A 60948-nucleotide genomic window follows, 5' to 3' on the forward strand; every position below is an offset into this window, starting at 1 on the left:
TTTGGACAATCTGGCCCTAAACCAACACCACTAAAGCAGACCTATTAATCTTGTGTTCATGCACTTCATGGGGCATTACAAATAACAGCACCTCACAAATGGTTCATCGGTGGCGAATAATTTGATTAGGCTCTGAAGAGCATTTTATTGATGCCCACTCTTTGTTATGCACGATTGTCCCTCACCAGCCACTGGGTTAATTAGTCCGGTCAACAAAAACAAAAATACAGAAGAGAAAACAGAAACCAAGTTTTAATTGGAAGCTAAACAAATAATAGGTTTTAGTACCGATTTTGCTGTAAACACTCGTTAATTTGGACGTGTGGCCGTCATGGATAGCAAATGAGAATATAAAGATATTGGCGTCTCTTAAATTATTTATTTTAAGTGGATTTTCAGACTACAAGTTTGAGATTACTGTGAAACTTCAAAAGTCAAAACTTTTATTTGCCAGCATTTCCTTTTCTTAACATTTCAAACGTCATTGTACAAAGCGGAGTTAAGAATTGCGTTTCGAGCAGTTTACCGTTGCAGGCATCACTAGACGCCTGATGATCAAGATGTGCATTGATACAAAATGTTCCCTGGTGACATGGAAAGGCGTGAGCTGACAATTCTCTCGTGGGACAAAAGAGTGGTTTACGCAGTAATAATTGTTAAACATTTGAATAGGCAAGAAGTTTCCAAATGAAAGAGGACAAATACAATCTCCAAAACGAGTTTTAAAGAGAAAGCTACGAGTGTAAGATAATAGTAAACACTTCTTTCAAAGAATCGATAAAGTCAGGATTGGCTGAATTGTCTCCAGTATCGATTGGAGGTATTATGGAATAATTCACTGCTCTTTAATAGTATTTCTGTGACAATAGGCAGCTTCTTACACGCCACTATTGGGCTAAAATCGCAATCCATAGAAAGTAAAACGCAGAGTTAAAACTATGTTGCATACAAGTACTCATCTCAACAGATCAAGATTTAAGGCGTTTGTCTAAATCAAGCACATCGAGAACTTCCAACGAGACAAACGCAGTAGAAATAGAAAATGCTGGAGATAGCATTTCTGGTTAAATCGGAAAGGCCGTCCGTCCACCCTTATTTCAGATTTCCAGCACCCGCAGCTTTCTGAACTCAATAGTAACCTCGATTGCAATGGCAATTTGACGCACGTTGCCAGTATCCAAGTTCTTCAATGACACGCCTCTCTGACAGCACGCGACTCCCACAGGTAACAATCAATACGGAATGTAATACAGATGTCGGTTTATACCAAGGATGGACAGAAAATGCTGGAGTAACTCAGCGAGCGGGTCAGGCAGCATCTCCGGAGAAATTCTCCTATCCATTTCCCTCAGAAATACTGCCTGACCCGCTGAGTTACTCCAGCATTTTGTATCTAACAATCATTGCGGGTCAGACATTCGCAACAACTTTAACACTTAGGATAAATACAACAACAACAAAAAAAGTGGCGAATGCATTAACTGAATGTAAAATTACATGTCATTAACTGCATTTACAAGATGTAAAATACTCCGAATGCAATCATTCCGCAGACAGTCGGTCTGACAGCTAAAACAAAGTAGCAAATCTTCAACCCAGCTTAATGGCAATAGCAAGATTCTTGAATTCGGCGACCAACCTTCGTGAACGCGACTAATATTTCAAGTCCACCGCGACAACATCCAGCTTTATGGATATATTTTGCAAGGCTGGGATGGGTGCATGCATGGATGGGGCAGCCTCTGCTGCTCTGCTCCAGCACCGCCTCGTCCCGGGCCCGGCCTCTCGCGAGCGCCGCCAATGGCGCTTTCGCGGCGCCTGTCGCCCGCCGTCAATCAGGCGGCGCCGCCCAGTCGGAGCGGGGAGAGGGCGGGCAGGAGGGAGGGAAAGAACGAGGCCGCAGCCAGCGCTGGGGAAGAAAAGGGGGGGTGGGTGGGAGGGAGCAGAGGCAGCAGCCCCATAACGGAGCCCAGGGCCGTAGGCCGAGCCCCAGCTCCAGCCGAGTTAGCGGCCCCGCGTCGCAGGCAGCTCCCTGGCCGAGTGAGTGAGTGAGTGAGTGAGGCAGGAGTGTGAAGCGAGAGGCCCGGCTCCCACCGGAGACCAGGACAGGTCCCTTCAGACAAGTCCTTGTACCTTCCCCCGCCCACCCCTTCCTCCTCCTCCCCGTCCCGGCTTCAGGGCCACACCGCGGAGCCTGCGGCCTGGCGCAGGATGGAAGAGGCAGAGGCGGCGGCGGCGGCGGCGGCGGGTGAAGGAGGCGGCGGCGGCGACGACAGTAACAGCGGCGGCAACGACTCAGCGGCAACGCTCCGGCCAGGGAAGAACGACAGCTCGGCCGAGGAGAACGAGCCGAGTGCCGCGGCGGCTGTAAGGCGAAGTAAGAGGCCGGGGCCTGCGGGGGAAGAGCGGAGCGGTGCAGGGGCAGCGGGCGGCTCGGCTCCGGCCTGCCAGGCCCCGCACAACGGCGGCGATGCCCCGGGCGACGGCGACCCGCAGCAGCAGCAACAACAACAAGCGGTCGGCGGGACGATAGCGGCAGCAGCGGCAGCAGCAGCGGGCGGTGCCGCCGCCGAGTTGACGGCCGAGACTCCGGAGCAGCAGCAACAGGAGAGGGCCGAGGCGACCGGGCCCAGGACTCGCTCGGCCAGTCACAGACTGTGCAAAGCCAACGCCGGCAACAGGCGGCGATCCCCGCCGGGGGAGGAACAAGCCTCACCTGCAGCCGACAGCAGGTGCAAGGCGGCCGAGTCCCCCGCCGATAGCGAGAGCGACAGCGAGGCAGAGTCCGAGGATCCGAGCTACGAAGTGCAACAGGGCCGCAGGATCCTCAGCGAGTTCCTGCTGGACAAGCACAAGACACTGACGGCGCCGTTCCTCCAGCCCGGCGAGCCGGAGGGCGGCTGCCAGCAACAGCAGCAACAACAGCAGCAGCAACAGCAACAACAGCAGCACTCTCCGCACCAACCCGTCTGGTTCCGCAAGATGGAAGAGAAGTTCGACAACAACCAGTACGTCGGCATCACGGACTTCGTGGCCGACTTTCGGCTGATGCTGGAGAACTGCTACAAGTTTCACGGCGTGGATCACTGGCTCTCCAGGCAGGCTCAGAAGTTGGAGATGATGCTGGAGCAGAAGTTGACGCTGCTGTCAAGGTGAGCTCTTCCACTTATGTTGTTGGTTTCGCACAGGGAACACGTGAAATTGCAGCGAAGGCAATTATGAAACGGCCAATCAAAGCAACAATTTGGATGTAAAAGTATTTTTAAAAAGTCACGACGGGCACCCGCCGAAAATATTTTCTATTTAAAAAAAATCCTCCTTCCAGGGATTGAAGTAATTCAGTTGATTGCGACGGTTACTCTTACCCGTACACATCACCGGCATATTTTCGTTTCTACTTGCCCTCCGCCCCACTTTGTCATCTCCACCCTTAACCGCACCTGCCCCATGGTTTTAGGTAGGTAGGCATGACTTAAGTCTAGTGGTATATCTTCGTGTTTTTAAATGAACCTAGCATGTCATGCAAATTTCATGGATACAATGGGTAGTCGAATAAATAGGCTATGCGCATGGTCTCTTTGGGGTGATAGCGGTCAAATATGCTAAGCACAGGTGCTCTTTCACAAAGATAAACACAAGAACGTTTTCCATATCTAAGACCTGTCATACTTTAGTGTTATGGTCGGACCATAACGATTTAGGATTTTTTAAATTCTTCATCTCTTTCCGAGGAACTTTCAAGATGTTCACCAAAGGTTCAAGAAAATACTATTTAATTCTGTTAGCTCTTCTCAACTTGTTTTCTAACTAAACAAGTCGGCTTGTTTGGTTTCAGCCTTTCCTTGCGTGTTTAGCGTAACTTGTTTAAACATACACCGATCAGCCAAAACATTATGACCAGTGACAGGCGAAGTGAATAACATTGATTATCTTGTTACAAGTTGTCAAGGGGTGGGATATATTAGGCAGCAAGTGAACAGTCAGTTCTTGAAGTTGATATATTAGATGCAGGAGAAATGGGCAGGAGTAAAGACCTGAGTGACTTTGACAAGGGCCAAATTGTTATGGCCAGACAACTGGGTCGGAGCATCTCTGAAACAGCAAGGCTTGTGGGGTGCTCCTGGTCAGCAGTGGTGAGTACCTACCGACAGTGGTCCAAGGAGGGACGAACCACAAACTGGTGACAGGGTGTTGGGCGCCCAAGACTCATCGATGCGCGAGGGCAAAGAAAGCTATCCCGTCTGGTCCGAACCGACAGAAGGTCTACTGCCCCACAAGTCACAGAAAATTTTAATGGTGGTCACGGGAGGAATGTGTCACAATACACAGTGCATCGCACCCTGCTGCATTAGGGGGCTGCACACGGAGGACCAACAGCATATTGGGCAGGTGGTCATAATATTTTGGCTCATCAGGTCATAATGTTTTGGCTCATCAGGTCATAATGTTTTGGCTGATCGGTGTAGATGTTTCTTATTACCATCACATAGGTAGTTTGTGATTTTTAGACTTAATGTTTCTGCACCATATGCTGTTTTTTTATCATCTATTATTGGTATGATTTCATTTGTCAAATAGTCTTAATCTTCCATCTACCAGATGCTTCTTTATAAATGTGCAAGTGTGAAAAAGCACTGACTAATACATTGTAGGAAGCATCAAACATTAAGTGATTAGCAAAAAAGGTCCAGGGATGTTATGAAGAAACCTTTTTTTAAATGTACAATACAATACAATACAATACAATACAATATATCTTTATTGTCATTGTACCCAGGGGTACAACGAGATTGGGAATGCGCCTCCCATACGATGCAATAATTTAAGTAATTTAGACAACAGCAACCCAACGAAACAAAACAATTGTAACAGTTTTAGACAGGGTAAAGTGCAAGTTGATCTATGCGTTGTAGTCATCCGGCTCAGCAGGACCGGTTCATAGCAGCTATGGCCCTGGGGATGAAGCTGTTCCTGAGTCTGGAGGTGCGGGCGTAGAAGGCCTTGTATCGTCTGCCCGATGGAAGGAGTTCGAACAGACTGTTGCAGGGGTGTGAAGAGTGAAAGTGAGCAATTATGGTCTGAAAGTGTGCTGCATGCACATTTTCATGGAATTTGGATGATTATTTGAAGGCAGAGAACTCGTGGGGGGAACAGTGGAGGGAGTGGAATTGGATGGGTTACTCAACAATGAGCAAGTGTAGAATCAATGTGCTAAATAGTCTATGTTGTAATGAAGGGGGAAATGATAGACTTTTGTAAGATATTGGTCCTAAAATTTAAAACTGATTTATTTCTCTTGCAGCATCATTACTGAACCTGCCAATAGAACTGTTTTGCACATCCATTGTTCTCTGTATATTAGCATTTTGATATAAACTATAGGCACCTTCTATTTTCCAAGACCGAGGCTGTGTACATTGGTTTGAAATTTATGGCTGCGTCAAATAAATCTTAGAACATAGAACAGTACAACACAGGAACAGACCCTTCAGTGTCAGTGCCAAATATGGTGGCAAGATCACATGATAATCAGCTCACATATAGTTAATAGTCAATAGTCGTTTATTTGTCACATACACATAAATGTGTAGTGAAATGAAACATTACCCGCAGTTGAACAATAAGACCAATAAGAATAATCAATAAAAATGCAATAACACAAACTAACACCAAACAAAAAGATACATCCATCACAGTGAGTCTCCTCCAGTCCCTCCTCACTGTGATGGAAGGCCACAATGTCTTTTCTCTTCCCCTGCCGTCTTGTCCCGCAGTCAGGCTGTTGGAGTTGCCACGTCGGGGCGGTCGGGGTTCCCGACATTGAAGCCCCCGCTGGGCGGTGAAAATCCCGCGGCCTATTTCAGGCCGCGCCGGACGGTGAAAGGTCCGCGGCGGGCCGACCCAAGCCCCGCGATTTGGGGCGGGCGAACACGCTGCGTCTGTCGCTGCCGGAGGTCCCGATGTCGGCCCCCACCCAGGGGCCTTGGGGCTTCCGACATCCACGCGGCCCGCGCCGGAGCCTCCGGAGACGAGTCGCAGCCGCTCCCGCAGCATCCGAAGGCGGCCAGGGCCACAGGTGGTGAGTCCGGGCCGCGGGCTCTGCGAACCAGAGCCCCAGGTGGTCCCAGGTACATGGCCGATGGTAGGCCGCAGCGGGAACGGAGACACGACACAGAAACAAAGGTCGCGTCTCCGTTCGGGAGAGAGAATTTTACAGTTCCCGTTCCCTCCCACCACCCCCCCCCAAACATAACATACAAACCCTACACCATATTAAAACTACAATTCAGGCAAAAACAACAAAAAACACGACGGCAGCGCTGGCTCCTGTGCACACCATGTTATCAGTATCCCTCCATTCCCTGCATATCCGTATGCCTATCCAAAAGCCTCTTCAATGCCACTGCGTATATGAATGAACCACCGCCCCCAGCTTAAAAAAAAGCTTGCCCAACATATCACCTTCAAACTTTGCCCCTCTCGCCTTAAAACTGCGCCCTCTAGTATTTGATTTTTCCATCCTGGGAAAAAAAGGTTCACATTGTGTAACCGTTCTATGTCTCTCATAATTTTATATAATTCTATTGTCTCCCGTCAGCTTTCGGTGTTCTAGAGAAAACAATCCAAGTCTGTCCAACCTCTCCATGTAGCTAATATCCTATAATTCAGGCATCATTCTGGTAAACCTCCTTTGCACCTTTTCCATAGCCTTATCCTTATCCTTCCTATAACAGGGTGACCAGAACTGCATGCGGTACTCCAAATGAATCCGAACCAAAGTCCTATAAAGCTGCTTCATTTCCTGACTCTTGTATTCAATGTCCCAACCAATTAAGGCAAGCATTCCATATGTCTTCTTTGACACTACTTCTTGTGTTGCCACTTTCATGGAGTTATGGATCCCACTGTGCATCAATGCTGTTAAGGGTCATGACATTAATTGTATATTTTCCCCATATATTCGACATCCCAAGCTGCAATACCATCCACTTGTTCGGATTAAACTCCATCTGCCATTTATCTCTGCCCATTTCTGTAGCTAATCTGTGTCCCACTGTATACTTTGACAACCTTCCTCACAGTCTGCAACCCCAGCAATCTTTGTGTCATTTGCTTCTGAATAATATCACCACAATGTTTTTTCAGAGTAAAAGTGAGACTCCAATTTAGTTTCTTTGTCCCTGCATGCTCCCTAATTGTGTGACATCCTTGCAATCGCATTGCAATAGGAATTATTAAATGCAGTAAACACTTGCAATAAAGGACCACAATAAAGGACTTGCAATAAAGGGGCAGCACGGTGGCGCAGCGGTAGAGTTGCTGCCTTACAGTGAATGCAGCGCCGGAGACTCGGGTTCGATCCTGACTACGGGCGCCGTCTGCACGGAGTTTGTATGTTCTCCCCGTGACCTGCGTGGGTTTTCTCCGAGATCTTCGGTTTCCTCCCACACTCCAAAGACGTACAGGTATGTAGGTTAATTGACTGGGTAAATGTAAAAATTGTCCCTAGTGTGTGTAGGATAGTGTTAATGTGCGGGGATCGCTGGGCGGTGCGGACTCGGTGGGCCGAAGGGCCTGTTTCCGCGCTGTATCTCTAAAAAAAACCACGGTGGGGGGAGGAGGCGGAGAGCAATGGTGTCTGTTATTGCCAATTGTCTGCTATAACTGAGTGAGTGGGGTAAAGTGGCATTGGGACAGGGGTTTAAACAAGTGGAAATGCACAGGCCCAGGAGTCACAAAGCCACCAGCCCCACACTCAGTGCTCCAGGAACGGCTCTACATTTCATGATGTTTGCTCTCTTTGTTCCCGCAACCGGAAGTTGTTGTTGTTGTTCGTCCTTCGGGTTCGAAGATGACCATGATTTCACTTTCAGTTGGAGGATTGGTGACTGTGGGTCCGGAAGTGACTGGTGAGGCCAATCCGGGCCTGGAAGGCACACCCACACGTAGGACACAAGTGGATGGGTGCTGCAGTGGAAGTGGAGGTAGCCCGGGCCTTGCGCGTGGTGCATTTCCTCTGGGACTCTGCAGTGCGTCTGTTCTCTGCTGCACGGACTCCTGTGGAGAGCTTGCTACGCCAGGTTGGACAGTCCAGAGTAAGAGACTCCCAAGTGCTGAGGTTGATGTCCAAGTCTTTGAGGGACACTTTGAGGCAGTTCTTAAACCGTTTCTTCTGTCCTCCTACTGAGCGCTTGCCCTGATACAGTTTTTCATGCAGAAGCTGTTTGGCAGTCGACTCTCGGGCATTCTGACGACATGGCCTGCCCATCTGGCTTGGGCTTTCCGTAGGAGGGTGTGGACGCTGGGGATTCAGGTCGCAACCGGAAGTATGTCACATGGCGCCATATCATTGGGTAGCTGGCGGGAGGGGGAGGGGGCACGGTGCAACAGAGCCGATGACCCAAATCCGCTATATAAGAGGTCCGTTTTTGCGAGAGCATACTGTATAAGCATTTCCCTGTGTTCTGGAGGTTTATTCAGTCTTTCATTTACAATTTCTGGACCGCCACACCCTGCACAAATTTTCAATGACATATTCATTTCATTCACATTCTGATATCGTCTGTCCCGGCTGCCTATACTTTGATCATTTAATTTATATTCCCATGATACATTTTGCACCCATCACTTGCCAATCCATTTGCATTGCTACTTCCCATTGTTTGGATCCATTCTCAAATTGGATGTCATCTTAAGACTTTGAAAGCATTGTTACTGTTTCCAGCCTAATGCCTATTTTTTCCCAACCTTTTGGCTACCGTTTTGTCTTGGATCAAATACAATACATTCTGAGTCTGTGCTGACTTTCTCAACTGAATTGGAGAAATAATTAGTTCCACATAACATAAAAAGTATTCGGTCACGGGAAAAATTCTGGCAAAATAATTTGATTTGATCTCGGTAATTTGGAAAAGGAATAGATAAATGAGCTTCGCTTCTCGCATCCGGTTTTTATTCAGAAATGCCCATTGAAGAGCATTTGTATGGATGAAATAACTTGCTGTCTAGGCTTACTAATAATAAATCACCCACTTAAGAGAAGTATCCATGAAACAGTATCCATCCTCACAGTTATTGTCATCAGTCTACGAAGCATGAACTAGGGAAAGAAGGAATAGTTATCCAAATATGTGTTTAAATACAATTTCTGCAAAATCTCTACTAATTCGTTTGAATTTGCTTGTCCTTCAATCTCAAACGACAGCATTACTTAGCATAATACCATTGTACATTGAAGCTGTGGCAAAAAAGTGCATAAACTCCTCTACTTTCTCAGAAGGCTCAAGGAATTTGTCATGTCCCCAACAACTTATCAATATCCAGAGATGCCCTGTGGGAAGCATCCTATCAGAATACATCCCATCTTAGTTTGGCAATAGGAACACAAGAAACTGCAGAAATTGTGAATGTAGCCCAGTCCATCACACAGACCAGCCTCTGCACTATCAACTCCATTTACACAATGCTGCCTCTGGGGAAGCAGCTAACATAATGACTATTTCCATCCTAGTCATTCTCTCTTCTTCCCTCTCCCATTGGGCAGCAGCTACAAAAGCTTGAAAGCACATACCACCAGATTCAGCAACAACCTCTTCCTTGCTGTTATCGCAATACTGAACGGTCACTCCATAAATTGGGGTGTGGTCCCAGTCTTCCAACCCACCTCATTGTTGACTATGCACTTCATTTTATCTGCACTCTCTCTGTAACTGAAACGTTATAATGTACTGTGATACTATTCTGAACACTGGTATTTTGCTATTTTTGCACTACCTTTTGTACCTATATATGACTTAATTGTCATGTATGGTATGATTTGACTGAATAACATGTAAACAAATGCTCTTCGCTATATCTCTGTACATGTGACACTAATATTCCAAATCCATAATCCCATGGATGAACTTCCAGTGTCTCCATTTGGTCCTTTTTTGTGTCTACACATCATGACTAAATGCTCAAAGAAAGGAATAAATGTACCGTTATCATCTATCCTAATTTTAAATTTGTGCACATGCTCTCCACTAAACATGGAAGGCTCAAGAACTGTAAACCTGCCTGCTCTATCTCTACCTTAAATACCCTACAGACATAAGATCCAGATGCTACTTGTAGCCCGATTTAATTTACTGACTATAATCAGGAGAGACAGAATGAGGGAGGCATCTTAATTACACAATACATAAACAGAGTTTTACATGAAGGTTAACATTTTGAGTTATTAGGAAGCTGACACAGTTATTGAAAGCCATGCATTGTCATGTGATGAAGGTACTTTCTGGACCACAATACTGATGAGTGCTATGGTATAGTCATGTTGTCAGTGAAGATTGAAAGATAAAATGAGGGCATCTATATTTGTACATGTTCAAAATTGAAATCGGAGAGAGTGAATTTCACTGACATTGAATAACAAACTTTTTGAGGTCATGATTTAATTTGCAAAATGGGAGAAATTATTTTGAATATACAAAGTTAATATTCAAAGTTAAGTTTGTAGTTTTAATCCTTAAATGTGTACTTTCTTTATTGATACCCTTTTTCCTCATAGTGACATCGATAAGGTTTACACAGGCTTAGTAATGCTGGAATTAAGTTATTCCATGGTGGTAAGGGGAGCAAGGGATTCTGCTAAGGCCTTTACGGATATTTTTTCACTCAATAGCCTTGCCAAAGATGGAAAGAAAGTGAAACAACTTCAGTACCCTATCCATCCATGTCACTATTTTCATGGCTATGTACTTGCACCTCGACTCCTCTGTACATGCTTCTAAGATTCTTGCTCTTTACTATCTTTGTCCAGCCAAAATGCACTTGCCTCGATTAAATTCCATCTGCCATCACTCCAACCAACTTTAGAGCTGATCTATGTCACTCTGTATTCTTACCAGCCCTCCTGAACATGGGAACGACATTAGCAACCCTCCAATCTTCCAATACCTCACCTGTTACTCACTTTCTTTCTGCTTTTGACAAGGCTTTTGAGTATGAGAGTTGGCACATCATGTTGTAATTGTACAAGATATAGGTTAAGCCTCACTTGGAATGTTGTGTGCAAATCTGATCATCCCATTATTAGAATGGATATGGGTGGTGCTAAAAAGAGTGTAGAAGAGACTCACTAGAAGGTTACTTGGGATGGATGGTTGTAGTTACAGGGAGAGATTTGATAACTAGGATTGTTCTCACTGCAATGTAGGAAGCTGAGGGATGATCTTATAGAGAGGTTTACAAAAATTATGAGGAACTCTGATTCTTGTTCCAAGGGTAGGAGACAATAAAACCAGAGGAATAGTTTAAGGTGAGTGGTGAAAATTTAAAGAGGATCTGAGGGGCAGGATTTCCACTCAAAAGATGGTGGGTATATGGAACAAGCTATCAAAAACTGGTACACCGTGAAGAAGCATTTAGACAAGCACCTCCTAGGCAAGCAAAGGAGAGATATGGGCCAAATACAGGAACATTAGATTAGTATAAATAGCATCTTGATTGGCATCGTGTTGGGCATGGATGAGTGGGGCCAAAGGGCCTGTTTCTGTGCTGTATGACTGTTATTTTAGTTTTATTCACTTTAGGGTTTAGGGTCCCACCTGTAATTAATATTAAAAAAAATTCTGCTGATGATAATATCATCTGAATATGTTTCCTTCAAAAATTACAGCCAGAATAATCATTTAAACAATTGATAATTTTGTTGTTTTATTTCATGGAGAAAGTCATCCCAGAATGTGCAACTTTTAATACACGGGCTAAATTTAACACTGATTTTTTAACTTTGCAAACCATGAACAAAGAATCATTTTAATTTGTTCAGAAACTGGACAGCTTTTACAGCAGGATTTTATTTGGCTGTGATGTTTTTTAAATTGGATTCTGCTGTAGTTTGTGTCTCCATTTTTGGAATTGCAGCTGGTTTATTTATTATATAGAATGTTTTGTAGGTTCATTTTAATTGTTTGCAATTCAGTGATATAGCTGAGTGTGTTTATAGTTTTGACAGAGTCTGCATTGGGGACATAAGAATAGATAGTTTGGGGAAGTAATTTTGCTCTTTGCATTCTTCTCTGCTTCTTCTCCAGTGCAATCAGCTACTTTCTGTAATTGGTACCAGTACTCCAGTTTTGACCTAATCAATGTTTTATAAATCAGCTTCATAACGACCCCATTCTTATTCTGTGCTCTGGCTATTGGCGAGAATCCCATACGCCTTCTTCACTATATCCCATCCCTGCTGGATTTACCTGTATTGCGAGTAATCCTTGCTTTTGTACATTAAAGTCCATTTGTTCCTTAACCTATTCACTGCCATGTTTTTTTTACTATTGACCATGACCCAAATGTACTCGGGGGGGGGGGGGGTGGCATTGAACAGGTTAATGCTCCCGAACATTCTTTCATTTGTTGTGCATGCCCAATCCTTATTTGTACTCCCAAAGTATGTCACCTGACACTTATCAGAATTAAGTTCCATCTACCACAGCTCTATTCATTTTGCCAACTGATCAATATCTTCCTGTAACTGGACTAATCATTTCACTCAATAACATAATGAATTTTTGTATTATAGTAATGTAGCAATAGAAAAGGGTTTGAGCTGCAAGCTTGACCGGATTGCTGTCTTTTGCAATTCCACCTTTGGCTGTCTATCCCAACTATCTATCTGCATTGTCTGAATTGCTACTTAAGAACCTGCTGACGAATGGGTATACTTTAGCTCAGCCACTGAGTGAAAGTTGCAAGTACACTACCAATTCTTGATCTGGTGAGCTCTATGCCTGTAGCTTTCCCATACCCAATGAATTTACCTCCTTCAGCTTCATTGTTACCTTGTTCAATTAGTTTAACTGGTGTACATTGCTAAAAAGGACATTAGGAACCTGCTTAATCCTTTCATAAACTTCGGGTGGTTTAGAGTGACTGTCCTTTGCCAAAGGTCAACTTCCTTATGTATCTCAGCTAATGCACCAGGATCCATCGCTCATCATGATTCTTTAAAATAAGGTGAAGACTGTTTAGAACAAAAACAAAAATAAATTTCTTCAGTGAAAAGGAGGCGGTCCTCTACCCCAGTGGACAATGGTGACATGGATAATTGATTGCATTCAAAACAACTGTTAAATTTCTGGATATTGAATGAATTCAGAATGTATGCATGGGGAAAGAAAGTAATGTTTGAGGTAGAGGATCGATCATGATAGTGTTGAAAGATGCAGGAGCTTGATGGTCAAATAGCCCATTACTGCTTCCATTTCTGTTCTGAAGCTTAAACTGAGATTCTCAACATTGATTTTGTTATCTACAGGTTGAAATTAATATGTACAAACATGTTTATATCTCTTTCTTCTATTGTCTATATCTTAAGAAAGACCTTGCATGAATAAAATACAATAAAACCTGCTTTGGAGTATCTTAGCTCTCCAACAAAATTTGATGGCAAATCATGCAAATCAAGACAGGTTATTGACTTTAAGGTATATCTGAAAGGAAAAGCGAAATGGAGGTTTGGTATGAAAATTACATCACTTATTAAAATAAATTCCAGATCTTGGCAACTGACAGCACAGCTGTTGAAGAAAGAGCAGTTGAATGTGTTGAATTTTAAATCTATTGGAGGAGAGCGCACATTTTATTGGGTTACAGGACTGCAAAAGACAAGAGATATAGAAGATTACATCAAAGAATGGTTTATAACAAGGTCAAGAATTTTATTGTGTAAGCATAGGTCAACAATTACAAGAGTGATGAATGAAAGATATGAATCGTAGGATGAAGGCTATAAACGTTTTAAATTGCTTTAAGAGTAAACCAGGTTTTGAGGCAACAAATGCATGAAAGGGTTTTGGCAGCAGTTGAGGAGATGGAATTAGACAACCTTGGCAATGGCATTGAAGTGCTCTGGAACTGAACTCTTGGCAAGAAATAACACAAAGTATACAAACAATCTTTCTCACTTTCAGAGGTTGTTGGCAGGGAAATGGTGTTTGTGGTTTGGGAATTTTATGATGAGAACCAAAGAGGATAGTTTTGTTTTTCCCAATGGTGAGATGGTGAAAAATTCTGTTTATCCAGTATTTGTCCAGTATCAAATGTCTCACATAAACTGTCCATTTAGATTTAATGGGCTAGTCAAGAGAAGTGATGAGGTGAAGCTAAATGTCATCATCTTGCAAGTGAAACATCTTTTTTGTTGTTTTTGGTGGAGCTGATCACAGCACTCAATCTTTGCCATCCTCTGGTGATAATTTTCATGCTCTTTTTGGAAATAGAGCCATGTGATCACTTTCTAAGGAATACATTGAGCCCCATTTTAACCTCTTATGTGAATGATGTTCCATTCAAGAATGCAGAACTCCCGTAGTGTTGAATTCAAGGGTCAGCTTCACTTTTTGTGCTGAAGTTCTTGTAGTGCAACACAAACTCAGAATTCTCTGACCCAAAGGGAAAAGTGTTGCTAACTGAACATTGAACACTGAGGGCCTGAATCCCCCGTGCTCTATCTCTGTCATGTTCCCCTATCCAGAATGCAAGCTTGCTAACTTCATTAAACCTCTCCTTGTTCTACTTGCAGCCATATTTCTCCCAATTTTCCTATAAAATGTCTTAAAGAGGAATATTATCCTTGTGGTGTTAACATCATGACATTTAAGCAACTTGGTCGGCATAGATGAGTTGGGCCGGAGAGCCTGTTTCCGTGTTATATGGCTATATGGTGGGATCCTAGGAAGTACTGAGGAATAGATGGTTACTTACAGTGCCCTCCATAATGTTTGGGACAAAGACCCATCATTTATTTATTTGCCTCTACTCCACAATTTGAGATTTGTAATAGAAAAAAATCACATGTGGTTAAAGTGCACATTGTCAGATTTTATTAAAGGCCATTTTTATACATTTTAGTTTGACCATGCAGAAATTACACCTGTGTTTATACATAGCTTTCCCCATTTCAGGGCACCATAATGTTTGGGACACATGGCTTCACAGGCATTTGTAATTGCTCAGGTGTGTTTCATTGCCTCCTTAATGCAGGAGCTCTCAGCATCTAGTCTTTCCTCCAGTCTTTCCATCACCTTTGGAAACTTTTATTGCTCAAAATGAGGACCAAAGTTGTGCCAATGAAAGTCAAAGAAGCGACTGAGAAACAAGAATAAAACTGTTAGAGACATCAGCCAAACCTTAGGCTTACCAAAATCAACTGTTGCTTGAGTTGATTAAGTTCTTAACATCTTTAAGAAAGAGAGCACTGGTCAGCTTACTAATCGCAAAGGAACTGACAGGCCAAGGAAGACCTCCACAGCTGATAACAGAAGAATTCTCTCTATAATAAAGAAAAATCCCCAAACACCTGTCCGACAGATCAGAAACACTTCAGGAGTCAGGTGTGCATCTGTCAATGACCACTGTCCGCAGAAGCCTTCATGAACAGAAATACAGAACCTACACTGCAAGATGCAAACCACTGGTTAGCCGCAAAAATAGGATGCCTAGGTTACAGTGCCAAAAAGTACTTAAAAGAGCAACCAGAGTTCTGGAAAAAAGGTCATGTGGACAGATGAGATGAAGTTTAACTTGTATGAGAGTGATGGCAAGAGCAAAGTATGGAGAAGAGAAGGATCTGCCCAAGATCCAAAGCATACCACCTCATCTGTGAAAAACGGTAGTGGGGGGTGTTATGGCCTGAGCGTGTATGGCTGCTGATGGTACAGGCTCACTTATCCTATCTGCTCAAGTTCAGACAAATGCCTCAAAACTCATTGGCCGGTGGTTCATTGGCCGGTGGATCAAGACCATGATCCCAAACATACTACTAAAGCAACAAAGGAATTTTTCAAAGCTAAAAATTGGGTCAAGTCAATGCCCGATCTGAACCCAATTGAGCATGCCTTTTATATGCCGAAGAGAAAACTGGAGGGGACTAGCCCCCAAAACAAGCATAAGCTAAAGATGGCTGCAATACAGGCCTGGCAGAGCATCACCAGAGAAGACACCCAGCAACTGGTGATGTCCATGAATCGCAGACTTCAAGCAGTCATTGCATGCAAAGGGTATGCAACAAAATAATAAACATGACTACTTTCATTTACATGACATTGCTGTGTCCCAAACGTTATGGTGCCCTAAAATGGGGGAACTATGTATAAACACTGCTGTAATTTCTACATGGTGAAACCAAAATGTATAAAAATGGCCTTTATTAAAATCTGACTGTGTACTTTAACCACATGTGATTTTTTTCTATTACAAATCTCAAATTGTGGAGAACAGAGGCAAATAAATAAATGATGGGTCTTTGTATACAGTGCCCTCCATACATTATGGAGGGCACTGTATGTTCAAGTCCAATGTCTTGGAAGGCATCAGCTCAGGTAGATAAGATGGTGGAGAATACACACTGGGTACTTGTTTTCTTTAGGTAGGGTATTGGATACAAGGGCAGAGAAGTTATGATATAAAGTTTGAATGTTCAGTAACTCCACACCTCCATCCCCCCTCCCCCACCACCCCTACCAGGAAGACCTTAAAAACCTTTGTTTCTTCCGAGTCTGCAGAACCAGCCAATTTCCCTCTACCAACACACTCCTCCGTCAAGTGGAGCTGGTCCTTACTCTCAGCAGCTTCTCCTTCTACTCCTCCCACTACCTCCAAATCCAAGGCATAGCCATGGGCACTCGTATGGGCCCTAGCTATGCCTGCCTCTTTCTAGGGTATGTCGAACAATCCCTGTTCCAGGCGTACACCAGCCTTATCCCCGAACTCTATCTCTGCTGCACTGACGACTGCATCAGTGCTACCTCCTGCACCCATGCAGAACTCACGGACTTCATTAACTTCACTACCAATTTCCATCCTGCACTCAAATTTACTTGGACCATTTCCGGCATCTCCCTTCTGTTTCTTAATCTCACCATCCCTGACTGACATCTATTGTTGTTGTTGTTGTTCGTCCTTCGGGTTCGAAGATGACCATGACTTCACTTTCAGTTGGAGGATTGGTGACTGTGAGTCCGGAAGTGACTGGTGAGGCCAATTCGGGCCCGGAAGGCACGCCCTCATGTAGGACACAAGTGGATGGGTGCTGAAGTGGAGGTAGCCCGGACCTTGCGTGCGGTGCGTTTCCTCTGGGCCTCTGCAGTACATCTATCTGCCTTGATGTTATCCAGCAGGGTTCGCACGTTGAGCACCTTCAACTTGTTTTTCTTATTATTTCGACTGCTGATTGAGATCCTCGCCAGCCGCGGTATGCTGGCCAAGGTGAAGCAGGCTATGTTTGAGGCACCTTTTCTAGCCCCTTCCTCCATGGAGGTGAGCAGAGCGAATCCTAAAGAGGGCTGCTCAGACACCCGGGGGGCTGCCGAACTCCACTGCTGCTTCACATGCTAGGTAGACAAGCCCTAAAGCCCTGGGCCGCCTGTGTGCAGGTTCGTGACTATAGCTTCCAGTGTATCCACATCTGCTGCTTCGCCACTCTCCCATCGCCACAGGACGAGGCTGCACGGTATGGGGTTTAAGTCATGACTTGGATTTAAGTGAGGGGGAGTTGCGCAGAACGTCGGCCGCACTCTCTCGGCCTGGCCTATCGGGTTCTAGCAGCAAGACATAGTCGGGACGGCTGGGGACAGGTCAGGATGCAGTGGATGGTCAGAAGTGGCCTACGTATCTCACTCTGCCCTGTTTGCGCTCCACGACGCTTTGCTGGGATCGTCTTTCTGCCCGTTGAACCTTCTGTTGGTTTTCTCCGCGCAATCCGCCGAACCCAGGCTTCACATGCTAGGTAGACAAGCCCTAAAGCCACTGGAACCAACGACTTGCCAACTGTACTTGTGGCATGCACACAAGACAGTGGAGACATCGTGAGGGCGGGGTTGTCCAACTCCCATTTAGGACTTGCCCACTGCCCACGTGACATCTATTATAAACCTGCTGACTCCCACAGCTTTCCAGACATTTCTTCCCACCCTGCCTCCTGCAAAGACTCTATTCCCTCCTCCCAATTCTTCTATCTACGTCTCATCTACACCCAAGATGAGGTGTTTCATACTAGGACATCTGAGGGGTCCTATTTTTTTAGGGAACGGGGGTTCCCCTCTTCCATCATGGATGAGGCCCTCACACGGGTCTCCTCGATATCCCGCAGCTCCCACCCCCCAGTCGTAACGGACAGAGTGGCCCTCGTCCTCGCCTTTTACCCATCAGCTGTCGCATATAGCACATAATCCTCTGACGTTTTCGCCACCTCCAACGGGATCCCACCAGAAGCCACATTGTCCCATCTCCACCCCTATCCGCAGAGACCATTCCCTCCGCAACTCCCAGATTAACTCATCCCTTACCACCCAAACTACCCCATCCCCAGGTACTTTCCAATACAACCACAGGAGATGCGACACCTGTCCCAATACCTTCTCCCTCGACACCGTCGGACCCCAACAGTCCTTGCAGGTGAAGCACCTTCTCCAACCTCATCTACTGTTCCAGGTGTGGATTCCTTTATATCAGCGAGACTAAGCGCAGATTCGGCCATCGTTTCGCTGAACACCTTCGCTCAGTCCACCTAGGCATAAGCAATCTCCCGGTTGCTAACCACTTTAACTTTTGCATTGGTTGAGGAAAGTAGATACAGATTCAATAGTCACATTCGAGAAAATTGGATAAATATGCTTATAAAATTTCTGATAGACACTGAAAGCAATGAATGCTATTATCCATATTTGCCCATGAAAGTGTTCACTGAGATCTCATGGCAAAGTGGCTTGCTTTACTGGGATTCAGCAAGTCAGGTAGCACCTGTGTAGGGAAATGGAAACGCTGCCTGACCTGCTCAATTCCTCTAGCAGTTTATTTTTTGTTCAAGTTTCCAACATATGCAATTTCTCTCTCTGGCATCCTCTTCTCAAGTGGTATTGAATGGAAATCCCCCAGTTGTACCAGGCACTTGATACTTGGTCTGAAGAAGGGTCTTGACCCGAACCGTCATCCATTCCTTCTCTCCAGAGATGCTGTCTGTCCCAACTTTTTTGTGTCTATATTCAGTTTAAACCAGTATCTGCAGTTCCTTCCTGCACTTAATACTTTCTGTCTGAGTTACTTCAAACTTTTTGATTCTTTGACTTGAGAATTAATGAAGACAGAAAATCTTCAATGTTTTAAAATGGGCAACTTTTTGGACATGTAAAAATCAAACACACGCACATGCACACATATAAAGTTGGCTAACATCTCCTCACTTTTGATCCACTTTCTCTTTGCAACCATTGGGTTTGCATCTGTTTGTTGTGTGACAGATGGCTTAGCCTTTGTTGTTAGCTTGTCAGTCTGTTATGTGTTAATAAAGGAAATTACTGCAATTTTGGTCTATCGAGTAATCTGTGAGTCAGAGCAAAATAATGATTTGGTTTTCTTGGCTGATTGTTGAATTTGTTGAATTGTGATTAGTTCTGTTAGTAGGAAATGGTGTCCTACCTGTTTTGTAAATTTTTGGATACATTTGATGTGACTGAATATTTTAAAAATCTTTATATTTTAACTATTGATCTTGCAGTGTTTCCTCTTCAAAAATGTATGAAACATTGTAATTTTACTTTAACTTCATAATATTTCAGAAAATAATATTCTAAGTGGGGGAAGTGGCTCTGCATTACTTTTTCCTCGAATCATTTTGTAAGTGGCTTGTAAAGTTACCTTCTATTTAGTTTGCTGTTGATTATGAAATTGGTTCATGTTGAGCAATTTCTTTCATGGAGCCAGTATCAGATTTATGATTGGTATGCAAATGCCAAAATGATTCACAGCACCAGACTCCATAATCCCAGAGCTTTAAAATATATTGTCTACATTTTCTGCACATGTTAGCAGCTGGATTAATTAACTAGTCGGAATGAGAATGTGAGGCGAAGCTCATGTCATTGTAACAAATTCTAGTGTGGTGCAAAGGGATTTATTTTCCTTCTTATCAATTTTACTTTTTCTTCAAGATGTTGAATTTGTATATTTGTACAAGTCTTCATTATCATGTGGCATAGGAATTTTCAGGTTGAAAGCTTGAAAGCACATTTCACCAGATTCAAGAATAGCTAAATCAACTGTCTCTTGAAAACATCCAGTGAATTGGCCTCCACCCTTCTGTGGCAGAGAATTCCACAGATTCACAACTCTCTGGGTGAAGAAGTTTTTCCTCATCTCAGTCCTAAATGGCCTACCCCTTATTCTTAAACTGTGACCCCTAGTTCTGGACTCCCCCAACATCGGGAACATTTTTCCTGCATCTAGCCTGTCCAATCCTTTAAGAATCAAAGCTTGATTTGCAGATGAGTCAAGTGGGGTAGAGAAGTTTCGAGATATAAAACAAGGCTGGGAATGATGTGGTGAAGCTGAAAGGGTGCAATCCGATCAGGATGGAAGTTGGGAAATGAAAAGTAGAACCAGAAGGAGGGTTGTTGGGTAAAAGAGCACAGGGGGAGGGTAAGACAAATAAGAGAAATGTCGTACATTTGTAGGAGGGGTAGGAGAAAGGAATAGGGTGATTGGTGCTGGGAAGCAGGGTCCTGACCTGAAATGTTGTCAGTTCATTATCCTCCACAGATGCTACCTGTCCTGCTGAGTTCTTCCACCTGCTCAAGATTTCATCTCATCTGTCTCCCAAATAGGTTGGACATGCGTTTTGGGTAGGATTGGCGTGCCTCAAGTTGGTGAGATTTGGTGGAGGTTGTTTGTGGTTGAACAGATTGATGGGAAGTAGGGTTGGACCTTGGGGTGAGATATTGCATTTGGAAAATTGTTTAATTTAGAGGCTCTGTCGCAGCAGCACAGGGAGAACGTAGTGAAGAAAGCATATGGGATACTTATTATTGTCCACGACATGCAATATAAGAGGTGAGGTGTGTTACAACTTTACAAACATTGTGCGCAAGTCTGGTTGTTACATTATAGGAAGGATGTGAGTGTGCTGGAGAGAGTGCAGAGGTGATTCACCAGCATATTGCCTGTGTTGGAGTAATTCATTTATGACTGGATAGACTGGCACCCCTCCCAACCCTTCCGAATTTGGGGGAAAGTTTCCGCTTTCCTATTTCATTTCCGCCATTCCGATTTCGCCTCACATTTTTCCGCAAAACAGTCGGTAAATGCAATTTGTCAATTCGGCCGCTATAGGTCGCTACTGGTTCCGTGAGAATTCCCCCCGCCCTAGAAGTATCCCTGAAAATGTGGCACCTAGGCTGGGCAAGGGAGCCAATCTCGACCTCATCGGGACTTCCATGGTCAATTGGTGAGTTGAATTTGCAACCTGCGGTCGGGGCTCTGGAACTCCAGCCCAGCTGGAGCCAGCACATCTATCCCTATAGCCGACTTCCTTGGCCAGCTGGATAAACCAGCAAAGCTCTGGAACCAAGAGTGCCAGAAAATCAGTGGTGGAACTGTAATGAGTTAATATTAAATTTAAGTGCAAGATTATATAACTATATGAATGAATGGATGAATGAATGTTTATTGGCCAAGTATGCATATACAAGGAATATGCCTTGGTGCTCCGCTCACAAATGACAACACAAACATACAGTTAACAATTAAGAATAAAGCATAAACGCATCAAAACAATAATGATACACCATTACGGTCTAAACATGTGGGTGAAAATAAACCAGAGCAAAAAAGAGACTACAGACTTTGGTTATTGAGTAGAACTATCACTCGTGGAAAAAAAAGCTGTTTTTATGTCTGGCTGTGGCTGCTTTGACAGCCACTGCCATATTTTATATTAATTAATTAAGACGGGGTTAAAATATAAAACACAGCAGAAAAGCCAATTACCAACTTTTTGGGCTGATTATCAATTAATGTGCAAATTTACTTCAACATTCTTCCGTATGCTTAGTCGAGTCGCATATAATAACTCTTTCTTCATAACTTAGTCATGCATTTTATGACCATTGTTCTTTTATTCAATACCAAGAGAATTCGGATGTGTAAAGAAAAAGTAAAATAGAAAAAACAAAACAAAACAATTTTTTCTTTGTGTTGCAAAACGTATCTCTGTTCAATAACCTTTCTATAAATAGCAGAATATACTCATGATAGGCCTGACATGGTACGTAGTCCAAGAACTACAGATTGTTGGAAATAATAGTCGTTTCTCACACATGAATGAAGCCCAATGCGTATGCGCATTTGGCGTACATACTTTTTGTTTGCTGAAAAGTTGCATTACGCGCCACATTATGAATTTTGGACATCAAAATTATGAATTTGTAAAATCAAATGTTGAGAGGTCTGGACTGGATGGTTTTCCCTGGAGGGTAGAATTCTGAAGGGTCATCTGATAGAGGTATTTACAATCGTGCAAGAAATAGGATAGATAGTAAAAACATTTTTCCCATGGTGGGGGAAAGGTATGTCTAAGAGAAGGGAACATAGGATTAACGTGAGAGATTTCGAGGAGATGTGATGAGGAATTTTCAAATAGTGGGTGAATGGAGTCTGGAATGCATTTCCCAAACAGATGGTGGAGGCAAATGGTCTTGTAACATTTAAGAAGCATCTAGACAAGCACTTAACATTGTCAAGACAGAAGTCTGCAACCTACTGTATCTAATAATGTTTAAGAGACATTTGGACAGGTACATAGATATGATGGGTTTAGTGGGTTATGAGCCAAGCGCGGGCAGGTGGGACTAGTGTGGATGGGGGCATGTTGGTCAACATGAGCAAGTTGGGCCGAAGGACGTTTCCACACTGACTCTAATGCAGGAAAATGGAATTAGTGCAGATGAGTACAATGATCAGTGTGGGCAAGGGTGACCAAAGGGCCTGTATCTGTGCTGTTTCACCTTATGACCTATGGCAAGCCTCTCGAATTACTATGAATACCCATGCGAATGTGAGACCCTGACATGTTGCACACCATTGGATACCATGGTACATGTCTAAGTTTCTCAGGTGGAATTGTGGAAAGCAATGTAATTTCACAGCTTTCCTTTGCAATTGATTGCTCAATTAAATTAAATTATATGTAGCTACAGATCTAATCTCCACCATGTTTGGTTAATACTTCTAATTTTCCTTCCCAAACCTGTATTTTGCCTTTGAGGTTATGCACTTTGGAAGCAGGAATATTGATTTGCTGAATTTGCAAAGGCACTGTGCAACATTTTCTTATTATCAGATGTGATGTAAAGAATTCAGCCACTGCATTATCTATGGGGATTGATCCTATGTTGTATTTGTTCTGGGATATTTTTGTTATCCTGATAATAATAAAATATTCCATTCTTTTGTCATCATAATAACATCCCTAATCCTCATCAGTGCACAGAAAAGGGATTTAAAAAATGCATATTTCATTTTTTTTTAAAGTGGAAATAGTTGGATTTTTCATCCGCATATTTCAATTGTATAATATTTGGGTTTATATGAAATAAGAAGAATTAGTCGTACACAATCATACACATACACAATGCTTTCATACGAACTTGTCAAATTTTTGGTATTTCTTTATAGGTAGATTTCAAAATTTAGCATGAAGTTCTGGTTCGATGATTGTAATAACTGGAATAGATTATTGTAAACTGCCAAATGAACAAGTAGCTTCTGTTCATTTCTTTAAAGATTAGCAATATTTACCAGCCAGGTTCAGGTCATTATAGCTCGTTTTGAAGTAAGCGTATCTTGTGGAAATGGTGTTTCTCTTAGCGCACCACGAGAAGTGAAGCTTGAAAATGTCTGTTATTTTTTGAGGCGGTAGAAGTCAGGGGTTTGGAAATGCTGTCAAAGGAATCTTTACTGAGTTGCCGTAGTAAATTTTGTAGATTAAAACACAAAATGCTAGAGTAATTCAGTGCGTCAGGTAGCATGTCTGGAGGACATAAATTGGCAATTTGTTGATGGTACACATTACAGGCAAGATTTACTTTAGTCTGAGGAATTAATGCTAAGGGTGCATTACTTGATGCAATTAGGTTGGCTACTTTTAAAATACGGTGCCTTAGTTTGATAAATAATGTTGTTATACACATCCAGGTAAGTGGAAATTATTTAATTATATATTTGATTTGTGTAAGGTTTTGATGTAGTAGGTGGTGAGTCACTTGATCCCACCCAACCTTACACGCATTTTGGTGTAAATAATTCTTGTTGGAAGACTTTTTCCCATATTCAGCATTTTAAGTCAAATTTTCATAACTAATTTTACATCATTGACTATTATTTCTTTTGCACATTCAAGACCACTGAGAGAAAAAACAACCATCGCTGTTACCTCAAAAGGACGTTATGGTTTAGAAGAGGAGCGAGGAGCCACTCGTCGACGTTCCATGCCACGCAACTTAGGAGGCATGTCTACAGGCGTTACTGAATCCATAATGATTCAAGCTTTGAGACAAGAAGAACAGCAGCGAGCAAGGGAAGAAAAAAGGTGAGATAGTATTCTGGACTATACCAGTATTTCAAATTGAACAAGTGTAAAATGTTTGTTCTGAAAAATCCTAGAAATAACAATATAGAGAAAATTCAATTGATCCATCACCCTTCCACAGATGCTAGCAAAGTAAACAGAGCTTAGGGTTTCAGTTTTCCTGTGCTTTTATATTCCTCTTCAAATATTTATCATAACTTTTTGTAAAATAGATTTATCTTCCTCAGATGCAGCAAGCAGCAAATCCTAACATCACTTCTTCAAACCCTGACTCCCATAGCAAAAAACCCACTGACTCCCATAGCAAACGGACATCTATTACAAACCCACTGACTCCCATAGCTATCTAGAGTACACTTCTTCCACCTGGCTTCCTGTAAAAACTCTATCCCCTACTCCCAATTCCTCCATCTACGCCGCATCTGCGGCCAGGATGAGGTTTTCCATACCAGGTCATCGGAGATGTCTTCATTCTTTAGGGAACAGGGGTTCCCCTCTTCCATTATAGATGAGGCTCTCACTAGGATCTCCTCGATATTCCGCAGCTCCGCTCTTGCTCTGCCTCTCCCCATTCGTAAAAGGACAGAGTCCCCCTTGTCCTTACCTTCCACCCCATCAATCATTGCATACAGCATATAACCCTCTGACATTTTCACCATCTCCAACGGGATCCCACTACTGGCCACATCTTCCCATCTCCACCCCTTTCTGCTTTGTGCGAACCGTTCCTTCCGCAACTCCCTGGTTAACTCGTCCCTTCCCACCCAAACCATCCCCTCCCCATGTACTTTCCCTGCAACCATAGGAGATGCAACACATGTCCCTTTACCTCCCCCCTCGACTCCATCCAAGGCCCCGACAGTCTTTTTAAGTGAGGCAGAGGTTCACTTTCACCTCCTCCAACCTCATCTACAGTATCCGCTGTTCCAAGTGTCAACTCCTGTATATTGGCGAGATGAAGCGCGGGCTCGGTGATCATTTTGCTGAACATCTCCGCTCAGTCCGCCTAAACCCACCTGATCTCCCGGTTGCTCAGCACTTTAACTCCCCCATTCCCAATCTGACCTTTCTGTCCTGGGCCTCCTCCATTGTCAGAGTGAAGCTCAGCGCAAATTGGAGGAACAGCACCTCATATTTTGCTTGGGTAACTTACACCTCAGCGGTATGAACATTGACTTCTCTAACTTCAAATAGCCCTTGCTTTCCCTCTCTCTCCATCCCCTCCCCCTTCCCATTTCTCCCACCATTCTCTCCAACTACATTTTATCCCTGTACCGCCCACTCCCTTGACAACAGTCTGAAGAAGGGCCTCAACCCGAAACATCACCCATTCCTTCTCTCCATAAATACTGTCTGTCCCACTGAGTTACTGCAGCATTCTGTATCACTTCTTCAATGATTGAATTATCTTTTATTTTGTCTGGCCATCCTATATTTATGTTTTTCAAGTAGTCTACGTTAATTTTAATCTTCTGCTCAATTCACACTTGACATTCTTTGTGGATTAGAAAAGTGCATCAAATTGACCGCCTTTTGTGTAAGGAATAAACGGGTGCTTTTCGGAATGGCAGGCAGTGACTAGTGGGGTACCGCAAGGCTCAGTGCTGGGACCCCAGTTATTTACAGTGTATATTAATGATTTGGACGAGGGAATTGAATGCAACATCTCTAAGTTTGCGGATGACACGAAGCTGGGTGGCAGTGTTAGCTGCGAGGAGGATGCTAGGAGGCTGCAGAGTGACTTGGATAGATAGGCGAGTGGGCAAATGCATGGCAGATGCAATATAATGTGGATAAATGTGAGGTTATCCACTTTGGCGGCAAGAACAGGAAAGCAGAGTATTACCTGAATGGTGACCGATTGGGAGAAGGGGAGATGCAACGTGACCTGGGTGTCATGGTGCACCAGTCATTGAAAGCAAGCATGCAGGTGCAGCAGGCAGTGAAGAAAGCGAATGGTATGTTGGCATTCATAGCAAGAGGATTTGAGTTTAGGAGTTCAGGGAGGTTCTGCTGCAGTTGTACAGGGCCTTGGTGAGACCGCACCTGGAGTATTGTGTGCAGTTTTGGTCTCCTACCCTGAGGAAAGACGTTCTTGCCTTAGAGGGAGTACAGAGAAGGTTCACCAGATTAATCCCTGGGATGGCGGAACTTGCATATGAGGAAAGACTGGATAGACTGGGCTTGTACTCGCTGGAATTTAGAAGACTGAGGGAGGATCTTATAGAAACATATAAAATTCTTAAGGGGTTGGAGAGGCTAGATGCGGGAAGATTGTTCCCGATGTTGGGGGAGTCCAGAACCAGGGGTCACAGCTTAAGGATAAGGGGGAAGTCTTTTAGGACCGAGATGAGAAAACATTTCTTCACACAGAGAGTGGTGAGTCTGTGGAATTCTCTGCCACAGAAGGTAGTTGAGGCCAGTTCATTGGCTATATTTAAGAGGGAGTTAGATGTGGCCCTTTTTGCTAAAGGGATCAGGGGGTATGGAGAGAAGGCAGGTACAGGCTACTGAGCTGGATGATCAGCCATGATCATATTGAATGGCGGTGCAGGCTCGAAGGGCCGAATGGCCTACTCCTGCACCTATTTTCTATGTTTCTATGATACATTATATTAGAAAATAGGGTTCACTAGATCAAATACTGTGTTGATTACAGAGCCATAGAATAATTTCGCATGGAAAGAAACATGCCATTCGACCCAATTTATCCACACCGACTAGTGGCATCCTTTTGTATAAATCTCATCTCATCTAACCTATAAATCTCTTAGCCCATAGCCCTCTATGCCAATGCAATTCAAGTATTGAATGTATTTCGTGTATTTCAACTACTGCAGCTGGTAGTGCTTTTGAGAACTACAATCTGTCGATTGTAGTTCCTTTTTCCTCTGCCAGTAGAAACTATTCCTGTTTATTTCTTTTAATCTTTGAAGGGTATAGATAAATATTTCCATTGGATTTCCCTGCAATCTTTTACTCTGGGAGACCGACTCCAGCTTTTCCACGCCAGACTCCACCCTTTCCAAAACCTTTGTCTTTCCTAAAGTTCCAATACCCAATGGAATAATGTGTTGCAGCTCCAAGTCATTCTATGAAACTCTATTCACACTTGATTTGATTCAGCACCAAACTACTGTGGATTTTGCACTATGTACTTTGGCTTGCCCTATCATGGTCTGGCTTACCTAGAATAACTGATCATTTATGGTATTTTTTGCTTGTTGCATTTAATTGTGCCTGTTAAGCTGCAGCAAGTAAGAATTTGATTGTTCCCATCCCAGTGCCTGCACCTTGCTGCATAAGCTGCAGATATGTCATGGTCTTTTCTATAGGCAGTTCCTTGGGATCAAAGATGATCTGCATCCTCTACATTTTTGTGGGTTCAGAGATGTGAATGTGACCATTGTAAGGACTGCAGACTCTTCCTGAGACAGGGTATGAAGTTACTGATAGGATGGATAGGGTGGAGGTGGTCTTGGGATGGTGCTTAAACAGGGCTTCTATCTGCTCCAAATGGATGAACTCTAGGTTCATGATACCATCCTGAATGCTTCTTCTCCATACAGTGATCACGAGCTAGAGGTTCCCAGAAGGTGGTGAGGATGTTGCACTTAAAAGATGCTTTGAGCATGACTTGACTCTTTTAAAGTACACAAAGTGCTAGTGTAGCTCAGCAGGTCAGATAACATTTCTGAAGAACATGGACAGGTGACCTTTCATGTCGAGAACCTTCTTCAGACTTCTTGAATGTTTTTCTCTGTCCACTTGGCCACCTGATAATCCACTACCTTGACAGACCTATGAATTGCATGGCCCTGTTAACCTACTAATATTTAATTTAACATTGAAACTCAAGAGACTGCAGATGTTGGAATCTTGAGCAAAATACAAAAGTGCTGGAGGAACTCAGTGGTCAGGCAGCATCTCTGGAGGAAAGTGGACAGACAAAACTTCGGGTCTGAACCCTTCAGCCTGATTTTATTTATAAAGATATATATATATATATATGTGTAATGTTGTATAATGTATTTTGAATCCAGGTACAAGATTAATTGTTGTTTGAAATATTATTGCTAAATTTCTAAACTTCTGGAAATGCATAGCACAGTTCAATCATAATATGAAAATAAAAGATATTTTTAAATATAAGAATCACTGATGTGCTTCCACGTGAAGCATTAAAATGTTTTCAGTTGCTGACATGTGCATTTCCAGGATTTTATACAAAATGATCATCTTCTTAGATAATTGAAAGTATCTTTATTGTTACATTAATGTTGAGCTCTTGCATCTCCAGATTACGCGAACAGGAGAGGAAGGAGGCAGAAGAAGCTGTCCAAAAAGAGATTGAAGAATGGGAAAAGAATCTACGAGCCCAGGCTGAACCTACTCGCATGGAGACACTTTGGGAGATTCCTGCCATTGGTCATTTTCTGTGTTTGGCTCAGCAGATTCTTAATTTGCCTGAAATTGTCTACTTTGACCTTGAACGTTGCCTTCTAATGCCGAAGTGTAGTACGTTTCTGGCTAAGATTATAACTTCTTTACTGAGCCCACCTCATAGTCGTGCAACTTTACACCGTAAGCCACCTTTGCCATACAGAATGTGGGAGGCTGCTTTGAAAAGAAAAGTGCAGCATTGGTATGTGGTAGTTGGCCAGGCAGAAAATCCCAATCTTCAGGCTGAAAAACTGGGGCTTTGTCCACAGTTTTTCCATGTTCTGGGAGAGAAGAGCCCTTTAGAGGTCAATGCTTTCCATCAGATTGCATTCTATAAGCGAGTTTGGTTGCTGAAAGGCCTAAGTGATTATGTATATGAAACTCAAAAAGAGGTCCAAGATGCAGTTTTGGGGCAGCCTATCCATGAATGCAGGGAAGTAGTATTAGGATATGATTCTCATGAGAATGCCTACGTCCATTTCCCACAGTTCTGTGGTGCGGACTTGCGGGTTTATAAACAATGTCCTCTTCCACCACCCGAGTTTCCGATTCCACCAATCAAAATCCACAGGATGTTGCAGCAGAGGTTGGAGGAGGCAAAAAAAAGGCTTTCATCGGAAAGCCAGGAAAAAGCAAAAAGTGACAAAAAGGAAACCACTAACAAAATAACTCACAATTCTAAAAAGTCCATTGAAGGAATTGACAACAATGACCTGGAAGGTTTTTATGTGAAAGTGGAATCAAGTTCCCAGTTTCTTTCTCAAGGTGAAGAAGAAGTAAATTTCAATTGTGAATGTAAAAATCATAGAATTTCAGCAGTGAAGAAAGAAAATGTAGGTTCCTGTAAAGAAAATTTAGTCAAACCTGCAAGCCCTGGCGAAGTTGTGGGTTATGGGGAACCTCTTAGCCCAGGAGAAATTAGAATAACCGAAAATGGAGAGTTCTGTACAGATGACCCTGAGTTAAGGAAAGGTGTGAAGCCATTGACTGAGAAAGCAATCAAAAGCTGTAAAACACTCATTAATGGAAGTCATTGTGAAAATTTGGATGTAAGCTGTCTGGTTGGTAAAATAAATAACATTTCTGCAAAGCATTTTCTGGGGAAAATTGAGGAACTTGAGATGGTTAAGCTCCATGTCAAGAAAAAGAAGAAGAAGAAAAAGAAATTGAAGGATCCATTGAACAAGATTTCACAGTTAAGACCAGATACAGCATGTTCAAGTCCACTGAAGCTGTGGAAACCAGGAATCCAGAAAAAATCTCTACTGATAAAGAAGAAAACAAAACACAAAAAGCACAAATCGGGTTAGTGATCTCTTTGGATTTGTATTTCATGTGAAACGATTAAGTGCATATGTTGAATTCAGTTCCTGTCTAAAATATTTGTATTTGAAAAATGTTGTACAACCTTCCATTGCTATAAACTGCCTATTTGTTTCACACATGTCACAAAACTGGAGAATAAAGCATTCAATTTAAATGGTGGCAAAATTGACAGCTGTTAGTTAATACATTAAAATGCTGATATTGATTGCATTAATGTATGCTGCTAATGTTTAAAATACTAATGCTTGAAAATAATTCCTACATTAAATATAAGGCACCAGTACTGTAATTCCAAAAATGAAAACCATTTTCAGAGTATCAAAATTGTTTGAAGCATGAAAGATTTGGAAAAGATCAAAATTATATTTCTGTGCTGGCTGGAAGCATCATGTTTGGACGTGGATATCTGTTGTGCATTCCTGGGATCATATGGTTTAGCTGGCACTAATGAAGTTGTGTATATTGTTCCCTATGGAATGTTTTGAATAAATTTGTTTGCATAGTATAGCATGCTGAGGATAAACATTCGTAGAATTTGAAAATAATATTAACCACCAGATGGAATACACGTTACAAGCTATGAAGGGACATGAAGCCATTGAGTACTCATGTGCCAGAAGTTTCTAAGTACATGCAGGACTGTGACCCATAATAATTGTTACCTTTAGGAGGCGATAGAAAAGTGAGACGTTTACAAATGAACCCGTCGCAGATTTTAGGAAATTCCGAATCTAGTTGTAGGAACAAAAGTAGGACATTAAATCCATTCATTGGTTGTTCTCCATTGTGCTATCTTTTTATAACCTCAATTCCTTCAAGTTTTCATCATATCTTTATTGTAGTTGAATAAGTAAATTAGATTTCATATCTGTGGCCTTCTTGAATAAAATAGTAACTGATTGTACCTTTTTTGGATTTTTCAACTTAATGTCAAAGTGGCAACTTTTTTGAATTGCATGATTATAAGCTCAAGCCACATAATAATTTTGGGCTTTTATGCAAATTGAAGTTCAAGTGCAGTGCTGACAAGTGCTATGTTGTACAATGGACCTTTTTTCTATGAGCAGTTAACCCTTCTTTTGCAGCAGCAGTTTTGTCTTTGTTGTCACTAGATTAGTTTAAAATCTAATCTGTACGCACATTTCTCCCTCAAAGACTGCTGTTATATTTTTTTAAAAAGCAGGTTAGCTATGAGTGCATATTCATTGCTCTAATTTACATGAAAATTGTCTGCCATATTTTTCTGCATTACAGTAATTGTACCTGAAAAATAATTCATTACCTGTAAAATTCTGGACTATGTAAGGACTTGAAAGGTTTCTATAAATAAGCACTTTTTTCTTGTATGTACTACTTACCTTCTAAGACTGTTTTCATGTTCTGGATTCCTGGCTGGGAAGCAGCCGTTTCCTGTTGAGCCCTCGCCATCAGATAATCACGGTGCCCTCCATAATGTTTGGGAAAAGACCCATCATCTATTTATTTGCCTCTGTACTCCATAATTTGAGATTTATAATAGAAAAAATCACATATGGTTAAAGTGCACGTTGTCAGATTTTATTAAAGGGTATTTTTATACATTTTGGTTTCACCATGTAGAAATTACAGCAGTGTTTATACATCGTCCCCCTATTTCAGGGCACCATAATGTTTGGGACACATGGCTTCACAGGCATTTGTAATTGCTCAGGTGTGTTTAAATGCCTCCTTAATGCAGGTATAAGAGAGCTGTCTTTCCTCCAGTCTTTCCATCACCTTTGGAAATGTTATTGATGTTTATTAACATGAGGACCAAAGTTCCAATGAAAGTCAAAGAAGCCATTATGAGACTGAGAAACAAGAAGCCAAACCTTAGGCTTAACAAAATCAACTATTTGGAACATCATTAAGTAAAAGAGAGCACTGGTGAGTTTACTAATCGCAAAGGGATTGGCAAGCCAAGGAAGACCTCCACAGCTGGTGACAGAAGAATTCTCTCTATAATAAAGAAAAATCCCCAAACATCTGTCCGACAGATCAAAAACACTCTTCAGGAGTCAGGTGTGAATTTGTCAATGATCACTGTCCACAGAAGACTTCATGAATAGAAATACAAAGGCCACACTGCAAGATGCAAACCACTGGTTAGTCGCAAAAATAGGATGGCCTGGTTTGCTAAGAAGTACTTAAAAGAGCAACCATAGTTCTGGAAAAGGATCTGTGGGCAGATGAGACGATGATTAACTTATATCAGAGTGATGGCAAGAGCAAAGAATGGAGGAGAGAAGGAACTGCCCAAAATTCAAAGCATACTTCAAGCAGTCATTGCATGCAAACGATATGCAACAAAATACTAAACATGACTACTTTCATTTACATGACATTGCTGTGTCCCAAACATTATGGTGCCCTGAAATGGGGAGACTATGTATAAACACTGCTGTAATTTCTATATGGTGAAACAAAAATGTATAAAAATACCCTTTATTAAAATCTGACAATGTGCACTTTAACCACTTGTGATTTTTTTCTATTACAAATCTCAAATTGTGGAATACAGAGGCAAATAAATAAATGATGGGTCTTTGTCCAAAACATTATGGAGGCCACTGTATTTCATCTACCACTTCACCAACCTATCATTCCAACTCTTTTCATCCTCTCTATAATTCTGACCTATTAGACCTTTGCAATGTTTCCATATTTTGGAATTAAAGGAATTCCAAACTTGTAACCCTGAGTACAGTTGCCAAGATAATCATTTAGTAATAATTCATAATTGTTAAAGTTGACTAATTTGGGTATTGAAATATTTACTCATCTCTATAGAGAGTAAATATCTAAGACACAATATTTGGGAACATTACTGCCCAAATCGAAGAATATATCTTTGTATTCCAATTAGGTCTTGAAGCCATTATATATCTTCATTATACAATTGTCTTTTAATTTATGTTCCAGTCAAGTCGCGTATATGCAGAAGTACTGTGAGTTACAGATTCAATGAAAATCTTCTTAGTAAAGCAGCCTCAAGCTCTCAGACTCAGACAATACAATATAATACAATATATCTTTATTGTTATTGGACAGGGGTACAACGAGATTGGGAATGCGCCTCCCATACGATGCAATAATTTAATTAGCTAGTCAGTATTAATTTAAACAACCCAATGAAACAAATTGTAACAGTTTTAAAACAGAATAAAGTGCAAGTAGGTCTGTGCCGGATCACTGTGCGATGTGATCATCCGGCTCAGCAGGACCGGTTCATAGCAGCTATGGCCCTGGGGATGAAGCTGTTCCTGAGTCTGGAGGTGCGGGCGTAGAAGACCTTGTATCGTCTGCCCGATGGAAGGAGTTTGAACAGACTGTTGCAGGGGTGTGAAGAGTCTTTGTGGAGGCTGGTGGCTTTTCTGAGGCATCGTGTGTTGTAGATGCCCTCCAAGGCTGGTAGCTGTGTTCCGATAGTCCTCTGAGCTCTATGGACTACCCGCTGAAGAGCTTTCCTCTCTGCCTCCGTGCAGCTGAGGTACCACACAGGGATGCCATGTGTTAGGATGCTCTCTATGGTGCAGCGGTAGAATGTCGTCAGCAGCTGTTGGGGTAGACCAGACTTCTTCAGTGTTCTTAGGTAGAACAGTCGTTTCTGTGCCATCTTGACCAGCGCAGCAGTGTTATTGGACCATGTTAGGTCCTCCGAAATGTGAGTGCCCAGAAACTTGAAGCTGGACACTCTCTCCACACTGTCCCCGTTGATAAAGATCGGGGCGTATTCCCCGTTATGTGACCTACGGAAGTTGATGATCAGCTCCTTGGTCTTGGTGGTATTTAGGGACAGGTTGTTATCAGTTCATATAAACACATAAAACATAAAATTGTTATCGGTTCATATAAACACATAAAACATAAAATGTTGTATACATTATGCATGACAGTGTAAAGAAAAAAGACACCAAAAAAAATTAGAAACATGTCCATGGTAATGCAAGAGGATATCCGTAGTGTAGGAGGTAAGATTACTGAAGTAGAATTAGCACTGTGCAGGCCAGTTCAAGAATGGCACAGGGCGGGATGGTGGTGCAGTGCTAGAGTTGCTGCCTTACAGTGCCAGAGACCCGGGTTCGATCCTGACTACGAGTGCTTTGGTTTCCTCCCACACTCCAAAGATGTACAGGTTTGTAGGTTAATTGACTTTCGTAAAAATTGTAACTTTTCTCGGTGTGCTTCCACGCCGTATCTCTAAACTAAACTAAACCTGATGGTTATAGGAAAGTAACTATTCCTGAGCTTGGTGTTGTGTGTCATCAAGCTTCTGCACCTCATGCTTGACAGTAGCAGTGAAAAGATGACATGGGGTTGACATGGTGGTGGGGTTCCTTGAAGATAGATGCCATCTTTTTGCTGCACCTCATGGAGATGCTTTTGATGGGGAGGTGGGGGACTGTACTAATGATGGACTGGCCTGTGTCCAATATTTTGATGTCTTATCAAACATTGTACAGGTTAACTATATTACCTAGGGCTTTTGTTAGGTGAGACTAATGTGTATTTTTTAAATTGTTCATTACTTGATGCAGCAAGGGAGCCATTATACTGCTAATTTCATTATTACTTCACGGAAAGACTGTTGAATATTTAAAATTGTATATTTAAAATCGTACTTCCCGCAAAGCTTGCCTTGGGATGGCATGAGTGTTATTACTTAATTGATCAACATTCTGCAATTGATCACAAACATAATTGGCTTATATCTCCTTATTTAATGTTTGGCAGTTGATCTCTGGTAATTGAGGGAAGCTAAAGCTCTCTTATCACTTAATTAAGTTGGGCTTGTCACAAGCAACCAAGAGTTTGTCTGGTTTTGATTTTTCAAGTTTTGTACAAGACCTTAGAGATAGTTTAATTTAAAGTAAGAATATGTTGATTGCAACATTGGCGCCATTGTCTTTATAAATAATGCAGGTTATACTAAATATGTCTGTAAAGCCACTTTCTTCAGAATTAAATGTCAGTTTGATAACTGTTTATATAGACTGCTTTTCTAAGAGTGGACAGCTAAATGATGCCAAATGAGGCATATCAGATGTTACAGAGCAGGTGTTCCGTGGTCCTTGGGTTATGCTAAATTTTCCTTTTGATATTAGATGTGGAGATGTGAATTCAGTATTTTGCAAAGTAATAATACTGCTTACAGTCATTTTGATGAAGCTGAAAACTCATAAATGCTCAAAGTGCTGACTTTTGCAATATCTCAAACTAAATCAGCAGGTATTTTCCAAATATAAGCTCCCACATTTGTAATTAATGGTTTGACCTTGCTTTCTATTGAGCAATATATTTTTGTTCATTACATGGATGCATTTTTTAAATGACAGTAAAATAAATATTTCCATTTAGGTTGCACTCTTTGACTGTGGAGTAAAATAAATTAGAAGTTGATGGCAGGTGACTAGATGATTGTGTTACTTGCTTGAGAAGTCTTTGAAGATTAAAACTAAAAGGAATAGAAAGATGAAAAGCCTCAAGAATTTTTGAGAAGGGCAGAATAATTACAATACTGGTCAATGGATTTGAAGGGGACCAGACATTAATCTGGCGTTATGAGATTGGCATTAATTTGTCTGGGTAATAATTGACATCCGTTTAAATAGTTTGTTGGGCTGCACCAAAGCACACTGTGGCTACTGAAGTATAGTTTCTGCTGTCATTTAGGAAATGTTGGGGAAGCATTCCTTTCTAGGATTAAAAATGATTGAGAGGATCTTGAAATTGTGTGGCTTTTTAAGGGCTCAGAAATCCAATCAGGAAAAATTAATGAGCAAAAGACAAAGTGCTGGAGGATATCAGCAGGTCAGGCTGCAGCTGTGGAGGGAATGGATTGGTGATATTTCATGTGGGGACCCTTCTTCACACTGAGAATTATTCGCAATGGGAGTGCACAATTTCTCCAGCAGGGGATGCAAGTGCATAATTGGGACTTCCAAAGACTTGAGCTTAAAGGCCATAGAGAAGGGCAGTGGGACAGAAGGAATTGTCAAACTCAGGAAGATGTGAATGAACTTTGCCATGGTTTTGTGGGAAGGCCTGAAGCGCAGGTGCTCGATGTTGAAAGGCAGTGATTCTTTTTATTATGCAGGGATGTCAGTGGTGTAAAAATGTTATAATAAACAAGGCATGTAGAGTAGAAGGAAGTCTGTGAATGTGGGATATTCAGAGGCCCTTGATTTGCAAATGGTCCTTCTACAGACATTAAACCCGATGAACCAAACATTGCTGAATGGGCTGTATCACCTGTAGCATTCTTTCATTTTCCTTCCCTTGTTTTGCAGCCCAGACAGCAGGATATCATTTCAATTCATTTCCTGATTCATTGCCAATCCAGAATTATTTTCCAATATGTGACTGCATCTTCGTAAGCAATGAAGGCAGGTGTATGATGGAACCATTTAGCTTACAGCAAAATTGGTGGGGAAGGGCCGTTACTGTTTTTTGTAATCCAATCAGAGATCCCTATTCCTCCATGTACCAAAATTGTGAACATTTTTAGGTGGGGGGCAGTTGCTGATGTTTATTAGAGGTAGCATGATATTGGATGTTCATTGATATTTGAACTCATGGAGGAGTATTGATATTTATTGTCGGAAGGGATGTTGGCGTTTTGCAAGGATAAAGTAATATCTGGCTGTGTTTCATTTGGCTTTCAAAAGATTGTTTTTGAGAATCATTTGTGAATTCAACCAGCAAGTGACGGAAAAGTCTCAAGAATCAGACCAGCTCACAATGGTAGACAGATGAATATTATTTCCATATAGTAGTCAACAATACCTGCACCACATGTAAATGTACACACACTACATGATCATTACAGTCATCCCATCACGTTCACAACTCCTTCGTTTGATGACTTAAAATGCCTTCTCTCCACTGAAGGCTTTGAGGCATTATGTAATGGAAATCACTTCATCCAGCACAATAGCGAAGAAACCCTTCCATTCTTGTGTCAGCTGTAAGATACTCTTTAGTCTTCTTTAGTTTAGTTTACAGTCAAAGTGTACCAAGGTACAGTGAAAAGCTTTCCGTTGCATGCCAACCAGGCAGTGGAAAGACTACATGATTACAATCAATCCATTCACAGTGTACAGATGCATGATAAAGGGAATAACGTTTTATGCAAGATAAAGTACATTAAGGTCCGATTTGCTCAGTCCGCCTGGTCCTATGCGGTCTCCCAGTTCCTAAACATTTTAACTCCCTCTCCCATTCCCATACTGACCTTTCTGTCCTGGGCCTCCTCCACTGTCAAATGCAAATTGGAGGAACTGCACCTCATATTTCGCTTGGGCAGCTTAAAACTCAGTGGTATTAAAAAGTCAAGTCTGAAGAAGGGTCTTGATCCAAAACGTCACCCATTCCGATGCTGCCAGTACATCTCGAAAGGAGTGCTTACTTCAATTGGATTTTATTCATGTCCAATCTAGGCTTTTTCATGGCTTCTAAGCTCCATTGAATCCTAATATAGTCTACAAAAAAAAAAAAGAAACTAGGAGTTCCTTACAGTTAAGCTTCTACTTAGAGTTGATATGGTTGTAGAAAGTTACAGCATATCTCAATAGTCATATCTGTGGTAATGTTAAAAGCATTGTTCAGTCCAATCCCTCTTCCAAGCTTATGATCATGACCTATAGCTTTCTAAATTACAGCTCTTCTGAGTACATTTAATTATATTGGGAATCTTTGCCTCTCTTTTCGTAAGTTCATAAGAAATGAGTAGTTGATGTTTCAGGTCAGGACGCTTCTTCAGATTTCCTATGAAGAAGAGTCCTGACCTAAAACATCACTGTCAAATTAATTTCCTTCCACGGATTTTGCCTGACTTGCTGAGTTCCACTGGCAGTTTGTGTTTTGCTCGTGCATCTTCTGGTGGACTTTATGAACGCCATATCTTATAAATTATATAACTCAATATTTTAACTGTAAAATGTAATTCTCATATTGGTGCTCTTTTCCCAACTTCACACTGTATGGGGTTCACAAGTTATAGGAATTAGACCATACGGCCCATCGGTTCTTGCCTAAAAATAAGTCTAAATTTATTCCTGACTGTTGCTCATGAATTGCATCGGTGGTCACTATGGTGCTCGCTGCCAAAAGCCATAGTAATCTTGTAAAGTTGTAGTAGAGCAAAACTGAATAAATACATCAGATACTTAACTTTGCAATCAAAAGGGGAAGAAGTGTGTTTTTAATAACATTTGAGTTTTTTAACTCATAAAATAAGGCACTGTTAATTTAAATTGGTGTTACAATGTACCAATATATCTTTTTATCTATTAGCTATCTAGGGATGTAAATTGTATGAAGCTATGTGTACTGGATCTGCTAACTATAGACATCTCTGAAATATTATGACATAATAAAAGTTGGATGTTTCCTCACTACATAAATAATATGTGGTATTAAAAATTGTAACAATAATGCTGTAAGGCTATATATTAACTGGCAGGATGTTTTAAGAGAATTCCACTCTTAGCAGATTTAATTTGATTATCAGACGTCCGGTAAGCTTGAGGAAACTTCTCATCCTTATTAGCAATTTTGTAATTCTTTCATGTGCTAAAACCAAAATCTCCTTCAAATATGTATAAAGACTAATCAAAATTTGATTAGCCACAACAACACTATCCAAATAGAAATGACTATTGTGAAATTATATTTGCTTAAAAACTTTTAGTACTATACATTTCAATTGAGGGGAAGTAGGACTGACTATTTTCACAAAGAGAAACAAAATGCTGGAAATGCTTTAGTCTGAAGACGCCTGAAGAAGGGTCCTGACCTAAAACGTCACCTGTCCGTGTTGTCCAGCGATGCTGCCTGACCTATTTATTGAGTTGCCCCAGCAGTTTGTGTCCTGTTTGCTGGAAATACTTAGCGGGTCTATGGTGAGAAAAAGTATTAACATTTCAGGTCTGTTACTTATTTCTCCAGCCATTTTTCACCTGGACTTCTTAAATCTTGGTTCATTCATTATTTTCAACATACTGTGGGCATGAGGTCTGGTTTTAAAGGATTCTCCAGAAATTGAATACTAACCTAGACTTTGCAAGAACTGGCATGTTCGAATAACTTACACTCTCCCATTACCCTTCAATGCAAAAGATTTTGCCCTATAAATTGTTGGCAATACAAAGCAGTACGTTTGATGCGCATCTGGACCTTCAGATGGCAGCCCATTATATCTTGTTAATCGAGTTTTAAAGGTTGAGAAGGGAACAACTCTTGATGGTGTGAATTGGGTTCAAACCAGGTGTCAAAAAATAATTAGGGAGCGCGATTTGATTGTCAGCAAAAAAAAAAGACTTTCTTTAAATAAAAACTATGTGCGGTTTAGGTTGAGTCTGGAATATGCAGGTTCATTCATGGTTCAAGATGATAAATCTCACTATGAAATAAATGCTTGTGCTATTTAGCGGCCTTGCCAACTTTCTCCATTGAAATTAATTGGCAATTAGAAAGCAAGTAGAGCAGCTTCGGGAAACAGAAGCTGAAGGTGAACTGCTATCTTTCTAAGACTATTAATGGACGGTGCAAATGACCTAGCAGCTTGTAGAGATTCCCAGATCATGGGGTTTTTCTGCGATATCATAGGTTTCTCGTTGATTCACACTAAAAGGTGGAATGATATTGAATTTGCTATATTTTTAGCAGAACAATTTGGGTCATTAGGTTCACTGATTAGCTTGTAATGTTATTCTTATATTAAATAAAATCCTTGGATCCATCAGTTTTTCCCTATTTCAGATCTTTGTTTCACTCTTTGAATATCAGTGGTCTGCCATACAAGAACATGGCTTGGCTTTGTTACAAAATCAGATTATATTTGGGTCCATTATTAAACATTTATTTTACCCGATCAAGCTTTAATTATGTCTTTTCTGACAAGGCGTCTCATTCATTTTAATACTAGGATGTACTTATTAATCTTTGGTGTTCATGAGCTTTGTAAATATGTATAGACATTTGGGTTATTTGTGGTTTAAAATTAATGTTCCCATTAATTTGTAAATATGGTATCATTAGTTGCAGATTCCTGCAGAACTTGGATTTTCTGATTGAGATTTTATTTATGTGAACAGCCTTCGCCAAACCTTAACTTTACCCCAAATTATAGACAATTTGAATTGTGGATAGGAATCTCCTGCCCTAATATTTGATCCTTACGGTTATACTTTGAATCCATTTCCCCAATTGTCATATAAGGAAGTAAATCAAGTGGAGAGTAGCAAATCCTTAACATATGTTAGCAAACTGTATCAATGAGCGCAGGGCCATAGATAGGATATAAATGGACTTTAGTAAGGCCATTGACAAGGTCCCACATGAGGACTAGTTGAAAAGATTAGGATGCGTGGAATCCAGGGCAAGTTTAGCAAACTGGATCCAAAGTTGGCTTGGCTAGAAGCTACAGAGCAGGACGATAGAGGGTTATTTTACGATTCGGTGCCTGTGACTTGTCCCCAAGGATTGGTGCTGGGACTCTTGCTTTTTGTAATATATGGGTAGAAAACTCTGTTGCAGATGTGGGAAGCATGATGCGTAAGTTTGCAGATGAACAAAGATTGGCAGAATTGCTGACTGTGTGAAAGGTAGTCCTAGGTTGATGAGAGATGTGTATGTGTTGCTGAAATGGGCTGAGAAATGGCAGATGGAGTTTCATCCAGACAAATGAGTGAGTACTAATGAGGCTAAGACATTCACCATGAATGGGAGGATCTTTGAGGGGGAGGTGGGTATTGAAAGACAGAGGGACATAGGAGTACCAGTTCATAGATCCTTGAGGGAGGGTGACAACACATGAAGGTACTGAGGTTAGGAAGTCATAAGCGACACTGGACTTCATTATTTGGGGCATGGAAAACAGAAGTAGGGAAATTTTGTTCCAACATGATAAAACTTTGGTCAGACCTCAATTGCAGTCAGTGCGTGCAGTTTTAGTCGCCAAGGTGATAGTGGTGGAGAGGGGGCAGAGGAGATTCATCAGAATATTGCCTGGGGTGCAGCAGTTCAGTCATGAAGAGAAGCATACCAAACTACTCTCCCTGGAACGGCAGTTAAGACATGATTGAAGTACATAAAATTATGAGTATAGATAAGGTAGACTGCAGGAAATGTTTCCCATATCAGAGGTAGATAAAATTAAAGTATGTAGCTGCAGAGTAAGATGATTCAGACGGGTTATGAGGGGGACCTTCTTCACCCAGAGTAGTTAGTACCTGGAATGCCTTGCCTGCGAGAGTGATTGAAGCTGGGAAAGAAATGTCCAGAAGAGCACTTGATGATTGTGTTGGGTGAAGGGATTACTAAGGAAGGATGCCCATTGCTAGGTGTGAATGAATGATCTGATTCCATGTTATAAAATGCAATGACTGATGCTATGTAGAGGAACACATAGGAATTTCATATGTAGCAAGGCTTGTCGTCCTTATTTGATTTGTTGTCTAAAGGGACAACCTTTTCTGCATGAAACTAATATATTTGGCTCAATTTCTCTGCAACAACACTTGTCAAAGTCTTTAAATATGTGTATAATGAAACCACCGATCCTCATAACTGTAAAGCATCTTTGAGTCATGCATCACGGAAACAGGCCCTTCGGCACAATTCGTCTATGCCGACCATGATGCCCCAACTAAGCTAGTCCCATTTACCGCGTTTATCCTATATCCCCCTAAACCTTTCCTATCCATCTACCTGTCCAAGTGTCTTTTAAATACTGCGATAATACCTGCCTCACAGCCTCCTCTGATGCAGTATCAAATGTCTTTATTTCAATTCACAGTGCGAATTATCAGGTAGTATTGACATTGATCTCCTTTTGCATCTTTCTGGCCCAGAAATTCACTAATAGGTTTTTGAAGCTAAGGCACCTTTAGTATCACCTATTGCCAAATAAAAGGCTATAACTGATTGTTTAAAGGGAATAACTGTTGATTCTGAACCACACAGTGGACATTAAAAAAACATGTTACAGCTCTGTGATAATAGAAACATCTATGACAAATAGAAGTTCCAATTACAGGGAATTGGTAATCTTTATTCATTTATTCTGTATTTGCAATCTTCATTTGAGGCTTTCCTCTTTGAATCTGTCATGTTCTGTGCAGGTGCAAATTCATGCCAATCTGCTACTTTCACATAAGGTATTCATAGAGTGCAATACATTACTAAATTGACATTTCTATTCAAACAATCTATCATAGCTGGTGCACATCTGCATTGGGCAAATTTGGTGCTTACAATAAGCACAATTTGAAGTGCTCACATAGGAAGATTTTGGGAGGGAGGGGGTAGAGGGGAGTGGGGGAGGAGAGTGGGAGAGGAGAGGGCGCTGCACCAATGCAGGAGAGTTTTGATCTCACATTTAATATTTGTTCTTTCATGATTTTGTCTCAACATATGAAACTCACCAGACAGAACATTGATTTGTGATTGTCCCATTTGAGAGTTCAAATAAATCTTGTTGCAGATCATTTCTTTCTTGAACGTAAGCAGCTTTGGATGACACCTAAGATTCATTTTTCAAATTTATTACTAGAAATTCACACTCCTTCTTTACCATTGATAAATGTGCAAGTTGCGTTCTGCATCTCAGATTTACTCCCTTGACGTCAAACATCAAATATGTTGTCGTCATCTGATTGGTAAATCTCTCTTTGATGATTACAGATACCATGTTATAGAATGAGATGTTAATGGCTGCTTGTATAAACCAAAAGTAATAGTCATGGAATGTAGAATGAGGTGATCTGAAAGAGAAGAGCAAAATCTTGGAATAAACATTGGGAACCATCACCTTTTAATGTAACTATGATATGATTTTTTTTTTCCTGTGTTCCTCATAATTTAAAGGTATTTTGAGGAGAATAACTTTCTCAGAGGATTCGATATACAATTAAATCCTTGAATTCTAATCCAGGCACAGAGGCAACGGCTCAAAGCTCAACAGTTCGGTCTGAAGAAGGGTCCCAATCTGAAATGTCACCTCCATGTTCTCCAGGGATGCTGCCTGACCCATTGAATTACTTTGGCACTTTGTGTCTTTTTTAGCCCAAAGTTTAAGTCTGCAGAAACTGCAACAGGGAGAGGCATAGCTTGTAAAGCATTCCTCCTCAAGTCAGTTTGGTGATATTATGCCTTGCGACCGCAGCAGAAACCGTGACTACTCTTTGTTTTGAAAACCACGATGACCATTTGCAGGTGAAGGATTGTCCTACCTTACCGGAACTATCAAGGGAAGGCTGATGTCAATCACAGCTTTTTGTTGGCACTGCTTGGAGATTTTGTTGAGGAACATCAGGAAATGATTGGCTTAAGGAGATATGTGGGATCTCAATAAAGTACTATGCAAGAAGATATTCTGCAGTTTCTGTAGTATTGTTAGCGAGGCATTGAGTATATTAATCTCACTCCAATTCTGTTCTGGTACTGTAATGTTAAGATTTTTGTTTGTACATGTCTAATTTCCTCTTAAATATCACAGATTTGTCTGAATGATCTTTCACTGGTAAGATTTTGTACCAATGGCTTGTACTTTTGTTCTTAATTCTTGCAATTTCCACCTCTCAGTCACTCCATATCAAAACTACTTCAAAGCTAAAAAATAGATCAGCAGGTTATTGCTGCTCGATGGTGTACAAATGTCGATTCTTCTTGGCATTCATGCCTTGCCATTTAATTACGTGAATATATTTGGACAATTACAGCAGCCTTTTTTACTTATCTTCTCTGCCAAACGTTAGTCGTTGTTTCAGAGGTTTTCATGACAGCAAAATCAAACTGCTTTGAGGTGGGATACCTTGAAAGTTACTAATCTCACTGTTGTGCCTTCTGAGGCTGCAAACTTTGTGCTGTTACAAGAATGTAAGAAGTGGCACTTAGGCAAGGCACAGGATGACAAGTGTTTAAAAAGATAGTGAAAATGATTAATGACCAGGTAAATTCATGTGAGATAATTGCTTAGTGAACAGTAACTCAATAAATTACATTAATCTAGTTATCAGATATACTTTTCATTTGACTGTAATATCTGGAACTATAGTTAATATTTCTTACAGTATATAATCATATTATGCATGAGAGTATTTTTGCTTTGAGTTTTTGTGAACAATCTTAAGCATTAGACTATCTAAAGAATGGATAATTGTATAACTTAAGGTAAAAGCACATTTTGTTTCCTTCCATCTTCATGTGCTATTAACACAATTTAAAGTGTTACTAAATTTGGTGTCTTGGTTGGTAGATTTTAACTCTTCATTTGCAATGCAAAAAATATTTTACTTCTAAGGTACATTTCAGACTAATACTCCTAAGTATGCTCGTTATTTAACGTAATACTCCTAAGGATGCTCGTTATTTAAATGTACATATTTCATAAATCTTCCCAGCAAAGAAACCAGATTCAGAAAAGACCGATGAAAAGAAGAAGAAATTGATACCACCACTATTGCCTACAACGCCACAGTTCCAGGTGGGTTTACTGGTCTTGAATTCTACGATTTGAGGAATTGTCATTTTGAACTTTTGGTTTCCAGCAGTTCCTAAATATCCCAGGAAAAAATATTCTGTGCCAAATATGGAATATATGAAAGTTAGTGAACTGAGACCCAGATAAAGATGTGACCTTATCCTCACGGATGCTAGAAAAGGGACATTTGACATTCATTATGTCAGCATGCTAGTTGTTTTATATGTCATGAAAAATACAGATGATATGTAAAGAGTTGGAGAGGGGGGGGGGGGGGGGAAGAAAGGGAGAAAGCATTCCGTCAACATGGCAGAATAATTTTACACATATACACTTTTAGGAGTAAGGATATTCCCTCATGTTAACTTTTCTATTTTAGCAGTTGGCAATGTTATTTCATCTTCAATTTCCTTAGCTAACCAATACACCAAAGGAATAATTAACCAAAGGAATTGGCTGAGCACATCAGCTACATCAGATCATAAGTAGTATTTAGTAACACAGTACAGTCCTATCTTCTTTTTATTTTTCACTCCTCTACCTTGTGCTCCCATAATAGAACTTGGGATTTTGTAATGACCAGAGAGGGCCAATCTGAACTTGTTCAATGCTGAATCTCTACAGTGCACCTCTGTGTGACCGCAGTTTGAGCAATAAAGATACACACTCATGGAATTTGCACATCACTACCAAAAAATGTAGGATGGGGAATACAAATCTATTTTACGAAATTTGGAAAAAATAAGTGCAAATGCATTCAGAGAACTAAACTACTTGACTAAGGACAACAATCACAGGCTGCGGGTTTTTAAAGTGGAAGGCTATTTAAGGGATTTGCTTCAGAAACTTACAAGGTAATCTATTCTATTAATGCTTGTGCAACCAAACATTTTCAAACAATAACATCCACCTCTAGTTAGTTAAAACATGAATCCTTTCCCTATGTCTATAATACATCACAGTTCCCTTGCTTATAGAACCCACACCAACAAGGCCATTACTGTTGAGAGAAAAAAAATCCTGCTGGATGCATCTCCACTGATCATATGGGTTTCAATGGGATAAACTCTGCTTGCATTACAGGAGGTCATGATTCAAACTGTTTTGTATGAATGCCAACATTTCTGTAACTCAAGCGTATACTGTGCACATAAAAGGTTAATGTTGCTGAACTGGTTAGCTTCCCATTCAGACCTATTGAGCCTGCTTCACTAATGGCTCATGTGTTTAAAACTTTGAACGATCACTCCATTCCTTTCTGGTAGATATCTGCTACAAACCTCAGTTTATTTCTAAGGGGTACAGAGGGGGCCATTTGAATTCAGCTAAAAAAATTATTGATTATTTCAAAGTAAACATTGATCCCTCGGTAGAAACTAGGAAGTTAATAGGATGATAATAATGTTGGGATAATGTTAAATCTTTTTTTTGTGTTTGTCTTTACAGTGAAGACAGTAAATACATTTCACAAATAGCAGGTAACCAAGAAAATTTAAAAACAATTTTTCTACACATCGAGAGTATAGGCAAACTAATAGAAATAAGGGCTGATGTCCTCTGGCGCTGAAGTAATAGTGGATCCATTCCTTATGATCCCTGAATTCCAAACCATATTGGAAAATGCCAATTGGAACTAGGGTGATAACTGGCCTGTTATCTAACCTAACAACAATCATGGGCAATTTGTTGGAATTCTTTATTAGGAAAGTGATAATTAGTTTACACAAGCTCATCACCACTAGGTTATCATTGTGATTGAAGAGAAATTATGCCAAACAAATTTTAAGAATGTAACTACCAACGTGGATAAAGAGGAGCCAGTGGATATGGTGTATATAGATTTCCAAATTACAATTGAAAAGGTAAAAGGTTTGTGGATCATGGGGATTTGTAATATAGAAATTCAAATTTAGAATGGGATTTATAATGTTGGAATTTAAATTGTGAGAAGGGATATGGGCAGGTTTAATGAGGAGGCAAATGGATGACATGGGATGTTATATAAGAAAACTGCATAAGCAGAACAGGAAAGCACTATTGTATAAACACAGGTCACTAAATGATTGATGTTAGTGATATGGGTATCCTTGTGCAAAAATACATGTAGCAGCTGCACCAAATAATTAAATCAAATGGAATGATATGCTCTTGCAAGGGAAATAATTTACAAGTCAAAGGTAGTGTTGCTGTACGCACACCTGGAGTGCAGTACATAGTTCTGGTCACCTTAAATGTGGGTATCCTTGCTTTGGTGGAGGTGCAGTAAATTTTCTTGACATGAGGGAGTTATTCATGAAAAATGGAGCATAGGCCGACTGCTCAGTTCTTTGGGAAAATAAGGCATGATCTAATTAGCATGTAAAATTGAACCTGATTGGCAAGGTTGATGTTGTGAGGATGTAGGCCTTCATGGGAGAGTCTAAAACTAAAGGGTAATTTCAGACTAAAGGATTGCCCATTCAGACTGAGATGAGGATGCTTAGCAGATTGGGAATTTTTGAAAGTCCCTACTCCAGAAAAGAATGGGTAGTAGATCTGACTATTCAAGGCTGATTAATTTAAACTCTGCGAAAACTGAGAAGGGATAGGTATCAGTCAAGGAAGTGGAATTGAGGCCATTGAAAGAGATACAACCAAAGGAAATGGAAAAAACACGTGAAGGCAACATTAATAGATATGAATAGATATGCATGGTATAACTCGAAAACCTGGAAATGGGGCTGGGAGTGAAAGAGAATGAAAGGGGGGAACAAAAAGATGTTTGTTTCAGGTATCACTACTTGTGTACTAGAGAAATATAAAGGCAGACTGTGCACGGTTAATTCCATTAACTGCCTAGAATTAATTATCATGTCAAAAATATTGTTCAAATTACCATCTCTTCCTTGACAACCCACAGGTGAAGTAATCAAAATGGATTTTAAGTTATTTTGATTGCTGGCCTTATCTATATTGATGAATTCTATGCATGAAGCTTCAAAGCATTTAATCTATATTATAAATGTCTAGTCATTTCCCGTATCCAATTATGCTGCTTGCAAATTAGTCTTTTTCATTTTAAATATGACTGTTTCCACCTCTTTGGAGTGGAAAGAAAGCATAGTCGGTAGCTCAAACTGTTTACATTGAGCAATATTATGGAAAATCTCTGAATGTGTCCTGCTAAGAGTCAAGAGCATTTAACTGTCGTATGTACCGACATACAGAACGATGAAATTCTCACTTGCAACAGCAGAACGGGCCTGTAAGCACAATACACATAGAAAATATATAATTAACAACCCCAACACTGTACATAAAACCCCCCTAATGTGTTTTGTACACCCAAAGACAGTCCATTGTTCATAGCTGATGTAACTGTTATGTAGTGTTAAAATGGTTGCAAACTTTAGGCCATATGAGATGTTCCTGGTGGATATGTTTCATGCTTGCATTCGGCCATCCCTGCACAAGTGACAGTTTTACATTCTCTTTACCATACCTAATTATCTCTTGTCATTTTGTTCTTCTGTTCAGAATAATTCATTGTTGAGGTACAGTTCCTTGAGGGAAGAATGGATCTCTCTTTCATCTACACCCAGACACGGTGTTATATAGTGATAGGCATTATCAACCCTCAGCATAAAGTCAATTTCAATGAGACATGACCATCTTCACATGAGTAACTAATTGGGAAAAGACCAGGAATCAACTTGAGGGTTTACATCCTCAGTGAAATTACAATTGGCATATCACATTGAGGAGCGAATTTCTGATATTTTATTGTTATACAGCTAATATTACATACTAATTATTAGTTAACATTGAACTGTAGTTACATTAGTGTCCCTAAGCATTTTCATGTTTAAAGTAACAATCATTTTACCCATGTTTTCTTCAGATGAAGTAACAATAGTTTTACTCATTTTATTTAAGGGCATCACAGTGGTTCAGAGCTGCTCCCTTACTGCTCCAGGCAACTGGGTTCAATCCTGACCACCGGTGCTGTATGTGTGAAGTTTGCATGTTCTGCCTGTGACTGCATAGGTTTTTCTCAGTGCTCCAGTTGATATCTATATCCCAAAGGTGTCTGGGTGAATAGATTAATTGGCCATGGTAAATTGCCCCTAACGTGTAGGCGAGTGGAAGAATCTGGGGAGAGTTGGTGTAGAAAGTAAAGAGTGTTTATTTGGCATATGTACCAACAACGGAACAATGAAATTTAGTGAATAAAAGGAAAGTAGGGGCAATAATCAGTGCAAGATTGGTATAAGTTTATGTTTGATGGTTGGGGTGGATTTGGTGGCCAAAGGCCCCGTTCTGTGCTGTATGACTCTGACATGTTTTCTTTTAACCTCTATATTCAAATGGATTTTTTTGGCTTTATGTCATTTACAGAAATGTTAAAATATAAATTTAGAAAATTATATGGTGTAGCTAACATTAATATCCTTTAAAGTTTGCTGTTTGTGCATCATGGTACTTATATTACAATTCTCTAAATCAGCAACAGTACCTCAATCTCCTTTTACATTTCTTTATGTAGCTTGTTTGCACTAGTCTTGATGAACTCAGGGAACTAATTGCCAAAATAGAGGGAGAGTTAAAAGAACTGGAAAATAATAAGAAGAAATCTGTAAGTAATTTCTTTTTATTCTGTAGATTCAGATTTGAAAATCCGTTTGCCTATTAAACAAACATTTTGTACCCTAAACATTTGTCCCCGTTTTGGAGGATAGAGTTACACTGGATTAATTCCAATTATATTAGTTCTGCTTCACTGATGAATATCCAAAATAGAGCTGGGGTGGAGCATTCGGTCCTCAAGCCTACTTTGCCATTTAATAAGGTCATAGCTAATCTGATTTAAATGCACCACATCTGCTTAAAGTTCAGTTACAGTTTTGGGATTTGAAGAAACTAAGTAAATGTAAGTAAACTATATTTAAGAAGAAACGGCTGTATGAATTTGGGTGAGTAATGTTACAGTTGACTAGCAGAAATTGGGTCTTAGGCACCCAACTGATTCCTTCAGAGGGATTTGTTCTAGTGAGATCTAGCCCATAAATTCTGATCTACTTCTTACTTGAGTATACTGCAAATCCATCTGAGAACATAGTTCTCATAATTATATTGCCTGAGAAAGAAGAGCAGGAATAAAGCTGTGCTTCAGTAATAGATTGCAATGAAAAATTGCATGTTTATTATAGTTATTATCTGCTCAATTTGAGCTTTTTGTCTTTAAAATTTTGTTCTCCCGAAATTCTTAAGACTATTACAAGCTTTATGTAGAGTTATGAAATTGAACTCCGTTTTCAATTGAATAACTTTAAAACTTTGGGGATCAAAAGGTGGGCTTGCAAAATCATGTAACTCTGACACTGTGGCCAAATTATAGGATTTTTTGTATTTACAGGAAAAATGGTTTTACAGGCGACAAGCTTTGAAAGATTTACACAGTACCCTTGGACGATTGTTGAATGAACTGTTACCATGGGAACAAAAGCTAATCAAAGCTTATCAGAGAAATCGGTAATTTTTGCATATGTTACCTTTCCTCGTCTATGTTGCATATGTTACCTTTCCTCGTCTATGTTATATATTTCATTGAAATAAATTAATCATGCTGGCGAGTGGTTTTGGTGTTTTACAGTAATGGATCCAAGAAGTTTTGAAGGAACAAGAAATGTTGTAGTACAAAATAAACTATTTTGTCACTTAAAGAGGTTTTTTTCTGAAATAGAGGCCTCCATAGACCTTTTATTAATTCCATGAGAGGTTAACTCAGAGCAAGATGTTAAAGATCTGTAGTGTTATTTGAAGAGTTGTGAGTTCTTCCAATGTTAGAGTTTCTCACTATCTTTACTTACCAACAAGTAACAGATATTTTCTCATTATTTGTGGGATTTTTCTGTTGCTGTAACAAAACTTCCATAACTTATCCAACATATGCTGTCTGAAATTAAGATATATAAAAAACAAACTTTTTTTTTCATTTTTGTCCTTTGTTAGTAGTTTTCAATGAAAGCCAATAAGTGCCATTCTGGAAATCTAATAAATAAAAATGCTTACTTTTAAAGAGCTCGAATGAAGAAAGACTTCGATGATTTTAAAATACTGCCTGATAACGATGCGTTCATTAGAGATACCTTGCAGAATGAAGAAATGGATGCAGAGCTCATAAAAGACATATCTCTAAATGAAACAGCTTCCTCAAACTCTGAAGATCATCAAGAAATATTTAAGCAGGAATGCTCTGAAATAGGTATCTTCACATTTTTTATATAATTCCATTTTAAATGGTTGCTCTTAGCTACTATGATTTTGTTTATTAGTACATAATGGATACTTTACTGTTGATATTGCATGGTTATTTAAAAGGAAGAATCCATTCACCTCATTTCAGCAATATACAATGCCAAGAAAAGTTTAACTCTGTTACTTTGTCCAAAAGGCTTCAGAACCATTTTTGAACTTGTATGCAATAATAAAATTCAGAGTAGGTAATAGGTTATTATAAAGCAAGCATGGTGTCCTAATGATTGATTAGTGATAAGAATCCCAAGTGATTTCCTATTTTTACCAAATTGTTGCTGCCTCAAATGCTGTTTTTCATTCTCCTGTACCTTTGTGTAGTGATAATTGTCAGTTAATCAATAATGATTGCAGACTTTTAGATTTTCTTTTTATGCATGTTCAACTTAGTCTTTGAAAATCCCTAAAGCAAACCATTTACAATTGCAGCCAGTAATTCCAATTAGCATCTTGATATTCCTGTGAAGCTCTGGCAGATAAAGCTCCAGAACTGGGTTTTTTCCCCCTAGACATGAATTAATCACTAAAAAGTCTTCAAACAATAGTAAGCCAACTTGCAAAACAGAGACTGTAGATGTTTGCTTATTTGGTTAGGCTGTCATTAATATCTGTTTCATCCATTTCTCAACTGACAGTCACTGTGTCCAGCCAATTAATATATCAGTAGACTCTTAAATTATCTTTGGTCTATTGGTATGCAAAATGGCATCTACTGACTTCCTTTAGCGTGAGAAATAATTTAGATTACAATTAAGGGAAATTCCAGAATCTTTTAAGAAAATCTGACATATACTATGAGATGGATTATTAAGAAGAGTAAATCCCCAATGAAGATAATATAAATATAACTACTGTCTTTCAGAGAACTTGAACCTCTAACATAGCCAACCTAATTAAGTTTGGGCCTTCATTCACAAAAACAAGTTGAGAATATACTGTTTCCTTTAATTAATTAAAATGGCCCACCTGAATTAAACTGTCAAAAACCAAACACATATCAAGACTATATTATAAATAAAGCTAGTAGGTGCATGGTTTGGCAGCAGAACAGTGTCCTGCTACATCTTGGAGACTTTAGAACTAGAGGTCATAGCCTCAGATTTAAAGGACGTTCTTCTAAGAAGGAGATGAGGAGAAATGTCTTTAGTCAGAGGGTGGTGAATCTGGGAAATTCTTTGCCACATAAGGCTGTGGAGGACAGCTCAGTCGATATTTTTAAGGCAGAGATAGATAGATTCTTGATTAGTATAGGTGTCAAAGGTTATAGGGAGAAGGCAGGAGAATGGGGTTAAGAGGGAGAGATAGATCAGCCATGATTGAATGGCGGAGTAGACTTGATGGGCCGAATTGCCTAATTCTATTCCTCTCGCTTATGAAATTATAATCTCTGTGACTCTTTTATTTTGGGTCATGATACTGGTTCTCTCAGATGAGCATCCAGATATTGTGTGCAACAGAGCACATGGTCCTTGCTGTTTTATAGTTCAAACCACCAAGCTAAATCACTTTGGTATTTTAAGATCTAGGATAGAAAGTAATTTGCTTCTCCTGATAGCTACCTGGCCCTGTGTTCATGCTCAGATATAGGAGCTATGCTTCTGATCATATGATCCCTTTCAATTTTTTTTTCTTCAAATGTCTGTTCTGATGGATAATTAAAGATTTGGCAGGAAAATCAAATCGTATGAGTAAATTTTCATTGATTTAGTATCTTTGCCATTCTTACTGAGCAATTTAGAGTGAATATATATTGCATCAAAAGCCAGTTAATCTCAGTTAACCATTCGCAATTCAATTAAATTTATAAAGATATTTGCAACTTAAACTCAATTAAATGAAAAATCAATTTGCAACTTTCTATCCTTGAGCTTCGCAATTCGCAACTCTTTATCTTTTTGGCTCGCACCTGTTTTTTTAATATCTGGTTTTTGTCCAACAATCTGCCTAGCAAAAAAACCTCTTGCCTATGTTCACCGATTATTGGCCAAACTTTGTCCTGCCCCTCCTCTCTTCCAGCTTTCTCTCCCACTCCTTCTGCAATCAGTTTGAAGAGGGCCCCGACCCGAAACGTCACCTATCCATGTTCTCCAAAGGTGCTGCCTGACAAGTTAACTGCTGACCAACTTGTTGAAATGTATTTATTAAATCACAATTTTCTGGGGATTGTTATTCATTGTACTCAAAAACCCAGTGTGAAGGCTGATGAGAAAATGCTATGATTAGCTTGATTATTGACTGCTTGTTCTGTGATCTTTGTTTTGGAGGGAATTGAAATAAGAATCTGATTCTCTGAGTTTATTTGCAACTACTTCTCTCTCTCCGACCTTTTTGGAGCATCAGGGAATCACTCATTAGAGTAATCCTTTCAGCGAAATATTTGGAGAATGCTGAATTAAGCCCTCATTGGTTTCCAACTGACAAAGTCTCTAATGCTCCCACTGTGAAAACTTCATTTTATTTCATGCATGGAGAATTGCATTGTGGATGTGTCTTTTGGCATTCGAAGTTAATGAATTGTGCATGCTCATTGTAGACCAATCATTATTGATTTTTGTGTTGCAATAAGTTTGATCTTAAGAACTTATTCACATGGTGAAAAGACCATTCAGTTATTTTAATGCCTACCATACAAATCAACTCAAACCTTGCTTTAATGGTGTCCAAAGAAATAGATGTAACAACTTTATCTTGAGAGACTGCCTGGAAGAAGATGCTACATTTTTATATGCTATTTCTCTGGTGCAGGAACTAGTAACTGATCATCAGGCAACCAATTATGTCTATGATTGCATCATACAACACTGTAGTGCAGGGAGCAAGGCTGGGAGCTTTCCAGTGTCTTCTGGCCATCACTCCAGAAGACAGACATAAAGTTGTCACGGGAACAAACTGTGTAAATTTAACTGCAGCACATAACTTTTGATTTTTCCTTTTGACAACTGATGTTATGGCTGCTACTCGGGAGCATTTCCATCTCTGGCTTAACCAATGTGATGTACAACTCTAACGTGACGTCTCAACTCTTATGTTTTGATGGGCAGGTAATTCTGCTACAACGTGATTTGTTTAGTTTGGACATACAGCGTGGAAATGGGCCCTTCGTCCCACCAGATCCTCACTGACGAGCCATCAACCATACACTAGTTCTATCCTACACAACCATGGGCAATTTACAGAGGCAAAATATTCTAAAAACCTGCGTATTTTTGAAAAGTGGGAGGTAGCCAGAGCACCTGGAGAAAACTTGCAATGGTACCGGAAGAACATACAAACTCCATACAGACAGCACCCGTAGTCGGGATCAACCCCAGGTTTCTGGTGCTGTGAGGCAGCAAGTCTACCGCTGGACCAACTGCCTCCCAAGATTGTCGTGTTCTTCGGAAATATTACAGCACGCAACCACATCTTTGTTAAATAATTTTTCCAGAGACTCGGGACTTGCAACAAAGGCACATATTCTGGTGGAGTAATTAAACTCTCGAAAGATCGAGAGGAGATATTTGGGAGGTTTAATGTCATAGAATCATGCAACACACAAACAGGCCCTTCGGCCCAAATTGTCAATGCCCAGGATCTCCCATCTACGCTATTCCCATTTGTCTGCATTTGGTCCATATCCCTCTAAATCCTTCCGATTCGTGTCCCTGTTCGTGCCTTTAAAATGTTGTTAAAGTACCTGCCTTAACAACTTTCTCTGGCAGCTCATTCCACAAACTCATCACCCTCTGTGTGAAAAAGTCACCCCTCAATTTCCCATTCAATTTTTCCCTTCACATTTTAAAAGTTGCTGAAGGTTCAGAATTTTAACATGAGGTTTTTCTTAATCCCATGCCAACATAAGTTATCAAAAAAGGGGAGATGGAACTAAGGGTTAGTGTATATTAGGACACAGGCAGATAGTGATCAACATAGCATGTTGGTGCGGAAAGAACGTGGTGGAAAGATGGCCAAGTGGTGGCGCATTGTCACTGAATCAGAACATTATGGGTTCAATTCCCATCTCATTAGCTTGATCTTGAAGTCTGTGGGAGGTAACCAGAGCATCTGGAGAAAACTTCAGTGAAGCACATTCTACAGTGTTGGAGATGCTGAATTTCAGTTGGATAATAAACCAAAGTCCTTTGAATTTTGTTGCCTATTAGACACAATGTCTTTGGACTTTTGTGAAATAGATTATTCCTCCCAAATAATAGGTAGTTTCCTATCTATCGTATAGGTTCCACCCCCCCTCAAAGCACCAATTTCACTTGCCTTCTTCAGTCTGAAGATATTCTAGGTCATTATCATCAGTGTTTAGGATCAGATAAAGTAGTTTTTTAAAGAAGGACGATCTAACATATATGAACAGTTTACCTTAGCTTACGCTGCAGTTATCGCTAAGTACATCGGCAAAATGTATAACATTTAGTATTTAATGTGGCAGAAGAGTTCTTGCCTTCTTCAGTCTGAAGAAGGGTCTCGACCCGAAACGTCACCCATTCCTTCTCTCCCGAGATGCTGCCCGACCTGCTGAGTTACTCCAGCATTTTGTGAATAAATCGAATAGTTCTGTACACATCACTGCCCTTTTTATTTTGGTAGTTACCGGTTTCCCTCCAATGCATTTGTATTTACAGTTAATCTCTTTGATATCTTTCAGATGACATGTTGCAGCTAGATGCAGAGCTATCTATGACCAGATTGAAGCCACTGAGAAAAGAATGTTCCAGCAAAGAAACACAGAAACAAGCTTCCAAGAATCCTAAAAGGCAAATTAAATGTAATGATCTTGAATGTTCAAAGGAATCTCCTCCTTGCAAAAAGACCAAAATAAGCACAAATGAAGCTGCTGCAAATCTCAACAGACTAGATGCATCATTTGACTTTGATGTGGGAAACCAAAAGATTGAATCAAAATTTGCAACAGGGCAGCAGCCAATTGATTCAATCAACTTGAGCAAACCTGAAGAACTATTTGTCAAGTCAGATAATTCAAAAGGGGAGATGTACCGCGATGTACCGCGATCAGCAGTGCAGAAAGGGACCAAACCTATTCAAGCCTTTCTTGCAAAACACAATGGGAACAAAGTGACCTTAACCAGTCAGACATCCTCCTCTGTAACAGAGACAAGCAGTCCAGAAGAGATGACAACTTCAGCCACATTACATCCTAGTCCAGTGAAATTCTGTTCACCTCCTCCTGTGTCCCCAAAAGGTCCCCTACAAATGGTATATAAAATGCCTGATGGATCCTGTGTGCCAATTGATCTAAGTAACAGCCAGATTAAGATGATTGCAGTCCAACCTATTATTGACCCAAAATCTGGAGAAAAGATCATGCAGCAGTTACTTATTTTACCCAAGAACTTCCTAGCTCAACAGCAAGATGGTAAATATGTTGAAAAAGGAAGTTCACCCAAGACACAAAGGGAACTGGAGAAACAGGCCTCTTTTGCATCTCAAAATAGTAACGTGGAACATTCTCCTTTGGTTGACATACAGTGCCTGCCACCTGTTAAAGTTCAGCCACAAATTTCCAGTTTAACAAAAGGCAGGATCACAACAAGTATGGCAATAGCAAAACCTTCTGCTAGTCAACCAACGAGAGTTACGTCATCTTCGTACAATTTCTTGGCATCATCATCTGTCGTTGTAGCAGATAGAAGGTCGGCGATGTCGACCATCGTGGCACCTGCGGTTACAACATCAAGCACTGGACATAGACAGTCAGCATCTATTCAGTCTATAACACCAACAAAGCTACAGAGCAGATCAGTTACTAACTCTGGAACACCACTGAGCTCTAACTCACAGCAATCAAAGGAATCAACTGAAGCAAAACAAGAGCTTAAAACTGTGTGCATAAGAGATTCTCAGTCTATTTTAGTCATGACTCGTGGAGGAAACACAGGTGTTGTTAAGGTGCAATCCAATTCAGACCAAAAGTCACCTAACGCTATTAATCCCAGGCCAATATTTACTTTTTTACCAGAGGTTCAGAACTTTGTTGTATCGAAAACACAACCATCATCACCATTGACTTCTCTTGCACCAACACAGACTTCCCTTTCAAGCCTAGGTCAGCTCCCTGTTTCCAGTTCTGCTTCATCGGTTCCATTGGGCCTAAATCAATTGGCTGGGGAAACAGTTAAACTAGGACCTAACAAAACTGTGAGTAATTCAGGTGTAGTACCTGTTCGTGTACCTCTGCCCACAATATTGTCAGCTGTTTCAGACAGTCCAACTGTGCACACCAGTTCCCCCAACACCTTGAATATGGTCAGTGGTCCTCTGGGTGGCTTAAATAGTGGTGGGCCTGTCCAAAATAAGGCAGCAATAACTCAAGCACCATCACTGCAATTCTCTCTTGATGCTACAAGTTGCAAACAGCTATTTCTTACACCACCAGAAAGCAATAAGGCAGGAGATGGTGCATTTTTGGCTGGAACCACAGTGCCAAAACTTCTATTGGTTCCGGGTCCCTCTGCTGCACCTTGTGGAACGAGTCAAGTCAGCCTGGCTGCTAATGCACAACCTCAAAAGTTAATCTTTATGAGTTCACCTGCAACATCAATGTCCTCGCCCCCCAACTTAATATTAACAAAACTACCACATCCACCGCACACTCCACTACTAAACACAGCACCGATGTCCGGGAAAAATCCAGATCCTTGTCAGGTTGTGCTGGTACCATACACCAGAGAAATGCCAATTAAGACTAATACATTGCCTGGCCCATTTCAGGTAAAAGAAATGAACAAGGGAAATCCGGCTCATCTTGCTCGTAACAATATCCAAAATATCCCAGGAATCAATGCTTTGCCGAACATACCTGTGAAGATTGGAGAGGGATTACCTACCACACGTGCAGTCTTACCAACAACTTGTATTAGCACTTTAGCAATTCCTTCAGTTGCAGTTGGGAATCGAAACTCTGCATCTTTTAAGAACTCCACAGGAATTAAAATGTCTGTTAGAAATTCACCCACAATACCAACAACAGCTGCAGGTGCAACTATTCCATCGCCAACTTTTGGAACTTTTGGTTCACAACCCACAACATTATTTAAAAGAAATGAAAACGTACCTATATCTAATCAAACATTGTTGTCAACTAGGCATCCTGTTGCTATTTCAACAGTGAAAGCAGAACACCTTGCTTCATCAATGCTTCTTGCATCTGTACAGCCAAAGGTGCCACAGCAGACACTGACTCCATCTCTCGCTTTGCCAATTACAACTGCTTTACCTAACCCAATCACAGTCAATTCAAAGATAGTACCAGCAAGCACTCAACCAATAAGTATAGCCTTTAACCCGCAAAACTCGCATTTTTCGAAAGACACTTGTCAAACAGTTATTCGATTCCAGAATCCAAACTCTATAGCATCACAAATCAATTCAAGTACTGGTCCCAGGTTTGCATCTGTGCAGGCACCTACTCGCCCACCAGCTGGAGGTAATGTGATGTCTTCAACTGTTTTGGGTCTTAATTCAGCACATCAAACTACATTACCCAGTTTAACAAAGCATCCTGTACGTACTAATACAGTTACTACAGCTACTTCCCTAATGCAGCCTGTGGCTCCTGTGCCATCTTCTGTCAGCAGAGTTTCTGGACCACTAGATGAGTCTTGTATACGGCAGAAAATAGTTATCAACACAAGCACTCCTTTGGCACCAGGAACTCAAATAGTCATCAACAATCATCGGTTTATTGTTCCACCTCAAGGCCTTGGATCAGGTAGTCACGTCCTGCTGATTTCCAATACACTGAAACAAAGTACTCCAGGATTTCATGCAGGAACTGACGTTACAACTGCTTGTCAGAAGGCCTTGATGGTACCTGCTGTATCCCACTGTTCTCAATCCTCTGTGTTGCCTTGTGTTCCTCCATCTGAAAAGTTACTTCATAATCTCTGTCCTCCGAGTACTCCTCAAATTCTAAATGCTGTTTCTAAATTCGCTCAGTTAACAACAGGATCTACACAGCTAAATGTTTCTGCAGCAAGATCTCAGCCTCAAACTATAGTATCTAACTTCCAAGCCCCTACAACCCAGACTGCCACAGTTCTTCCTGTAGACACAGTCTTCAACAAGTTATTGGTCAGTCCAGAGGGAGCTGTTTTAAATGCTATTAATACTGTGGGTAATCCAATTGCGAAAGTAGTATTGCCTTCCTCTCTGACTTGTGTTTCGGGGAATTCAAATACTAGTACTGCTGTAGTCTTCCCGGCATTAAAGACTTCTGAAGTCCTTGAACCTACCAGAACCATTTCAGCATCTTCCAGTCTTTGAACTACGACTGCCGTAAATCAGAACCATGGGGAACACAAGAGCCTTGGACAGGACTGGAATCATTCTTAGATTACGTTTTTGGTTTAGGGTTAAGGCACAATTTATTACATCAGCCGAACTCTATAAAATAGTGACTGAGACATTTATTTGGCACAATATTTATTAGTCTGCAGTTACTAAATTCCTCATGCAAGGATGCTTTCCTAGTGTTGTCTCTGTGAAACTTGTGTATTTCAATGTACAAAACAATGTTTAAAATTGTAAGACGGCAAATTTTGAAAGTACTTGTAAATTTCCCCTGGTTTATAATTTTAACAAAAGCTAGCAATTATATTGATTGCTTACTGTGCACTCAAAAGCTTCTCGCACACTTGCAGTATGATCTGTATTGATGTCCATATCTTTGGTATGCTGCAATGTTCCACTTAAGTGTGTGACCTTTTTAAAAAGAAAAAAGAAAATGTGCAGTCAAAAACAAAGCATTAGACTTGTTTATATGCTGTTGCTGCCTTTTTAAAGTATTTAACGTAAAAAAAACTTCTGCAGTTGTACAGATGTAAATACTTTTGAACCCAGAAAGTTGTACTAAAGTGAATGTACAAAAGAATTTTGCTAATTTATTTGTTTGTTTATATAATGTATAGGTTTTTAAGCTGTTTAGTAGCTTTTAAGGACCAGTGTTTAGAAAAATGCAGACAGATCTGCATGATTAAAATGTGTGCAATTGTTATTTATATGCGTAAATAGTTTTATTATTCCAATGCAAATTCCCTCCTGAACTATAATTCTATTTGGATTCAATTCCAAATTTATAGTAGGATTTTTTGTCTTTAAATTTGACTGCATTACTTGAATTATGAATCTGTTCTACTTGGCTATTAAGGGGAAAAACAAGCCTTTTAAAAAAACATTTTTCCAGTAATCCTTTGTAGAATTCCAATAGCAACTTTCAGGTAATGGTGAGGAGTGGTAATATCAGGAACAGTGGTAGACTGGAGAAATTTCAATTTTGATAGTCTGAAAAAAAATCCTTGGATGCTACGAATGTACAATATTTGGAAGGAGTTGGACTGGTGATTATGATCGGGCAAATTGAGCTGCACAGAAGATTCTCTGTGTGCTTTTGAATTTCCGATTCATCCTGGAGAGGATTCTAAGGGAAAAGACATACAGTGCCCTACATAATGTTTGTGACAAAGACCCATCATTTAATTATTTGCCTCTGTACTCCGCAATTTGAGATTTGTAACGGAAAAATATCACATGTGGTTAAAGTGCACATTGTCAGATTTTAATAAAGACCATTTTTATACATTTTGGTTTCACCATGTAGAAATTACAGCAGTGTTTATACATAGTACCCCCATTTCACGGCACCATAATGTTTGGGACACAGCAATATCATGTAAATGAAATAAGTCATGTTTAGTATTTTGTTGTATATCCTTTGCATACAATGACCGCTTGAAGTCAGCGATTCATGGACATCACCAGTTGCTGGGTGTCTTCTCTGGTGATGCTCTGCCAGGCCTGTATTGCAGCCATCTTTAGCTAATGCTTGTTTTGGGGGCTAGTCCCCTTCCGTTTTCTCTTCAGCATATAAAAGGAATGTTCAATTGGGTTCAGATCGGGTGATTGACTTGGCCACTCAGGAATTGACCTTTTTTAGCTTTGAAAAACTGTTGCTTTAGTAGTATGT

At 40.5% G+C, this 60948-nt stretch overlaps 1 protein-coding gene across 1 annotated transcript; it reads left to right on the forward strand.

The window, feature by feature from the left end:
• The first annotated feature begins 1963 nt into the window (after window positions 1-1963).
• On the forward strand, window positions 1964-59964 carry brd10 (bromodomain containing 10). The gene is made up of 8 exons (XM_078395933.1): window positions 1964-3152; window positions 24218-24406; window positions 28707-30154; window positions 44599-44681; window positions 49204-49293; window positions 50074-50189; window positions 50738-50922; window positions 55612-59964. The coding sequence occupies exons 1-8, from the start codon at window positions 2212-2214 to the stop codon at window positions 59247-59249; spliced, it is 6690 nt and encodes a 2229-aa protein (XP_078252059.1). The 5' UTR covers window positions 1964-2211; the 3' UTR covers window positions 59250-59964.
• Window positions 59965-60948: the final 984 nt, after the last annotated feature.

The sequence above is a fragment of the Rhinoraja longicauda genome, chromosome 3 (genome assembly GCF_053455715.1).
Source record: "Rhinoraja longicauda isolate Sanriku21f chromosome 3, sRhiLon1.1, whole genome shotgun sequence".
In the NCBI taxonomy this organism is placed as follows: Eukaryota; Metazoa; Chordata; class Chondrichthyes; order Rajiformes; family Arhynchobatidae; genus Rhinoraja; species Rhinoraja longicauda.

Excerpts from the sequence above, each read along its gene's own strand:
- brd10 (XM_078395933.1), top strand. The coding sequence starts at position 2,212 with ATGGAAGAGGCAGAGGCGGCGGCGGCGGCGGCGGCGGGTGAAGGAGGC. Across the intron at positions 3,153-24,217 it reads AAGTTGACGCTGCTGTCAAG|ACCACTGAGAGAAAAAACAA; the intron begins GTGAGCTCTTCC and ends TGCACATTCAAG. Across the intron at positions 49,294-50,073 it reads AAAATAATAAGAAGAAATCT|GAAAAATGGTTTTACAGGCG; the intron begins GTAAGTAATTTC and ends TTGTATTTACAG.